Raw genomic sequence first — 72,089 nt, forward strand, 5'->3', positions numbered from 1 at the left:
TTTATTTGCCTCACAGATATTCCTGTGTCTAGACATTCCCTGAAGACAATACACCCTTCTAGTGACTCAACTTTCAGGTGCCAGATCTAGAATGGAGATGTACTACTCTTGGTTCTTGATCCAGGAATGTGGTCTAAAGTGGAAGATGTGGTCACAGAATAGAAATATTAGTCATTATGTTCTCTCAAGAGTTCTGTATGTTAAAACAGATATTATAGCATCCCCTTTGTTTATATTTAATATTTTCCGATTTCTTGACCTTCAACATTTTGGTGTCATTATGTTTTAGATGTATCTTTTGAACAGCTTAAAAAGGGATTTTATTTAATTCTAATTTATAAACTCACTGACATTTAACATTAAGGAGAATTTGGCCCACTTAAAGTTAGTGTGATTTGGGGTACATTTGAATTTATTTCTACCTTTTTCTTTTTTTGCTTTCTATTATCATGTTCTTCCCCCTCACCCCCTTTTATTTCCTGTCCTCTTAACTGGAATAATTAAACAATACACTTTAAGAACGTTTTTAGATTCACAAAACTGAGTGGAAAGTACAGAGATTTCCCATATGCCTCATCCACCCCTTCCCCCCTTCACTGTGTCTTCTATCAACACTATGCAGTGGAGTGGTACATGTGTTACAAATGATGAACCTACATTGGTACATCATTATTTCCCAAAGTCCATAGTTTATGTTAGACTCACTTTGGATGTCATATATTCTATGGGTTTTGACAAATGTATAATGATGTGTATTCATGATTACCCTATCACACAAAATAGTGTCGCTGCCTTAAAAATCCTCTGTGCTTCCCCTATTCATTCCTTCCTAACTCCTAGTAACCACTGATTTTTTTTTTTTACTGTCCCATAGTTATGTCTCTTCCAGAATGTCATATATTTGGTATCATATAATATGTAGTTTTTTTCAGATTGGCTTCTTTTACTTAAAAGTGTACATTTAAGTTTACTCCATGTCTTGTCATGGTTTGGTAGCTCATTTCTTTTTAGCTCTAAATAAAATTCTCTTGTCTGGATGTACCACAGTTTATCCATTCACCTACTGAAGGACATCTGGTTTTTTTTCCAGTTTTTGGCAATTATGAATAAAGCTACTACAAACATCTCTGTGCAGGTTTTTATGTGGACATAAGTTTTCAGATCATTTGGGGAAATACCAATGAGTGTAATTGCTGGATATTTTAAGAAGATGTTTAATTTTCTAAGACAGTATGGAACTCTATCCCAAAGTGCTGTGCCGTTTTGCATTCTGACCAGCAATGAATCAGAGTTCCTGTTGCTCCACACTCTGCCCAGCATTTGGTGTGGTTAATGTTTTGGATTTTGGCCTTTCTAATAGTGTGTTATGATATCTAATTCTTGTTACAATTTTCAATTTCCTAATAACATATGAGGATGAGCATCTCTTCATATGCTTATTTGCCATCTCTATTTTTAATGAAGCAAATGTTTAAGTCTTTTGCCCATTTTTAAATTATTGTTCAATTTTAAGAATTATTTGTATATTTTAGAAAACAGTCTTATCATATATGTCTTTTGCAAATCTTTTCTGCCACTCTGTGGCTTGTCATCTTATATTTTGATGATTACATTTTATCCTTCACCTCCCTTTAGAGTAATATATATAGTAAAACTATATATATCATAGATATGGATCATAGATATCTATATGTATATATATATGTATGTATATATATATATGTGTGTGTATATATATATATGTATATATATATATGTATATGTATATATCCCGTTAGTGAATTAAAAGCTTTTAGTATGCATATTTAACAAACTTTAAAATCAATCTGTATCTTTTGCTCCTCTTATGCAAAGAAATACTTGGCTAGGGAGGTGTTAAGATGGCAGAGAAGTAGGGGGACTCTGGGCTTTCCTCAAACCTCAAACACAGCTGTATTGAGGTCGGATCACTTGGAACACCCAGGAAATCAATTGCGGAGTGGCAGAGGGATCTCCAGAATTGGAAGGAAACAATTTGGCAGGTGCAGGGTGGGTCGAAGTGAATTGGGGGAGGGAAAAACAGTGGTGCTGTGGAGGGGAAGGAACCCCCTTTCTGTGGAGAGACAAAAGGGAGAGAAAGGGAGAGAAAGAGAGAGGAGTTGAGTGATATCAAGTTTGCACAAGAGGAAAACCTCTCTGGACCATAGACTGGGGAGTGAGAAGTAGTGAGTGTCCCAGTTATTTTTTTCAAATCATGTTTGGAGCTCAAAGTCTGAGGTTTTGGAAGGCTGTGACTTTCTTGGAGTGGAACTGTGGCTTGCACTCCTCGGAAGGAGGGAGCTGGCCCTGGAATGAAAATTGTGGTGTAGAGATAATCCGAGGTGCACTGGGAGAGAACATTTCCCTTCTTGCAGTACTTTTGGAAGGGGGTTTCTTACCTCCCCAAGGACAGAAGCCTCTTCAGGTGCCAGCCAAAGACCTTTCATCAGCTGGGTGGAGAGGCTGTACTCCAGAGCAGGGGTGGGGGGCGTTCCACACAGTTCCAGGTCCTTTAAAACTTCTAATTTTGAATCCCAGTTATGCACCAAAGGAAAAAAATGTAGGAGAGTTGTGGAGCAAGGCTAGCTGACTGCCCTTGTTCTTCCGTGAGGGCTGCCTGAACGGTGGGGCAGGGGTGAGATCCCCAGTCAGGGGATGAGAGATTGGGCTGGTGACATTTCCCCCCCAACACCAACAGGGTGTAGCTTCAGAAAGCAACACAGCAGCCCCCAGGAAAGACAGGACCCACTTACACCAAACCCCAGCCCATGCCTGGCAACTGCTTATTTACTGGGGCAAGAGTGACTCTGAGCCAGTGCAGTAGGCCTTTCCTCCAGAAGACCAGCAGAGCCAGCGCCCCACCATGCACCAAATGCAATGAAACCAAGTGCTTCAAAACAACACCAGTTTTTCCTTTTTTTCTTTCTTCTTTCCTTTGGAATCAGGCTCATAGTTTCTTATTTGATTTTTCATTTCCTTTTCTCTTTCACTGGATCAGGCTTTTTAATTCTTTTTCTTTTTTATTTTCTTCCTTTTTTCTTTTTTTTTTTTTCCCTTTCTTTTTCTTTTGAGTCAGCCTTATAGTTTTTTGATTCTACGTTTTTTTTGGTCCCCTTTTCTTTTTTGGCAGTATCAGGCTCTTTTCCTCTCCCTTTTCAGGCTTACTTCAACAAAACAAATCAAAGTACACCTAGTTAAAGGTCCAAACACCCCACCACTGCAAGCAAGGAGGAGCTCTGCAGAGGACTGACCAGTGGCAAAGAGCAGCCAAAATGCAACAGCAGAGGGCACACAGCGTACAGCAGAGACACTTCCTGAAGTGCCATGCCCTGGACAGTGTATGACCCCTTTTTAAGATAGCCGTACTCTCAGGTGTAGGAAACATAATAAACTTTTAAAACACACAAAAGACAGAGACTTAGCCAAAATAGCGAGATGGAGAAGTTCTCCCCAAAAGAAAGGTCAAGAAGGAATCACAGGCTACAACTTTTTCAAAACAGATATGAGGAATATCTGAACAAGAATGCAGAAATACAGTGATAAGACTACTAGCTGGGCTTGAAAAAAAGCATAGAAGACACCAGGAAAAACCCTTTCTTCAGAGATCAAAGACCTAAGAACTAGTCAGGATGAAATGAAAAATGCTATAACTGAGATGCAAAACAAATTGGATACAGTGACAGGATCAAAGAAGCAGAGGAGATAATAGGTGAAATAGAAGATAAAATTATGAACATTATTATGTCATGGGGGGAGACTTAGAGAACTAAATGATTCCATGAAATGAAACAATACCCATATCCCAGGAGTCCCAGGAGAAGAAAAGCAGGGAAAAAGGGCAGAAGGTTTATTCGAACAAATTATAGCTGAGAACTTCCTTAATCTGGGAAAAGAAACAGGCATTTAGGACAAAGCACAGATAACTCCCCTCCAGATCAATAAAAACAGGTCAACACCATGACATATTTTAGTGAAACTTGTAAAATACAAAGACAAAGAGAATTTTGAAAGCAGGTAGGCACAAAAAGTCCTTAACCTACAAGGGTAGATACATAAGGTTAGTAGCGGACTGGTCCATGGAGACTTGGCAGGCCAGAAGGGAATGGCAGGAAAAATTCAATGTGCTGAATGGGAAAAACATGCAGCCAAGAATTCTTTATTCAGCAAGGCTGTCATTCAGAAGGACTAAGAATAAAGGAGAGATAAAGAATTTCCAAAACAAAAAGTAAAGGAGTTCATGACCACTAAACCAGCCCTGCAAGAAATTTTAAGGGGGACTCTCTGAGTGAAGAAAAAAAAAAAAAAAGACCAAAGCAACAAAGACTACAAAGAACCAGAGAACATCACCAGAAACACTACACCTACAGTGAACACAATGGCACTAAATTCATATCTTTCAATAATCACTCTGAATGTAAATGGACTAAATGTTCCAATCAAAAGATATAGGGTATGCGAATGGATTTAAAAAAACCCACAAAACCCCAAATCCATTTATACGCTGCCTACAAGGGACTCATTTTAGACCTAAAGACACCTGCAGATTGAAACTGAGGGAATGGAGAAATATCTATCATGCTAATGGCCCTCAAAAGAAAGCCAGAATAGCCACACTTACATCAGACAAACCATGTTTTTTTTTTTAATTTTTTTTCAACGTTTTTATTTATTTTTGGGACAGAGAGAGACAGAGCATGAATGGGGGAGGGGCAGAGAGAGAGGGAGACACAGAATTGGAAACAGGCTCCAGGCTCCGAGCCATCAGCCCAGAGCCTGTGACGCGGGGCTCGAACTCACGGACCGCGAGATCGTGACCTGGCTGAAGTCGGACGCTTAACCGACTGCGCCACCCAGGCGCCCCATAGACAAACCATGTTTTAAAACAAAGATGTAACAAGAGATGAAGAAGGGCATTATATCATAATTAAGGGGTCTATCCATCAAGAAAATCTGCCAATTGATGCCCCCACTTAGAACACCGAAATGAGTAAATCAATTAAAAACAATCATAAAGAAATTTATTGATACTAAAACCATAATAGTACAAGACTTTAATAACTCACTTAAAGCAACAGATTGTCTAAGCAGAAAATCGACAAGGAAACAATGGCTTTTAATGACATAATGGACCAGAGGGACTTAGCAGATACATTCACAACATTTTATCCTAAAGCAGAATACATATTCTTCTCAAGTGCACATGGAACATTCTCCAGAATAGATCACATAGTGGGTCACAAATCAGCCCTCAACACACAAAAAGATGGACATCATACCATGCATATTTTCAGATCACAATGCTATGAAACTTGAAATCAACCACAAGAAAAAATTTGGAAAGCCCTCAGATACATGGAGGTTAAAGAAATCCTACTAAAGAATGAATGAGTTAACCAGGAAATTAAGGACGAAATTTAAAAAACACGTGGAAGCAAATGAAAATGAAAACTTGACAGTCCAAACCCTTTGAGATGCAGCAAAGGCGGTCCCCTAAGAGGCAAGTATATTGCAATTTAAACCTATCTCAAGAAGCAAGAAAGGTCGGGGAGGGAGCCAAACTGAAAGAGACTCTTAAAAACTGAGAATAAACAGGGTTGATGGGGCGTGGGAGGGAGAGGCGGGTGGGTGATGGGCATTGAGGAGGGCACTTGTTGGGATGAGCACTGGGTGTTGTATGGAAACCAATTTGACAATAAATTTCATATGTAAAAAAAAGCAAGAAAGATCCCATGTACACAAACTGGCCTTACACCTAAAGGAACTAGAAAAGGAGCAGTTTTAGCAAGTAAAGCCTAAAGCCAGCAAAAAGGTATATAATAAAGATAAGAGCAAATAAATGATAAACAAACCCAGTAAAACAGATCAATGGAACTAAATGCTGGAGTTTTGAAAGAATAAAAATTGATAACCCCCTAGCCAGACTTACCAAAAAGAAAAGGGAGAGGACCCAAATAGATAAAATCACAAATCAAAGAGGAGAGATCACCACCAACACCACAGAAATACAAATAATTTTAAGAGAATTCTATGAAAAATCTGGAAGAAATGGACAATTTCTTAAAAACTCATAAACTACCAAAACTGAAACAGGAATAAAAAATATGAATAGGCCCATAACCAGTAAAAAAATTAAATCAGTTATCAAAAATCTCCCCAAAAAAACAAGAGGCCTACGGCAGATGGCCTCCCAGGGGAATTCTACCAGACATTTAAATAAGAGTTAATACCTATTCTTCTGAAACTGTTACAAAAAAATAGAAATGGAAGGAAAGCTACCAAACTCATTCTATGAAGACAGCATTATCTTGATTCCAAAACCAGATAGAGACCTCACTAAAAGGGAGAATTACAGGTCAATATTCCTGATGAACCATTCTCAACCACTTTTAGTAATTAAAATAATTATTCCCATGATTAAGTGGGATTTATTCCTGGCTGCAGGGCTGGTTTGATAGTCACAATTCAGTCAACCACATTAATAAAAGAAAGGCTAAGAACCATATGGTTCTGTCAAGATGCAGAAAAAGCATTTAACAAAATATAGCATTTTTCTTGATAAAAACCCTCAAGAAAGTAGGGATAGATGGAACATACCTCAACATAATAAAACCCATATACAAAAGATTCACAGCTATTATCATCCTCAATGGGAAAAAAAATGAGAGCTTTCTCCCTAAGGTCAGGAACATGACAGGTATGTCCACTCTCACCACTGTTGTTCAATAGCTGCAAGTTCTAGCCTCAGCAATCAGACAACAAAAATAAGTAAAAGGCATCCACATTGTCAAGGAAGGAATCAAACTTTCACTGTCACAGATGACATGATACTCTACACAGAAAATCCAAAAGACCCTACCAAGAAACTGCTAGAACTGATACACGAATCCATCAAAGTCACAGAATATAAAATCAATGAACAGAAATTGGTTGCATTCCTATACACCAATCATGAAGTGGCATAAAGAGAATACAAGGAACTGATCCCATTTACGATTGCACCAAAAAAAACCTCTAAGATACCTAGGAATAAACCTAACCAAAGAGGTAAAAGGTCTATATACTGAAAACTACAGAACACTTATAAAAGAATTTAAAGAAGACACAAAGAAATGGAAAAACATTCCATGCTCATGGGTTGGAAGAACAAATATTGTTTAAATGTTGATACTACCCAAAGTGATCTACATATTCAATGCAATCCCTATCAAAATGACACTAGCGTTTTTCACAGGACCAGATCAAACAATCCTAAAATTTGTATGGAACCAGAAACGACCCCCCAATAGGGACCACAATTCTGGATGTCAAGCTGTATTATAAAGCTGTAATCATCAAGACAGTATAATACTGGCACAAAAACAGATACATAGATCAATGGAATGGAGAACCCAGAAATGGACCCATAAATATATAGTCAACTAAGCTTCAACAAAGCAGGGAAGAGTATCCAAAGGAAAAAAGTCTTTTCAGCAAATGGTGTTGGGAAAACTGGATCGTGACATGCAAAAGAATGAGCCTGGACCATTTTCTTACACCATACAAAAAAAAAAGTTCAAAATGGATGAAAGACACAAATGCGAGACAGGAAACCATCAAAATCCTAGAGGAGAAAACAGGCAACAACCTCTTTGACCTCAGCTGCAGCAACTTCTTTCTAGACATGTCTGTGGAGGCAAGGGAAATAAAAGCAAAAATGAACTACTGGGACATCAAGACAAAATCTGCACAGTGAAGGAAACAATCAACAAAACTTAAAGGCAAGAAGATATTTGCCTTTAAAGGGAGAAGACATTTGCAAATGACATTTGGTTAGTATCCAAAATCTATAATGAACGTATCAAACTCAACACCCAAAAAACAAATAATCCAGTGAAGAAATGGGCAAAAGACATGAATAGACACTTCTTCACAGAAGACATCCAGATGGCCAACCGACAAATGAAAAAGTGCTCAACATCGCTCTTCACCAGAGAAGTACAAATCAAAACCACAATGACATACCACCTCACACCAGAATGAGAATGGCTAAAATTAACAACTCAGGTAACAACAGATGTTGGCGAGGATGTGGAGAAAGAGGATCTCTTTTGCACTGCTGGTGGGAATGCAAACTGGTGCAGCCACTCTGGAAAACAGTATGGAGGTTCCTCAAAAAATTAAAAATACAACTATCCTATAACTCAGCAATTGCACTACTAGGTATTTATCCAAGGGATGTAGGTATGCTGTTTAGAAGGGGCACATGCACCCCAATGTTTATAGCAACACTGTCAACAACAGCTAAAATATGGAAAGTCCCCAATGTTCATGAACTGATGAATGGATAAAGGTGATATGGTGTGTATATACAATGCAATATTACTTGGTAATCAAAAAGCATGAAATCTTGCCATTTGCAAAAATGTGACTGGAACTAGAGTGTATTATGCTAAGCACAATAAGTCAGAGAAAGACAGCTATCACATGATTTCACTCATACACAGAATTTAAGAAACACAACAGATGAACATAGGGGAGGGGAAGGAAAAATACGCTAAAAACAGAGTGGGAGGCAAACATCAGAGACTCTTAAATACAGAGAACAAACTGGGGGTTGCTGGAGGGGAAGTGGTGGGGTGGATTGGGCTAAACGGATGATGGCATTAAGGAGGGCACATGTTGGGATGAGCACTGGGTATTATATGGAAGTGATGAATCATTGGATTCTACTTCTGAAACCAACAGTACACTGTATGTTAACTAACTTGAATTTAAATAAATAAATCTAAAACAAAAAATTCTGAGGTATAAGAAAGCATTATACATGAAGTTAATTGCAGGATTTTAATGTATCGGTGGTATATACATAACGATGTATTTTAAATGGTATGTTAGAGTCAATAAAATATTTAGCTCCCATTGTCTCCTTCTATATTATTTAATCTAGTATTTATTTCAATTTTTTAAGTTCCTCAAATTATTCAGTATTATTTTAACTGTCTAATAGAACAAATGTTTTTTACATGCTTGCCAAGTGTCAGGCATTGTTCATATGTTTGAAAAGAAACAACCCAATTTGTCTGTGCCTTACTATCATCAGTTTCCAGGTATATATCTCATAAAGCTATTAGGATTAAATTAATGCATGACAATATTTAAAACAGTGCCTTGCACTTAACGTTCAGATTCATAGGAAGTTGCCAAGATTGTACAGAGAGATCCTCTCTGCCTTTCATCCAGTTTTCCCCAATGGCTATGATTTACATGGCATATAATCAAAACCAAGAATCTGTCGCTGGTACAATGCATGCATGTAGTTCTCAGTAATTTTACCCCACATGTAAATTTGTGTTACTACCTCTATGACCAAGATATAGAACTATTCCCTCACCACAAAGATCTACCCTTTTGTAGTCACACCCTCCTTCTCCCATACCATTCCTAACTTCTGGTAATCACAGATCTATTCTGTCTCTGTAATTGTGTCATTTCAAGGATGTTATATAAATGGAATTATACATGGTGCTTTGAGACTGGCTTTTTCACTTAGTATATAGCATAGAGATCCATCCACACTGTTGCACCCACCAATAGTTTGCTCTTTTGTGCTGCCAATAGCATTCTATTGTATGGATGTACCCAGTTCGCATGACCATTCACCTATTGAGGAACATTTGTTTCCAAGTTTGGGGTATGACAAATAATGCTGATATCAACAATTGTGAACAGGTTTTTAGGTCAACATAAATCTTCCTTTCTCTGGGATAAATGTCCAGGAGGGAAATTCCTGGGATGCATGTTAAATGCATGCTTAATTTTCTATTTTAACCTGAACTTTTTTAATGTTTTATTATTTATTTTTGAGACAGAGAGACACAGAGCATGAGCAGAGAAGGGGCAGAGAGAGAGGGAAACACAGAATCCAAAGCAGGCTCCAGGCTCTGAGCTGTTAGCACAGAGCCTGATGCAGGGCTTGAACTCACGAACTGTGAGATCATGACCTGAGCCTAAGTCGGACGCTTAACCAATTGAGCCACCCAGGCCCCCTAACCTGAACTTTTAACTAGGAATTTTACTCTTTTATATATAATATGATTGCTGATGTAAACAGACTTATTTCTATCTTATTTTGTAAACTCAATTTCCAAGTCTTGCTTGGTTTCTTTATTGGTTTTCTTGGTTTATTATTGTTTCCTTTAAAACATTTATGTATTTCCTTTGTTAGATTTTTTTCCTCTTCTGGCTTAAAATTAGATATTTCTTTATGAGCTGTTCTTAATTTAAAAAAAACCGATAGGCTTAAATTTATACTTTAAAAGATGCATCTAGATAGCACATAAAATTTTCCTATTGCTATATTGTTATCACTCAAACCAGTATTAGTTTGCTGGAACTTCCATAACAAAACGCTACATACTGAGCAGGGTAAGCAACAGAAATTTATTTTCTCACAGTTCTGGTGGCTCTAAGTCCAAGCTCTTCTGAGGCCCCTATCCTTGGCTTGCAGATTGTCACCTTCTTGCTGTGTCCTCACATGGTCTTTCTTCTGTGCATGTGCCTCCCTGGTGTCTCTTCCTTTTCCTATGAGGAGAGCAGAGCTACTGGATTAGGGTCCTACCCAAAGTGCCTCACTGTAACTTAATAACCTCTTTAAAGACATTATTTCCAAATACGGTTATATTCTGAAGTCCTGGGGCTTGGGACTTCAACATGAATTCATGAATTCAACATGAATTGGTGGGGGGACATAATTCAGTATACATTTAATATCATCTGGAATCTCAATGTTATTTTTAGGTTCACATCCTGGCTCTACCACCTACTAGCTCTGTGACAAATGGCAAGTTATTCAACTTTTCTGTGCCTCAGGATTATCGGTTTATAGGTATGTAGCTGACAGGATTGTTAGGAAGATTAAGTGAATACTTACACGGTATTTAGAACAGTGTTTTGTACTTAGTTTAAGCTCAGCAATTATTGTCCACTACTGTCATTACCACCTGTACTAATATTTATGCTTAAGTCTTACATATAATAGTTCTCAATTATAGCAATATTGTTTTCTAACTGGCTTCTCTAACCGATATTACTTCTAAAAATCTACTCCTATCTACTAAATTGATTTCTCTTCTTGTAAATTTTTTAGTGCTTTCGGAAAGGGCCAACACAACACTGAATAGGTTTTTGCTTTGCATCCACAAATAGTTAAGTCTATCTGGTATAGGATGAGAAGATGAAAAATATTTGTCTTGTATCTTTGAAGATGCTGTTCTATTTTCTTCTTGCATCAAATGTGACTGATGAGATATCAGATATCAATGTTAATATCCTTCTGGAACTTTTTAAAATTTTCTCTTCATCCTTGGTTTTATGAAATTTATGCAAATCTTTTATCTTATCTTTTCTTGGTAGTTTTAATGGCTCATGACCCTTTACATCTGAGAACTAATATCTACTAACTTTCCTTTCACAATTTTGATTTCATTTTCCTTGTATTCTATATTCTGGAGGAATTACTGAGTTAATATTTCACCTTACCAGTGTATGGTTCTCATTTCGATTTTCAGTGTGTCCCTCAAGTTTTTTTTTATTTCATCTATCTTATGTTTAGTTTAGCAAACATCTAGCTAACTTTAAGCATGGCTGCAACATCTTCTCAGGTCACTCCAGAAATGAATTATACTGTTTCCTGAATGTGCAAATCTCTTCTCTGTGTTGTGCTTGATGTCTTTTCTTTCAAGTATTCACCTTTTTCAAATGATTGGTAATTTTGGTTACGTATTCATCTTTGAATGTGAGATCTACTAGTAGCTTCCCTGTATAGACATACCTTATTTTATTCTGTTTCACTTAATCGTGCTTTGCAGATACTGAATTTTTGTTGTTTTGTTTTACAACAACATTGAAAGTTTGTGGCAACCCTGCATTGAATGATCTATTGATGCCATTTTTTTCAACAGCATTTGCTCACATTGTGTCAGTCACATTTTGCTAATTCTTGCACTATTTCAAACTTACATTTGTTATGGTGATCTATGAGCAATGATTATGATACATTGAAAAATTAGCAATAGATTATTTTTTAAATGTTTATTTTTGAGACAGAGAGAGAAGATGAGGGGCACAAAGAGAGGGGGACAGAGGATCTGAAGCAGGCTCAGTACTGACAGCAAAGAGCCTGATGTGGGGCTTAAACTCACGAACTGTGAGATCATGACCTGAGTCAAAGTTGGGTGCTTAACCGACTGAGCCACCCAGATGCCCCAGCAATAAATTATTTTTAAGCTAAGGTTTAAACATTTTTTTTAGATATAATGCCATTGCACACTTAATAGACTACCATCTTCTCAGGGCTCTCTCCCGAGCCAAGTATATGAAACTTTTGTGGCAATCCAGTCCTGAATTCATTTTGGACTGTAGTTTTCTAGTTTAATCTCCTCTCTTTTGATTTCAGTCTTCGGATTTTCTCACACTCTGTTGAAGGAAATTCTTCTTGTTTTCTGGCATGGTAAGGAAGTTTTATAAATCTCCTTCCAGACATTTCTGTGGACTTATTTTAGAGGGAAGGCTACAGCATGTGCCAAGTCCACCATTTTGAGTAAGTTCGACAGTTTTTCTTATTGTCAGCTTCCCACTTTCTGTTAGTATCTTGTTCTCTCTTTATATTGTGAGTTACTTGTTTATCTTTTATCACTAGATCCTGTTTGTATAATATCTGATAAAAGTCTCTCCTAGACTGGGTTGAGAATCTTGGACAGGTTCTTAACTTTCTACTCCTCTCTAGGCAGAATTTAGTGATCAGTAAGATGGGATATTAAGAGTACAAACTTCTTAGGGTTTCTGGTAGTTCCTTTAATCTGTTTCTTTCACTGAGGAGAAATATGTGAAATAAAATCATTCAGTCTCCATACAAACTCTGTGTGTCCACTTTATCTTAAGAAGATTCATAGCAAAAGATAGAAATACTATTATTTCAACTGTTTTCCATCAGGGTATCCAGAAAATTCTCTTTGGTATCAATCATAGATCCTCGGCCTGTTTAATTCTGTTAATTTCCTAGAGTTTGTGATGACCTGAACAACTGCATCTGCAGTCTTTTATTATTACTCTCCAGAGGCAAGTTGATCTTACAGGAACACACTATCCAGGACTCTTTCAATTGTAGTTTCCAACTCATGCTAGTAGTTTCCATGACAGCTAAAGGAAAAAGAAAAAAGGGAACTTAATGAGTCATCTAGGGGTTCAAATAAGGTAAGCAAGTTCTCTAAGCCTCTAGGCTCTCCTGTCCTCTCTTTCCTTAAATCCATTCTCAGACTGATTCATTTCACACTGTAGTCCCAAGAAGCTTAAGCCACACATGGGCTTCAGTGTTCAACTTTCACAATGAGAGGGGCCCACATCCTTCCAGAATTTATGTGTCACAGAAAAAAACACAAAGTAGAACTCTGATGGACTCAATTGGGACCAATCACTTATGCGGTGGTAGAGTGCTTTGATGGATGAGTAGGACCCAAAAAGAGGGAGAACCACATGTTTGAGAGTTCCACTGGTATGATATAAAGTGGAGTAAATGCAGTTCTCTAGGAAAACAGGGGCTCTGTTACTAGAAGGAGGAGTACTGGTCAGGAAAGAAACAACAGATGTGCAGTACAAGAGGCAATACAGATGAAGGCAGCTAAGAGAGGGAGTCCTATTTCCTGCCTTTAATTCTTTGTTTAGGGAAGCTTTATCTGAAACTTTGTTCTATTCCTCACATGAGTCATAAGAGTTATTCATTCATTCATGCATTCATTCATTCAGTCCCAAACATGTATTGCATGCCCTCGGTTGAAAACTTGGAAATAACTAGGAATCCAAGCATGATCTCTGAGCTCCAAAGGTCAGGCATTGTTTATAAATGATAAAGGTATATTCCCTACCCTCGTGAAATATATAGTTTCAGTGTTATCTATGCTATCAGACACATACAGAATTATTTCTAATACATAACATCACAGCCATATGAAAATAGTGCTATGAGTGCATAGGAAAGGAGTGGTTGAGTATGCCTATATAGATCTGGGACTTGAAGTTTGATGGTTCTGTTTAATTAGAGAATGCTATGAAGGAATTTCTTTCCATTAAAAAGGAACAGCTTGGACAATGGGTTTAAGGCAGGAACATATATTTAATATGATCCTTACCTAGTTCTGGAAATGGGAAACCCATTTAAGAGATACTTTTAGAGGCTAATTTAGTGTGAGATATAGAAGTTTAGGCTATGCTGGCAGATCCTTGGTTTCATTTCTTAGGTATTCCTATACAAGTTTACCTCTTTAGTTGGATTACATATACTTTCTGGCAGAGACCAAATCTTATTCTTCCTTATTTTTCTAAGTGTGCCAAACCCTTTCCAGGAGACACTTGGAGCATTATCATTGTTCATGTTCCAAAAGAGCAAATCTTTCCTGGCAAACACAAAGGTACAACTGTTAACATATGTTCATATTTTTCTTTCTCTTTTAAAGCTTCAGTCACCAATAGGTAGTCATGAAAAATACAACCTTTGTCCCCAAATTTGAAATTTCTGACTCACAACCTGACAGTATTTCATAATACACATCTCATGGGCTTTTGCAGACTTGATGGATCTTGGAGTCTTTCTGGAATATCTAGATATATCCTCCTGAAAGAGAACATGTCTTTATAACATGCCATTCTATAAATAGCTGTATAATTATTAGCTATTAGCTAATAAGTGACTATTAGTCACTGTGGCATCCAGCTTCCTCCCTGACAAATGTAAAAGGAGTCTTTGTTTTATTCAACACACACAGATTGAACCAATATAGTCTGGGTGTTTTCGAGATGCTGTGGACAAAACATCTAGTGAGCAACACAAGGCCTTTATAGTCAGGGAGCTTAGAATCTAGCATTGAGTAGAACAGGTAAAAATCACATATAAACCTAACTTAATAAGATGATCTTAGATAGTGGTAGTCACATAAAAAGGGAACATGATAATATAACTGATAGATGGAGGGACCTACATCTAGTTTGTGTGGTCAGGAAAAATTATCTCTTAGGAGACACTTGCCCTGCGGCTGGATTTAGAATCCATTGAAAGATTTTATCTAAGGAAGTGAAATAACACAATTTACAGTTTCAAAAAATCAATCTGACTGCTGTGTAGAGAATGCCTTGAAGAAGTTTCAAGATTATAAGGAGAAAGACCAGTTGTTGCCTAACTCCAGCAGAGAGGTGGCCTGAGCCAGGATGATAGCAATGAAAGTAGAGAAGAGATAGATTATCTACATTTAACAAAATATGACAGGATTTTGAGGTGAGAGAAATGGATGAATAAAGAATAGCTTCTATTATATGAGTCTTGCTACCATTTTGTGAATTGGAGAAGACTCGGACAAATGTGTTTTGGGATATAAATCAATAATTCTACTTTGATCATGGTGAGTTTGAGATGCCTCCTAGATGATAGAGTTCAGTAGGCAATTGGTTATGCAATTCCTAAACTCAATCAAGAGATCAGAGTTGGAGACGAATATTTAGAAGTCATTGAAATTTTAGGCAGTATGTAAACCAGAGAGTGGCTATTACCCAGAATGAAAGTGTAGATAGGGCAAAGCAGTGAAGGGGATGGAACTCCAGGGTATTCCAAATTTAGAGGCCAAGTAGTAGAGGTGGAATGGGCAAACGAGAGGGGGAAAAAGTCTCTAGGCAGGCAGGCAGAAAACACAGAAAATCATGTTACACAAAGGAAAGCGAGGGTCTGAATAAAGAAGGTGTATTCAACTTGAATGCTACCAAGAGGTTGAATGGTATGAACACAGACAAGTGGCCATTATATTTGACAACACAAAGGTGACCTTAAGAGGAGCAGTGTAGAACATAAGCCAACATGGAATGTGTTGTAACAGAGAGTATGAGTCATGAGGACAGTGAATAAACAATCACATTTTGAAGCAGGCTTTGTTCAAAGAGGAGAGATGTGTGAGGGTAACTGAAGAGAAATGTAATTTCAGGGATGGATATACACAAATACATGTATATATTTATACATATAGATTTTAAAATTTTTGTTCATTTTTTTAAAGATGCGAAGTATTATTAGAGCATGGTCTTCTTTCCTAAGGAAAAAAAGGAATACACTAAAGACTGTAACAGTTATCAATTTTTCTCTCATGTCCAAACATTCCCTTCAATATATTCTCTGCAATAATGGACAGAATTCTCTCAAGCATGCCTCCTGTACAATGAGCACATTGTTTAGCTTTCTCAAGAGAGGGCACTGGAAAGACATTAGAGGAGGAAGGTGCTATCCTGCTATTTCCTGTGGCTACGCAGTGGGTTGGTGTTTTGGGTGTGGGACCATCTGGTGGAGTTCTTCCCCAGGCTTGCTCCCAGAACCTATCCATCATTTTATTGCCTTGCAGACTTGTTCTGAACTAGTGATAATCTACACTGGCCTTTCCTACACAGAAAATGATGCCACAAAACTTCCTCTCTACAAAGACCTCCTCCTTGTCTGGGCACCGATTACTTCTGCAGGTCTCCTGCACAGTTTGCCTGTGTTCCAGATCCCCACCTGCTCTGCATGCCCATGCCTCTGCTTGCCACTCACCTGCACCCTGCCCACCATCACCTGTACCCAGAAAACACACAGAAGGTGTTTTCTGCTTGCCTAGCAACAGCCCATGAACTGTGGTCTGGGAAAACCAACAATCTCTGTTACTTTCACCAACAAGGTCTGACCCTCAGCCATGGGAGGATCCCTTCCAAGTTGCTCTTTCCTTGGATTCCCTCCCTCTACCCTAAGAGTACCATATGATTTCCTTATATATTACAGTCACTCCCTTACCTACAGAGGCCATGGGAGGATCCCTTCCAAGTTGCCCTTTCCTTGGATTCCCTCCCTTTACCCTAAGAGTACCATATGATTTCCTTATATATTACAGTCACTCCCTTACCAACAGAGGCCATACATGATCGGGCTCCTGCTTTCCTCTGTAACTTCTCCCTCCGTATTTCCTGCATTGCCAATACTCCAGGCATAATGATCCCTGTTCCTTAAATAAACCCAGCTCCATTATGTCTCTTGGGTTTTGCAATTGTCATTTTTTCTGTCCCTACTTTCTCTCATGGATGCCTCATTTCCAGTATTTTGATCTTACTTGAAGTGCTTTCCCCTGAGAGGTCTTCTCTAACTCTACTTGTCACCTCCATCACCATCATGCCATCATTGTGCATTACATAACATTATATACTTTGTTTATACTACTTGAGCAGGTCGGAATTATTTTATATCTACATTATTCTTTCTTATAACGTAAATTCTTTCATGGCAGAGAATTCATTTGCCTTTGTGACCACTTTATGACTACAGACTAGAATAGTTCCTGGCGCATGATGGATAAAATTTTTGACCATCTGAATGTGGACTGGGCACTGAACTGTGAACACTTGTTCCTGGGCAAATAAGTAAAAATTTATTATCCTTTACCCAGAGGAAACTGGATAAATAGATTTATGATGTTTCTACTATAATTGTTCTTTCCTAGAAGCAGCAAGAGTAGGTCAGAGGCCCAGAAGTATGTGGGCATGATTTGGAGTGAAAAATTAAGGAAGAATATGCTGCCAGGTTGTTTTTATGATAATGATATTTCCCTTTCCAACTGAAATTCTATCAATCATTATTTTTTAAAATAATTTTAAATTTTAAATTTTTAAATGATTTAAATGATTGAGTTTTGGGAAGGTCTGTTAAAATCCAAGTGAGAGATTAAAATGTTAAACATCCATGTGTAGGTTACAGAAACCAATGTTTTGATTATTGGTTTTCAAACAGTTTTAAGTAGTGGAGCCTTTCCAAATCAAAACCTTCCCAGAAGTCCAGCACACATATAGGTCAACATGGCTGATGTGCTGGCTGAAATGGCGTAGCCGAACTTGTATCCTGCCCACCAGGCACCTGAGTCCTGTTCCTCCAAGCAGTACCTGAGGGACCACCTATAGCACCCAGATTTGTACAGAGCAAGGTTTGAAAATCACAAATCTTGGACCAACTCCTTTCTTTGGGAAATAGGCCCAGAGAGCTGAAGTTATCCAAAGTTGTAAAATTACTGTTGACCAAAGGACTGCAGCTCAGCTTCTTGAATGCTATGGCACTGTGCTTTCACCTGCTATTCTATATTCCTGGAGGATAAATTCTATCAAATCAGGTTAGCTCCTAGCAGTGGGAGTTCTTAAAAAGAGAGACAAGTCAACGGATTTTAGTATCCAGGGGACCTCACTTGGAAGTCTGCTCTTCTAGGACTGAGGACATGGTCAATTACCTCACAAGACTCCTCTTGCCACTTGGCAATCATCTTGAGTTGGTCTTTCACGGTAGAAAGAAGAAAATGGGACTTTCTCCAAATATTTTATGACTTTATTGCACTGAATGTCCATGAATCAGAAATTTTAACCATTTCTCCACATTCTTGCATTAGAAGTATTGACTTCCCATTTGTGAAGAGTGGCAGGACTCTTATCAAGAAGTGTAGGTCCCTTTCATGAGCATTAATTTTTTTTTCCTCTTAAGTAGAAGGCCAATTAGAAAGAACTGATTTGGTTGAATTGGTGGTTTATGGATTAGCCATAGTGTAGATTATTTCATGCTGATTGGGAGTGCAGAGCCAAATACAGCATCTGACAGGACAGCGAACACTTCATAAATGTTTTTAATTAAGTAAATAAATTTCAGAGATGTTAGCTAGCAAATACAGTTTAACAATATATTAATTTGATTTCTGACTACAGATTGAGGCGGGTGGACACTATTTTGCTATATGAAATTGTTTTATCAGGCATCAATGATGCCCACATAGAGATCTTGAAAAATGTCCTTAATGGCAAGATACTGGATGTAACCATGAAAATCACTAAATCTTTCCACATCGGTGTGCATCTCCCTGATGTTTTCTGCCTTGATGATAACCATAGTGTCTGGGCTTCTCAGAAGATGATGCTGAACAGCTTTGTGGACAATGAGGGCCCTTCAGATAAAAACATCAGTGGGGAAGGGTCTGAAATGCTGGCCCAGAGAAATAACAATGACAGTGTGTTTATCTCCTCCAGTTCTGTCAATGACTCTGGCAATGTACTCAATTTCTTTCATTGAATAGGTCAATGATCCAATCAAGGGATAACCATGTTTTTGCCACTGAATGTTGATATTCTCATCCAAGTCCACAGCAAGTTAGTGTTGAAATTTTCCAGCCTCAGGCAGATCCATTGACTTCAGTGCTGATGACAGGTAATCCCCAAAATGAAAGAAGTGTAAAATTATAAAGACCATAAAGACAGAAGAAAAGGTTTGGTGTTTATCATAAGTTAATCATGACTGATTTATTACTGGTTCAACTGAAAGAATAGCTTTGAAGACTATTTGAATCAAAATTGCTACGCAGATAAGAAATTATACATGCTCCCTTGTAGAACCATGCAAAAGCAAATTGGGGATGGAAAGCATTCAAGTAACTTCACTGGAGTGTGATGTAGTTAATTTTTTAGGTATTATTTTTGTACATTTTGTGAGCTGTAGATTAAGCTTATTTGAGGATAGAGAAAGTACTAATTGAAGTATACATTTCAAAAACCAAATAAACTTAATACTCTGTTTCCTTAAGACTGGAATTATATTCTCTGCTTCTGCACTTCCTTTACCTATTCTTAGAATGGGATTGAGCATGTCATCTATAATAATGGTTTTACTCTCCATTTGTGAAGGGCTTCATAGTTTCCAAACCATTTATTTGGATTTATACATTCATTCACCTCAAAGCGTGCTCCTCCTTTCCACACACATGTCCCCCTTATCCATTAAGAATACATTCCAAGACCCACAGTGGGTGCCTGAAACTGCAGATAGCACTGAACCATATATATACTAGGTTTTTTCCTATACATACATTCCTATGACAAAGTTCAATTTATAAATTAGGCACAGTAAGAGATGAATAAAAAGGAGAATAATTATAATATACTGGAATAAAGTTAGATAAATGTGATCTCTCTCTCAAAAGATCTTGTTGTACTGCACTCATCCTTTTTCTTTTCTTGTGATGATTTGAGATGATAAAACGCCTACATGATGAGATGAAATGAGGTGAATGATATAAGTGCTGTGACATGGCCTTTGGCTACTACTGACCTTCTGACAATATGTCAGGAGGATTATCTTCTGCTTCCAGACCACAGGTGATTGTGAGTAACTCCAACTGTGGAAAGTGAAACCATAGATAAAAGGGGGTGAGGGGGGAACTACTGTGTCTACACACACACACACACACACACACACACACACACACACACAATTTAACTACCATGTTATAGAAAACCAAGAGATGAAATGACCTGCTCAAGATTATACAGCTAGTGACAGAATATGCACTTGAATTTGAAGTTCCTCCCAATTCTTGTGAAAACAGTCTACCCAATCTTAGAACCTATGAAAATGTAATATGAACAGAATAAAATGATGTCCTTCAATTTTTCATCCCATAAATTAGACCTTTATCAGACTATCGGGGCCAGCTGCTTTGTAGTTAGAACTTCTAAGGAAAATATATATAAGAGGATTATTAATGCTTTGTAACAAGTGCCATCTTTGAAGTAAAGGGCTACATTTAAAGTTTTAACCCAGGGGGTTTGAAAATGAAGACACTGGAGCATTAGTTGAATGAAAATGGCAGTATCATTGTCTTCATTCTGCTGCTAATTTACTTCAATATCCTTGCCCAAAGCATGCTGTAAGATTTAACTTTTAACAAAATGTGTAACACACATTTTGCTACAATTTAAAAGATTAGACAAAGAGGGAGGTGACTCAGTAATTCAGTACTTTCTATAACCTAAGAGATCCACTGGTACTGAATGTGATGCTAGAGATTACCATCAGACCCTTAATTGTTTAAAGATTACCACCAAACTGAGGTGTGGAGGAGTTCAGAGGTCACAATTTAAAACTCATGCCTTCTGGTGGGAATTCTACATACTGCTCGGAGCCAAGGCCCTACTGATTTTATAGTGGGAGGATAAGCTTACTTTCTAAGTTTGAGATCACAAGAGTGGCAACATTCCAGAAAGGCCATAAGAGAGCCACATAAGGTGCACTGTCCCCAGTGATGATAGCCACGACCCAGGACACAATGGGCAAACAGCAACAGTTTTATAGGTAAGAATGCTAAGATCTACTAGTGAGTTCTGAATTACTTTTTGTGCATTCTTGGTTTAGTAAATAGAGAACGGGACTAAGATTCTAGCCACTGGATTCTAGCCCCAACCTGGATGTTAGATAACTGCATTGAGGTTTTCTAGGCACTTTCTATGTGTCTGTGTGCCTTGCAGTGTGTTAAAAATTTTATAACTATTATCTCATTTAGTATTTATAACTACCAGGTAGTATCATGTGGAGTTGATCGATGAGGAAAATGACGCACTGACAATAAGTAACATGCCAAAGGTCATGGCTCCTAAGAGGCAGAGTTTATATATGATAATACTTAAAAGCATGTGTTTTTTTTTTGTGCCTAATTCTAACTGATGCCAAGTCATCACCTTGCTCCTGGCATCTCTCTTTTCATGTAATGACACAGTGATGATAGCTTATACCAAACAGAACTTCACTATGTAACAAACAATTCTAAATGCATTGTATATAATACTTCATTTTACCAGGTGGGTACTATTTTCATCTGCATTTTACAGATGAAGAAACTGAGGGGGACACTAGTTATGTAAATTGCACCAGATTATCCAGGTAGGACATGGAGAAGTCAAATTTTGCTTCCAGGGCAACAGGATCTAAAATCCACACTCTTTTTTTTTAAATTTTTTTTTTCAACGTTTATTTATTTTTGGGACAGAGAGAGACAGAGCATGAACGGGCAAGGGGCAGAGAGAGAGAGGGAGACACAGTATCGGAAACAGGCTCCAGGCTCTGAGCCATCAGCCCAGAGCCCGACGCAGGGCTCGAACTCACGGACCGCGAGATCGTGACCTGGCTGAAGTCGGACGCTTAACCGACTGCGCCACCTAGGCGCCCCTAAAATCCACACTCTTAAGCATCATCCCAACTGTAGAAAATGGGCAATATCTTATGGTATTTTCAGCTCTGTTAACAATTTTCTGAGCATGCTGGATACAAACTGAGGCATGTATTCTACAGGGATAGGAATGTAATAAACCTTTTCTATACTTGCTCCCTTCCAGTCAGATAAACATATTGTTTTAAAGGAAAGGGAAGGATGTCTGGAAAAGTTTGAGTATGTTGTGATTAAGAAATATGAAGAAGAAGCCTTTCTTATTGCTACCTTGAAATAAAAGTAATTTCTTTAAGAGATATAAATAGTAGCTTAGACTGTGGCATACTGCTGATACTGTTTTTGAAATATTCCATCCACTGGCAGATTGTGGAATCTCCCATTATATATATAAAATTTCTCTTAGGCATTCTTTCATTTTGATTGGAGCCAAACTACAAGAGACAGGATTCCACGTGTCTTTCCAGACATGTCCACCCGGGATTGTGGATGCTATTCCAAACTCACATTTCTTTTTCATTCGAACTGTTTTTTTCTGCCAAAGAATCAGCAAGATAGGATCTTCGAAATATCACCTTATTCATCACCATTTATTAAGAATCTATTATGTTTTCTAAGTATCCTCTTAATAGGTCATGAGGGAGGTGAAAAAGCCTATTGAAACATCATCCTTTAAATGTAATAGTTTTTTTTTAGTATAATTTTTTTCTGATATGAATTTTCTAAGTGATGCCCATTAATGTTCATTATAGAGAACATGTTTTCTCCCCTTCCCTGCCTCCCCAAGAAAAAGAACACTCTGGGTAAAATTTAAGCATTTATTTGCCTTTCTATGAAAGTTACCAATTCTTGCTTAGTAATAAAAACTCAATTATTTTATCATTCTATCCCTCTTGACCCCCAAGTTTGCTCCATTCTGTCACAGCACCTTAAATGCCATCATCAAACTAAATTCTTTGAACAGAGGGTCCAGAACGGCAGCATAGGAAGACCCTGAACTCACCTTCTCCCATGGACACACCAAATCTACAATTACATATACAGCAATTCCTCCTGAAAAAGTGAGGGCTGATTGAACAGCTGCTGCATGACAAATGATAGAGGGACTACAGGGAGAAGAGTCTACATACAGACTTCCCTATCTAAGGGCACAGCAAAAACCAGCTATTTAAAAGGCAACTAGTTTATAAGTGAAGAAAATGCATTAACTAATCCTAGATCATATGCTAAATAGACAAGGAGCTACTGAAACGCTTTCTGGGGCTGGAGATGCTGGTAAGCGCCATTTTTTGCATTCTCCTTCCATCTTAATAGCATTGATGGGAGCAGAGTCCAAGTGCTCTAGCCAGCTTACTAGGGCTGCCCCAAGCAAGTCCTGTGCCCCTAGTTCACAACAGCTCCAGCTGCCCCTAGAAGAACCACCCCACCCTGCAACCCCCAGTTTGTGCCCTCCCCAGCTCCAACTGTCCCACCAAGGGGCCCCAGAGTGGCATGCCACAGGATTTCTCCAGGCCATGCTTTACCCAGCCATCCTGCCAAGGTGGCCTAGACTGCCCTGGCATGATATACACCAGGAACCCCTGGCACGCACCCACTCCAGACTCAGCCATCTTGTAAGGCACTGTGTGTGACAAGATCTCCTGGCCCAGGCCCACTCCAGGTCCAGCTGTCTGACCAGGGTGGCCGCAGCACAGTACACCCTAGTACCTCATGACCCATGCCTGCTCCAGCGCCAGTCATTCTACCAAAGCCACCAGGCACACAGTTTACACAGGGGATGCTCCTGCACAAGGCCACACTATTAAGACTGAGAGACATGATTATTCTGCTTATTTCATAGAAAAAAAAGAGTGAAGCAAAATGAGGAACTGAGAATTATGTTCCAAATGAAAAAACAAAATAACCCTACCCCAAAACCTTAATAAAACAGAGATAAGTAATGGTTATAATGATGATCAACAAAATGGAAGAATGGAGAACTTTAAGAGTTAGAAAATATAAAAAAAAGCAGAGCCAAAGAATACAAACTGAAATGGAAAATAAACTAGAAAAAATCAGCAGTAGAGTATATACAACAGAAGAATGGGATAGCAATCTGGAAGACAGAATAGTGAAAATCACCCAAACTGAATGACACAAACACTGAAACAAATTAAAAAAATAAAAAATATAAGGATAGTTTAAGGTAGCCATGGGATAACATTAAGCATACTAACATTTACATTATAAGGATCTCAGAAGAAGAGAGAGAAGGAAATGGGCAGAAAAACTCATTTGAATAAGTAATGGTTGAAAGCTTCCCTAACCTGGAGAAGGAAATAGACATCCAGGTCCAGGAAACACAGAGTCCCAAACAAGTTGAATCCAAAGAGATTCATACCAAGACATGGTATGCCAATCAAAATGGCAAAAGTTAAAGGTAAAAAGAGGATCTTAAATCAGGAAGAGAAGGATAACCATATACATAGAAACCCCATAAGGTTATCAGCTGATTTTTAGCAGAAACTTAGTAGGCCAGAAGAGAGTGGAAGGATATAGTTGGAGTGCTAAAAGGAAAAACTTACAATAAGGATACTCTACCTAACAAGGTTATCATTCAGAATTGGAGGAAATATGGAGTTTCCTGGACTAGCAAAAACTGAAGAAGTTAATCACCACTAGACTGGACTTATAAGAAATGATAAAAAGAAAACAGTAGGTCATATCTGTGTGTGTGTGAGAGAGAGAGAGAGAGAGAATTTCATTAGTAAAGGCAAATAGGCAGTAAAGGTAGTAAAGAATCACTTAAAGAACTAGTATGAAAGTTAAACACAAAAACAGGTTAGGCCACTATAACTACAATAAGCATTTAAGGGATACACAAGATAAAAAGATGTAAAATAAGACATCAAAAAAAAAAACAGATGTGGGGGAACAAAAATGTAGTATTTTAGAATGCATTTGAACTTGAACTAACAGCTTAAATATATACATGTGTGTGTGTGTGTGTATGTATATATATGAACCTTATGATATCCATAAACCAAAAACCTACAATAGATGCACAAAAGAGAAAGGAATCCAAATATAACTGTAAAGAAAATAAGCCAAAAAAAATAATAATTAAAAAAAAGAAAATAAACCAAAAGGGAAGAGAAGAAGAAGAAAGGAATGGAGGAAACACAGAAAGAACCAGAAAGCAATGAACAAAATAGCAATAAGTACATACCTACCAGTAATTACTTCAAATTTAAATGGAGTGCTTCAGTGGAGAAAAAAGAAAGCACAAATTACCACTGTTAGAAATGAAAAATAAGATTTCACCAAAGATTCTGCAGACATTTAAAAAGTACCAAATCAATATTACAATAAAAACGTATGCCAGAAATTTTCAAAACTTAGATGAAATGGATCAATTCTTTGAAAAATAAAACTTACCAAATCAACAAAAGATGAAATGGAAAAATATGCATAGTCATGTTCATATTAAATACATTTAAAATAAAACACTTCTAAGAAAAAAGAAGGCATAGGGTGGCAAAACAGATAAAAAATAAGACAATTTTTAAGCTGCCTACAAAAACTCACTTCAGATCTAAAGACACACAGGCTGAAAGTGAAAGAAAATAAGATATTCCATGCAAATGAAAATAAAAAGATAGTATAAAATACTCATATCAGACAAAACAGACTTTAAAACAGAAACTGTAACAAAAGACAAAGGAGGTATCACATAAAGATAAAGGAGTGAATCCAAGGAAGGGATATAATGTTTGTACTATTCATGCAACCCAACATTGAAGCATCTAACTACATAAAGCAAACATTTAAAGACATAGGGGGAAATTGATAGTAATAGACTAACAGGAGACTTAAATACTCCACACTTTCATTGATGGGCAGAACATCCAGACAGAAAACCAATAAGGAACAGTGGCCTTAAATGACACATTATAGATATCCATAGAACATCTCATTCAAAAACTCCAGAACACCCATTTTTTTTAAAGATGCACATGGGACATTCTCCAGGATAGGTCACAAGTCTCATTAACTTCAAGAAGAGTGACATCAAAACAAGCATCTTTTCCAATCACAACAGTATGAAACTAGTTATCGATTACAAGAAGACCTGGAAAAAACTAAACACATTTATTAAACATGTTACTAAACAACCGATGGATCAAAACAAAATCAAAGGGGAAATAAAAATACCATGAGACAAATGAAAATGGAAACACAACTCTCCTAAATTTGTGGGATACAGCAAAAGCAATTCTAAGAGAGTAATAGTAATATTACTCTAAGAGAGTAATTGTAATTGCTATAGTAATATAGCAAGTAAGCAAGCAAGCAAACCAAAACCCCAAATTAACAATCCAGCTTTATACCTGAAGAAACTAGAGAAAAAGAACAAAGCCTAAAGTTAGAAGAAAAGATGTAATAAAGGTCAGAATGGAAATAAATGAAACAGACTGAAAAAAAAATAGAAAAGATCAATGGATTATAAAGCTCATTCTTTGAAAAGATAATCAATAAATGTCAAGCCAGATTCATCAATAAAAACAAGAGAACATGAAATCCTGAAATGAAATAGGAGAGCTTACAAAATGATACTATAAAGTATCCTAAGAGATTACTATGAACAGTCACATGCCAAAAATTTGGAAAACCTAGAAGAAATGAACAGCTTTCTAACTCTGCATCATAAAGAAATAGAAAATCAGAATAGGCCATTACAGGAAATGAAACTGAGGCAGTAATTTAAAAATTTTCAAAAACCAAGGGTCCAGGACCTGACAGCTTTACAGGTGAATTCTAATCAACATCTAAAGAAAAGTTAATACCTAGTTTTCCCAAATTATTCCAAGAAATTATAAAGAAAGCAATGCTTTCAAACTATTTCACGAGGCCAGCACTACCCTGATAGCAAAACTAGGCAAAGACACTGTGCGTGCACGCACACACACACACACACACACACACACACACACACACACCATTACAGGCCAATATTCATGATCAACTTAGATGAAAAAGATCTTTAACAGAATATTAACAAATAAAATTCAACAATACATTAAAAATATCATATAGCACAATTGACTGGGATTTATTCCAGGAATTCAAGGAAAGTTCAGTATCTGCAAATTAATCAATGTGATATACCGTATTACCAAACTAGGATAAAAATCCTAAGATCACCTTAATAGATGCATTTTGACCAAACTCAATATACATCTATGACATGAACTCTTAAAGTGAATATAGAAAGAACAGATCTCAACGTAAGAAAGGCAATATATGACAAACCCACAGCTAACACCATACTCAAAAGAGAAAAGCTGAAAGCTTTTCCTCTAAGATCAGGAACAAGACAATAATGTCCACTCTCATCACTTTTATTCAACATAGTATTGGAAGTCCTTGTACAGCAATCAAACAAGAAATAAATGTCATCCAAATTGGTAAGAACTATTACTATTTGGAGATAACATAATACTATACACAGGTAACCATGAAAGCTTCACCAAACTAATTAACATAAATTCAGTAAAGTTACAAAATACATAATCAATATTCAGAAATCTGTTCTTTCTATACACTAATAACAAAGTAGCAGAAAGACAAATTAAGAAAACAATTCCAATTATACTTCCATCAAAAAGAATAAAATAATTAAGAATAAATTTAACAAAGGAGATTTAAAACCTATCAACTGAAAACGTAAGAAACTGATAAAAGAAATTAAAGATGACAAAACCGTATGGAAAAATATAGCATGCTCACGATAGAAGAATATTGTTAAAACGTCCATACTACTCAAGGCAATGTACAGATTCAATGCAACACTACCCAAAATACGAATAGTTTTTAAAGAACCAGAACACATATTCCTAAAATTTGTTTGTTACCGCAAAAGACCCTGAACTGTGAAAGCAATCTTGAGAAAAAAGACCAAAGCTGGAGGTATCATAGTCTGATTTCAAACTATACTACAAAACTGTAGTCATCAAAGCAGTATGTTACTGGCACAAAACAACACACAGATCAATAGAGTAGAAAAGAGATACCAGAAATAAACCCACACTCATGTGGTCAATTCGTGTATGAAAACAGAGGCAAGAATATGCAATGGGGAAAACACAGTCTCTTCAATATATGGTACTAGGTTTCCTTTTTTAAGATTACTTTAGCTATTCGGGGTCTTTTCTGGTTCCATACAAATTTTAGAATTGTTTGTTCTAGCTCTGTGAAGAATGCTTGTGTTATTTTGATAGGGGTTGCATTGAACGTGTAGATTGCTTTGGGTAGTATTGACATTTTAACAATATTTGTTCTTCCTATCCAGGAGCATGGAATGTTCTCCATTTCTTTGTGTCTCCTTCAATTTCCTTCATACGCTTTCCATAGTTTTCAGCATACAGATCTTTTACCTCTTTGGTTAGGTTTATTCCTAGGTATATAATTATTTTTGGAATTGTAAATGGGATCAATTTCTTGATTTCTCTTTCTGCTGCTTCATGTTTGGTGTATAGAAATGTAACCAATTTCTGTATGTTGATCTTCTATCTTGCAACTTTGCTGAATTCATACATAAGATCTAGCAGGTTTGGGGTGGTATCTTTGGGTTTTCTGTGTAGCGGATCATGTCATCTGCAAAGAGTTAAAGTTTGACTTCTTCCTTGATAATTTGTATGCATTTTATTTCTTTATTTTTGTATGAGGCTAGGACTATACTACGACTTCCAGTACTATGTTGAACAACAGTGGTGATAGTGGACTTACCTGTCATGTTCCTGACCTTAGGGGGAAAGCTCTCAGTTTTTCCCCACCAAGGATGATATTAGCTTGTGGGTCTTTTTTATATGGCCTTTATCATGTTGAAGTGTGTTTCATCTATCCCTACTCTCTTGAGAGTTTTCATCAAGAAAGGATGCTGTATTTTGTCAAATGCTTTTTCTGCATCTATTGACAGAATCCTATGATTCTCATCCTTTCTTTTTATTAACATGGTATATTATATTGACTGATTTGCGACTACTGAACCAGTCCTGCAGGCCAGGAATAAATCCCACTTGATCATGGTGAGTTTTTTTTTTTTAATGTTTATTTTTGAGAGACAGAGCAAAAAGCAGGGATAGTGAGAGAGATAGAGATAGAGAGAGATAGAGAGAGATAGAGAGACATAGAGAGAGAGAGAGAGAGAGAGAGAGAGAGAGAGAGAGAGAGAGAGGCAGGCAGAGAGGCAGGCAGAGAGGCAGAGTGAGAGGGAGACACAGAATCCAAAGCAAGCTCCAGGCTCTGAGCTGTTGGTGCAGAGCCTGATGCGGGGCTTGAACTCATAAACCGTGAGATCATGATCTGAGCTGAAGGTGGATGCTTAACCAACTGAGCCACCCAGGCATCCCTGTGAATAATTATTTTAATGTACTGTTGAATTCAATTTGCTAGGCTGTTGTTGAGAATGGTTCATCAGGAATATTGACCTGTAAGTCTCCTTTTTAGTTGGGTCTCTGGTTTTGGAATCAAGGTAATGCTGTCTTCATAGAATGAGTTTGGAAGCTTTCCTACCATTTCTATTTTTTGGAACAGTTTGAGAAAAACAAGTATTAACTCTTCTCTTTAACTGCCTGGTACAATTCCCCTGGGAATTCCCATCTGGCACAGGACTTTTGATTGTTGGGAGATTCTTGATTACTGTTTCAATTTCCTTGCTGGTTATGACTCTGTTCAATTTTTCTAATTATTCCTGTTTCAGTTTTGGTGGTTTGTGAGTCACTAGGAATTTGTCCATTTCTTCCAGATTGCCCAGTTTGTTGGAATATAATTTTTCATAGTATTCTCTTATAATTGTTTGGATTTCTGTGGTGTTGGTGGTGATATCTCTTTCATTCATGATTTGATCTATCTGGGTACTCTCTCTTTTCTTTTGGGTAAGTCTGGCTAGGGGGTTACTAATTTTGTTTATTCTTTCAAAGAACCAGCATTGGGAGGCCTGGGTGGCTCAGTCAATTAAGCATCTGACTTTGGCTTGGTCATGATCTCATGGTTTGTGGGTTTGAACCCCGTGTCAGGCTTTGTGCTGACAGCTCAGAATGGGGAGCCTGCTTCAGATTCTGGGTCTCCCTCTTGCTCTGCTCCTCCCCTGCTCATGCACCCTCACTCTCTCAAAAATAAACAAACATAAAAAAAAAAACAAAAATAAAGAACCAGCATTTAGTTTCATTGATCTGTTCCACAGGGGTTTTTTTGTTTGTTTGTTTTGGTTGTTTGTTTCTATATCAAAGCTAGAAGCATCACAATTCCAGATTTCAAAGCTTGATTATAAAGTTGCAATCATTAAGGCAGTATGGTATTGGCACAAAAACAGATCAATGGAACATAATAGAGAACTCAGAAATGGACCCACAAACATATGGCAACTAGTCTTTCATAAAGCAGGTAAGAGTATGCAATGGAAAAAAGACAGTCTCTTCAGCAAACGGTGCTGGGAAAACTAGAGAGCAGCATGAAGAATGAATCTGGACAAATTTGTACACTATACACAAAAATAAATTCAAAATGGATGAAAGACACAAATATGAGACAGGAGGCATCAAAACGCTACACAAAAAACAGGCAGTAACCTCTCTGACTTTGGCTGCAGCAACTTCTTTATAGACGTGTCTGTGGAGGCAAGGGAAATAAAAGCAAAAATGAACTATTGGGACCTCATTAAGATAAAAAGCTTCTATACCACAAAGGAAACAATCAAGAAAAACTAAAGGCAACCGACGGAATAGAAGATATTTACAAACGACGTATCGGATAAAGGCTTAGTATCCAAATTCTATAAAGAACTTATCAAACTCAACACCCAAAAAATCAAATAATCCAGTGAAGAAAGGGACAGAAGACAAGAACAGACACTTTTGCAAAGAAGACATCCAGATGGCTGACACATGAAAAGATGCTCAACGTCACTCATCATCAAGGAAATACAAATCAAAACCACAGTGAGATACTACCTCACACCAGAATGGGAATGGCTGAAACGAACAACTCAGAAAACAATAAATGTTGATGAGGATGCAGAGAAAGGGGAACGCTTTTGCACTCTTGGTGGAAATGCAAAGTTGCAACCACTCTTCAAGACAGCGTTGAGTTTCCTCAAAAAATTAAAAATATAACTTACCCTGTGACCCAGCAATTGCACTACTAGGTATTTATCCAAAGGATACAAAAATACTAATTCAAAGGGGAACATCCACCCCAATGTTTATAGAACCATTAGTAAGAGCCAAATTATGGAAAGAGCTCAAATGTCCATCAAGTGATGAATGGATAAAGAAGATTGGTAAATATGCATATACACAAGGGAATATTACTGGGTAATCAGAAAGAATGTAATTTTGTAATTTGCAACAGTGTTGATCGAACTAAAGTATATTATGCTAAGTGAACTAAGTCAAAGACAAATATCATGATTTCACTCAAATGTGCAATTTAAGAAACAAAACAGATGGACATAGGGGAAGGGAAGAGAAAATAAGATAAAAACAGAGAAGGAGAGAAACCATAAGAGTCTCTCAAATACGGAGAACAAACTGAAGGTTGCTGGAGGGGAGATGGGTGGGGGGGATGGGCTAAATGGGTGATGGGTATTAAGGATGGCACTTGTTGGGATGAACACTGGGTATTATATGGAAGTGATGAATCACTGGATTCTACTCCTGAAACTGATTGTACACTGTATGTTAGCTAACTTGAATTTAGATAAATAAGTCAATTAAAAAAAACAAAACTAAAAAAAATAAATGGCATTTGGAAAACTGGACAGCTACATGTAAAAGAATGAAACTGGATCATTATCTGATACCATAACCAAAAACAAATTCAAAATATATTAAAAGACTTGAATTTAAGACCTGAAACCATAAAACTCCTAGAAGGCATAACTAATTTGACACTGGTTTTAGCAATACTTTCAGGGAACAATTTCCTAAGACGAGGGCAACAAAAGCTCATATATACAAATGGGAACACGTCCAACTAAAAAGCGTTTGCACAGTCAAGTAAACCAACTAAACAACACAACAACCTACTGAATGGAATCATAATCCTGTAAGTGGTTAATATCCTATATATAAAGAACTTATACAACTTAGTGCAACTCCTCCTACCCCCAACAATCTGGTATTGAGCACAGGACATGAAGAGATTTTTTTTTTCCACAGAAGACATAGAGATGTCTAAAAGACACATGATAACATGCTCAACATCATAAATCAATAGGCAAATGCAAATCAAACCCACAATGAGATAGCCAATTTGATGGCTGTGAAGTGTTATCATGAAAGATACAAAAACTAACAAGGGTTGATGAGGACGTGGAGAAAAGGGAACCCTGTGCAGTGTTAGTGGGAGTGTAAATTGAAGTGGCCACTATGGAAAACAGTATGGAGTCCTCTCAAAAAAATTAGAAGGAGAAATGGCAGAGGAATCACTAATTCCACTTTGGGGTATTTATTTGAAAAAAACAAGAACACGAATTTGAAAAGTCATATGCACCCCTATGTTTACTGCAGCATTATTTACACTAGCCAAGATACGGAAGCTAACTAAGGGCCTACCAATAGGTGAATGTATAAAGAAAAGGTATGTATGTAAATATATACACACACATATACATTTTGTAAATACACACACACACACACACACACACACACACACAATGGAATGCAAGTGAACCATAAAGAAGAATGAGATCTTGCCATTTACAATAGCAGGGATGAACCTACAGGGTATTATGCTAAGTGAAATAAGTCTGACAGGAGAAGACAAATAAATGCCCTATAATTTCACTTCTATGCAGAATCTAAAACAATAAAAGAAATGAACAAAACAAAGCAGGACACACAGATACGGAAAACTGTTAGCTGAGTGGGGAGAGATTAGGGTGTAGGTGAAATAGGTGAAGGTGATTAAAAGGTACAAACTTCCAGTTGTAACATAAATAAGTCATGGGGGTGTAAAGTACATGTGGCATTGTAATAGTTTTGCATGGTGACAGATGGTAACTGGACATCATGGGGATTTCTTAATATATAAAAATTTCAAATCACTATGACATATACTGAAGACAATAGGAAAGTGCATGTCAATTATACTTCAGTAAAAAAAGGAGACTTAACAGAAGTAAAAAAGAAAAATACTCATAAATCCTTTGAGTGAAATGCGGAGTAACATAAAAAATAATTAAGAACTAGTTTGTTTTGGCACTTGGGCAGTTCACATGGATAAGATTGCAGGCTAGAGTAGAGTCCAAGATATGCCAGGTATTAACCCATTAGTCAGTGGTTTGTGAGGAGTCTGGGAATCTGAGCGGCTACGGGACTATTCACCAACCACAAAAATAGTTTAATGTTCAACTGGCAGGAGTGTATTTGTGTATCCTGGGTATCTCAAAAAATGGCATCTCTTCTTTTAGGTACATATTTACACTTCAGTGTAAGTTTACCAGCAATTATCAATCTGTTAATGTTGAATTTACAGAGACACAAAAGACTTCCCCTTAAATCATTTGAAAGAGAGATTTCTTCAGATATTTGCAGTCAAAGAAATTGAAGAGAAATTAATAAATCTAAGTGTGGAATTGCTTATTTTATATGTTAGAATGTTTTGAAAGGCAACAAAAACCAAGAGGGGAAACTGTAATGGACTCTTTTTTTTTTTCTAATTTTTGAGCGAGAGAGAATGCACGCACACACACGTGCACACACACAAGTGGGGGGAGGGCAGAGACAGGGAGAGAGAATCCCAAGCAGGCTTTGTGCCATCATCAGTGCAGACCCTGATGTGGGTTTCAAAACTCATGAAAGGTGAGATCCTGACTGGAGTTGAAATCAAGAATTGGACCCTTAACCGACTAAGGTGCCCAGGCACCCTCCCCCAACTTTGTTTTAATGAACTAACTCTTAGATGGTAGGTTGCAAACCTTTAGATGGTTATTTTTAGGTTCTTAGTGATGTGGGAAGGGGATGATGGTGGTGATGTGGAGACGTAAACACCTAGGTGTAAATTAGGCGAGAATTTTGATATTTGAAGGTTACTGTGTTGGATGATCAGGTAATTTGTTGCCGATTAATAGATTAATGGTGAGTTCCACTTCTTAAAACAGGTTTACGATAGCCTAGTGATTCTAATCATTCATTCACTTGGGTAACTGATATCTTGGCCCACCACAGAGAAGCCTGATACCCAGAGTACCAACAGGACTGATAACAGTGAACAAGTCACCTGAAGAAAGAAACGCTTTAAATGGATTTAGTACTGGCACCTGGGCAGCTCAGTAGGTTTAATGTCTGACTTTTTGATATCAGCTCAGGTCATGATCTTGCTGTCCATGGGACTGAGCCTCACACTGGACTCTGTGATGACAGCATGGAGTCTGGGATTCTCGCTCTTCCTCTCTCTCTGCCCCTCCCCTGTATATTCTCTCTCTCTCACAATAAATAAATATTGAAAAATAAATGGGTTAATATTAAACACGAGTCATTAATTATCTACTGCTTCGGTTACTTAATTCTACGAATTGACTACTGTACCCACAGTTCTAGGCCACTGATTACATTTCCCTTTCTTTGTTTACTAGTCCAGGGGGTGCAGATACCCGGAAGATGTGCAAGGTAATTTACAGAAGAATATACTCGAGCACTTACTTACATGTATATTTCTGATTCCCTTTTGGTTTTTATTCTGTTTATGTACCTTTTTGTTTCAATGACAAGGGTTAAATATTCACAAGGATTGGGGACTACTGGAAAGTAAACACTGTCCCCAAATGAATTCAAAGACCTTTTCTAAAATGGCTCTTTATTATAGAGTCCCAAAATGGACATACTCCTAGCACTTTCACTAGATCAACATGTAGGCTAAATCATTACCATATTTTCCCAGGTAGTCTCCAGACTATAATTATTTACCTTTGAAGAGTCTCCATTCTTGTTTGCTGAGACAAGAAACATCCTTGTTTTTGGAATGCATGTGAGTGAGTGCAGCACAGGGCATGTGCTGAGGTCTCACCCAGTGGAAGGCTACTTGCTCTTGAGTATCCAGGTATGCACATAGCTCAGTGCTTGAGTTTAAAACCAGGGCACAATCAGTATTGACATGGGAGGTGCCCCTGGCAAACTGGCCTGTGAAGATCGCCCTGTCATAGCCTTGGTTCTTTGCCTCCAGAGAGCCGACACCCCTTCCCTGGGGTGGATGAGCAGAAGAGACAGAGATCCCCGGCCTTCCCAGGGTGAAGCTGTCAAGATGCCACTGTTGAAGTCTGTCGCCTTTCCTGAAGCACCTGCCTTCAGATCTGGGGAGGACGTCCTGGCCTCAGGAAATCCCCACCATACATCTTCCTGTGTCCCAAGTGGCCCCTTACCTCCAGAAGGAGGTCTAGCTGATCCCCCCGGCAGTAGGCATCTCGAGGGTGAAGGACCGTGGCTCTGCTGTGTGCAGCACCAGTGGTGGTGTTCACGTAGGTGAAAGGTCTGGGTGGGATCAGCTGGTCTAGTGTCTCCATGATTCCCTTTATTCTCAGCTCAGTCTCTGCTGATGAAACTACTGAATGCAGTAGTACTTCAGGACATGAAGGCTTCATGATAAAACTCCAGTGATAGAGGGAGATGGGCATCTTAAGCGTAGTCCTTATCTGCGGTGATGATGAATACAATAAAGAACATAGACAATGTCTTTATGTAATATAATCATTTTTGGTAGGCTAGCCAACTTCGATCTTTTATAGAATAAGAGCAGATGCAAAACCTGAAATAAAATGATACGGAGATTTTATTATCATATATGTTTCATGGGAAAAATAAGTTTCCTCAAATTTGGTGGTGGAACTGCACTTTTCACCAGCTAATCTATTTTGGGTTCTAGGATCTTCTTCCCTAAAGTGGTGATGATAAAATACACTTTTACGGGGGCACCTGGGTGGCTCAGGTGGTTAAGCATCTGACTTCAGCTAGGTCATGATCTCACAGTTTCTGAGTTCAAGCCCCGCTTCAGGCTCTGTGCTGACAACTCAGAGCCTGGAGCCTACTTCAGATTCTGTGTTTCCCTCTTTCTCTGCCTCTCCCTCACTCTTGTTCTCTCTCTCTCTCTCAAAAATAAATGACCATTAAAAAAATTTTTTTAAAAATACACTTGTGCTGGGCAATTGTGAAGACAGGAAAAATTGTTTAACTGCAGAGCACACAGTTTTTATTGCTGTTTTATTATTTAATCTTAAAGCTAGAACTCAGTCATTAAAAATATTAAGAAAATGTTTAAGATGCATGGGGATTTTATGTAAAATATGATTTTTTTTCTGTTCTTTTATACTCTGCTTAAACATTTTATGATATTTATTAGTAGTTTTCAGATTGTTCTAGTTAGGAGATAATCAACATAGGTTTATAAAAATATCTATTTTCTAATCATAAAATACCACTGATTATTAAAATGCTTTTTTTTAAAGAGTTTATTTATTTTGAGAGAGAGAGAGAGAGAGAGTGGGGGGGCACATATGTGAACAGGGGAAAGAAAGAGATAAGGAGAGAAAATGCCAAGCAGGCTCTGGGCTGTCAGTGTGGAGCCCAACATGGGGCTTGACTCACAGAACATGACCTGAGCTGAAATCAAGGATCAGAAACTTAGCCCACTGAGCCACCCAGGTGCCCCTGAAATAACATTGATTATTAAAAATGGGAGATGTGAAACTGTATAGGGGATATAAATCGGTGATAATTATACCAACCATTGATAATTATTATTAATTTTATGGTGATTTTTCTTTCATTTTTCTGTATGCCATTTAACATGATTATGAACAAATTAAATATTATCAATGAATTTTGATTTAAAAATAGTATTGTTAAAAACTTCACCTTATGTCATTGGCTCATATAGTATTCCAGCCTATGGATACAACTTAACAGTTTACCTATTTCCATTTTTGGATTTTTATTGCATTCAACTTTTATAATCCTGTGAAGAACACTTTTGGTATAAATCTTTGCAATCCAAGTTATTTGCTGAGAACTCAGAAACAGAATTATTGGTCCAAGGTGGTGAATACTGTTAAAGCTCTTAACACATGATGGCAAATAGTTTTCCAGAAATGTGGTGCTAATTCGTGCCTGAAGGAGAAGTGAATGAGAATTCTAGTCTTACAACATGCTTTCGGCACTGGCTAGGTCAATTTTAGAGATATTTACCTGGATTAAAACCTAACTCTGTCACCCACTAGTTACACAATCTTGGTTAAGTTTGTTAACTTCTCTGTTCGTCAGTTTCATCATCTAAAAAACTGAGTCATAAAGATACACACCTTATATGTTATTGTATTAATGGACTAACATGAAAAACATTGGGAATGGTACCTGGTACACACTAAGTGTTTGTATTACCATCTCTGGTATTTGATAAAAATGCTTTTATAAAGAAAAATATCAACATATCAAATAACAAAATGATAATCATAGTAATTATAGTAATATCTCACAGTTTTCAATAAAGGCAGAATAACTTGTGTTAGACCAATTCTGCAGATAACAATAAACCAAAAATAAAGAAAATCCTTCCCATAGCGCTAGAGAGTTACCACTAGCAGGTTGACATTGGAGGGAAGTTGAAACTTGGAATAAGGAACAGCACTGGGCTTGCATTATAAGGGGTGCTAACTCAAGTTCTTCAAACAGAAGGGAAATTCAACAAATAGAAACATGGATATTCCGGAAGGAATGAAAAACACCAGAAATGGTAACAATAAGGATAAATATAAAATTCTAAATGTTTGTCTCCTAATTTCTTTAAAATGAATGTAATTATTATTATTTTTTCAAAGTTTTTTCTTAGGTTTATTCATTTATTTTGAGAGAGAGAGAACACGAGCACAGCAGAGGGAAAGAGAGGGAATCCCAAGCAGGCTCTGCACTGTCAGCACATAGCCCAATGAGGGGATCCATCTCATCTACCATCAGATCATGACCTGAGCTGAAACCAAGAGTCAGATGCTTAACTGACTGAGTGCCCCAAAATGTTTGCTTAGTTTTGAGAGACAAAGAGCCCAAGCAGGGGAGAGACAGGGGCACAGAGGATCCAAAGCAGGCTCCATGCTGACAGCAGCCAGCCTGATGCAGGGCCTGACCTCACAAACTGTTATTTCATGACCTGAGCCAAAGTCGGATGCTCAACTGGCTAAGCTACCCAGGCACCCCTAAAATGCATGTAATTATTTAAAGTAAAAACCAATTTTGTAATAATATGAAAACTACAACATAAAGAATGGGGAGATGAGTCAACGGAAGTAAATAGTTGAAAGGTTATTACAGATTACATGAAGTAGCACGATATTAACTATAAAAGAGTGTATATAATAATACCTACAGGAAACACTTAAAAAAAAACCTTATAGCTGTAAAAATAATAAAGAAACTAAAAGGAAATTCTAAAAAAATTCAATTCATCCCAAAAGAGGAACAGAAGGGCCAAAGAGAAAACAAACAGCAAGTTGGTGGATTTAAATCTAGTGATTAATTTTATTAACAGTAAATTGCCTAGGGCACCTGGGAGGCTCAGTTGGTTAAGTGTCTGACTCTTGATTTTGGCTCAGTTCATCATCTCATGGTTAGCGATTTCAAGCCCCACATTAGGCTCTGCACTTACAGCATGGAGTCTGCTTGGGATATTCTCTCTCTCTCTCTCTCTCTCTCTCTCAAAATAAATAAATATAAACATTAAAAAACCAGTAATTTGACTAAGCATATTTTTTTTAATTTTTATTTTTAAGTAATCTCTACATACAATTTGGGTTTGGACTCATAGCCCCAGGATCAAGAGTCATGTGCTCTATTGACTAAGCCAGCCAAGTGTCTCTATTTGCTGTCTAACAAGAATGTAGGTTAAGTATGAAGTTATCTACAGACTGAAAGTGAATGGATGGAAATTAATATACCATTTAAGCATAAAAAAGCTAATATTAAAATAGACTTCAAGACAAAACATGTTACCAGACATAAAGATGGACATTTACAAGTGGTAAGAGTCAATTTGCTAGAAACATAGGAATCATAAATGTGTATGTGCCTACACATCCATGTATTTATATGTGAAAAAAAATTGACAGAATTCAAGGGACAGATCAAGAAATTCACAATAATTAGAAACTTAAAAACCTATTTTAGTTGCTATAGAAACTAGATAAGAAATAAATAATAAACTAGAAGATAGGAACATTATCAGAGTACTTTCTTAATCATCAGATATTATCAGATAATTCTCAGAATTTTTAATTGTTATAACTTCAAATAAAAAATTTAAGTAATTTTTAGTATGATAGAATTATACTCCGTGCAAAAACTTGTTGGTGGGGGCGCCTGGGTGGCGCAGTCGGTTAAACGTCCGACTTCAGGCAGGTCACGATCTCGCGGTCCGTGAGTTCGAGCCCCGCGTCACAGGCTCTGGGCTGATGGCTCAGAGCCTGGAGCCTGTTTCCGATTCTGTGTCTCCCTCTCTCTCTGCCCCTCCCCCGTTCATGCTCTGTCTCTCTCTGTCCCAAAAATAAATAAACGTTGAAAAAAAAAATTAAAAAAAAAAAACAAAAACTTGTTGGTGAAAATAAATAGGAAACTCCTGATTCAAAAAGGAGGACAAGGGATATATTATAGCCTCAATTTCCCACAGAAATGAAAGACAGAAAAATAAAAAACTTAAAACTTTCTAAGTATTCTTGGAAATAGGAAGAGGTACTTTAATTAGACCAGAATTTATAAGAAGTCTGAAAAAGAGGGGTGCTTGGCTGGCTCAGTCAGTAGAATACATGACTCTTCATCTTGGGAATCCTGAGTTCAAGCCCCACATTGGGTGGAGAGATTACTTAGAAAGAAACAACCAAACAAAGAAACAAACAAACAAAGAAATGTCAACAGTAAAAGGCAGGAAAAGTAAAAGGCAGAGGAGATTAGATCAAAGAAGAAAACCATGGCTCCAAATGCATGTCAGTGAGAGTTCTGCAGAAGATGGAAACCACTTGAGGGCTACTACAAACCTGGAGGAAACTGATGATTGGATTAAGAGGTGGTAAAGGAGTGGCCCATAGGAGGAGTATTGGGATGGTTAATACTTCCCTATTTTTCCCCTTGTGCTTGGCCAGGCAGATAGAAATGGGAACTTTTGTACTCTACTGTGAGTAAAAGCTATAGATATTTAAGTTTGAGGGTGCAGGGTAGGACCCTGCATGTGTGGCAACACCCTAGACAAATGCAGAGCATTTATTGCCTTGAGTACTTTCTGCAGCTGAGCTACAAACACGCTGGAGAAAATAGGTAACAGTACTCAGAGGCCTGGCCACCACAGAATCTTAAGTATAAGAATGTACACCCAGCCAAGAATTAGTCAAAATTTTATGAAAGCCAACTCATGAAAGAAAAGGTATTAAGTTCAATAAAGAGAAAACAAAGTAATAGAAACAGAAAAAGCAAAACAAGACTTTAAAGCAAGTACATTTCTATCCTCAGAGAAATTCCAGGTGATCTTTGCATCCATAAATTAATGAATCAGAGACCATGGAAAACAAAATCTTGTTGTTCAATATGCAAAAGTCAACCGTATTCCTTTACATCAGCAACAAGGAATTAGAAAATGTATTTAAGGGGCGCCTGGGTGGCACAGTCGGTTAAGCGTCCGACTTCAGCCAGGTCACGATCTCGCGGTCTGTGAGTTCGAGCCCCGCGTCGGGCTCTGGGCGGATGGCTCGGAGCCTGGAGCCTGTTTCCGATTCTGTGTCTCCCTCTCTCTCTGCCCCTCCCCCGTTCATGCTCTGTCTCTCTCTGTCCCAAAAATAAATAAAAAACGTTGAAAAAAAATAAAAAAAAAGAAAATGTATTTAAAAAACACTATTTACAACAGCAACAAAAAATTATAAAATAATGCCTAGTTATAAATCTAATAAAAGATATACAAGACATATATGCAAAAATTTTAAAATTTACTGAATGATCTTAAAGACCTAAATAAATGGAGAGAGATTACATGGTGCTAAAGACCAAAATAATGTTATGAACATGTCAGTTTTCCCAAGTTGATCTACATGGTTAATATAATGCACATAAAATTTAAGTAAGATTTTTTCCAGCAAATTTGGCAGACCAACTGTAAAACATATAAAGAGTAAAGGGTCAAGACCAGCCAGAAACATTGTGAAGTAGATTAAGCAAAGGTAACTTGACCTACAAGTTTTTAAGAGTAACTATGAAGCAAATTATTATTATATTAATTATAGCAATGTAGCATTGATATGGGGAAGATATATTAGTCAGTGGAGTAGTACAAATGGAGGAGGATCTGTACTTATCAGAAATTTTGATATATGACAAAAAATGTCTTGACAAATCAGCAGTGAAGAAAACTACCACAAAATAAGAACGGAAAAGGTGATCATCCATAAGGAAACAAAAATCAGCCAAGAAAAAAACTCAGATCCGTCACAGGATTAAATGTCTAAAGCAACCTTTAAAGGTTTAAATAGAATATTTAGATAAATAATCTGACACCGAAATAGGGAAGGGTTTCTTAATACTCAAAAAGAATCAACTGTTTATAAAGGCGGATTTTACTATATTTTACTATACCAACATGAAAAGGTGTTGTGCAGAAATGTCATTAAAGAAATGAACAAACAAGCTACACATGGGGAGAAAATCATCACAGATGTGTATGTGACAGAGGAAGAATGTGTGCATGCATGCGTGCGCGCGCACGCACACACACACACACACACACACACACACACAATTATCCTCTCCTGTGCTGCGTAATGGTTATCAAACATGTTAGTTCTTCAAGGCTGTGTAAGCTTTTCAAATTCCCGTACTACGATGTATAACTCTGGTTGTTTGGACTTTCCTAGAACAGGTGAAGTAGGAAGTAAAATTATACTTCTGTTAAGACACAGAAAGAGATTCCTTTGTGGAGTGTTGGAAAACTGTAAACGTGATCCCGGAGGCAAATATAAACAGTACCAACAGTAACTTACGATTTTTCATACTTGTCATGATTAGGATCCCACAAGAGAGAATACAAAACAAACACACAGCAGAAAAGAAATGCAGAAACACATAAAAAATGTCTAACTCCTGATTCTTTTGTTCTAAGTTTCTACCAGCACAGAACCCTGCCTCCCTCCCACCCCAGCATCTCTTACTATCCCGCCAACGGCCACCTTTGGCTATCAACTTGTCCCTTCAACTGAAGCGCTATTCTGAGACATGAGAGCCCACCATGGACTCTATGAAACTGAGCTGTTAATGGCTGGTAAGATGCAGGATTGCTAATGTTGAGGTCAAGTCTCCTGGCTAGTTTTTCACCTAACAGGTTTATTATACTCTTCCCTTAAACACAAAATGTAGACACAGAACACCTCGGCAAATGTTGACCGTGATTGTCACGTTATCCCCGGGCCCTTTTAATATAACTTGATTTTCCCAGCATCTTTATTATAATTCTTATTATGTTCCTTATTCTTAACTAGCCTTTTTAGTGTCACTGAAGATTGAAAAGATTTTAAAACTTACATTTAAAAACTTCAATGTTTTCCCATTGTTAACATCTCAATTTCTGTCTTTGTGCAAGAACTTCAAGTTGTATTTTAAAAGCATATTGCTTAGTGGTTCTTGGGTGGCTCATTTGGTTAGGCGGCTGACTTTGGCTCAGGTCATGATCTCATGGTTGATGAGTTTGAGCCCTGCACTGGGCTCTCTGCTGTCAACACAGAACTCACTTCAGATCCTCTGTTCCCATCTCCCTCTGCCCTTCCCCACTCCTGCTCTTGCTCTCTAAAAAATAAATAAGCATTAAAAAAAAGATTGCTCGAGTGCTTCCTTTCTAAAATTTTCCATCTTTCAAATGACTCTCCCCTAGAAACACCTCCTATCCTAGATTCCCAGTTTATACATAGACATTAGAAGTTTGGATACCCAAGAAAAAATGTTACCTTTTCCCTCACCTGCACAGTTGTGAAAATGTTTTCATACCTTTAAAGATTGTGTTTAATATACATAGGAACTACCATAAGCTGAGTGTTGAGGCTTTGTTCTGAAGCCACCAGAGTACAACTGGGGTGCATCTCCTCTGTGCCAAAAGAAAACACAGGCAAAGTTGCCTGCATGCTTTTAATTTGGAAACACAAACTTCTGCTTATTTCAGCAAAGCTATCAGGCATGCCAACTCCACCTTAAGGGGGTGTCTGAATCACAAGCTGTGGTTATCAGTTCATGCAGAATGGGGGAGGAAAAATGAAATTCTTCGAATAACTTTAATGTCTTTAGACTTCACTAGTCTAGTTATAGTACATACACAATAAACACCTGATGAAGTAAAGAGTGGATTTAACTCAATGTTTCTTCACCTGAAAAACCGTAACTGCCTAGTTTCCATCTGAGCCTTGTCATCAAGACCCAGTTGCCAGGATTCAAGTGCATATTATCTTGTACGTTGTAGGTACTCAAAATTTGAATTGAACTGATGGAACCTCAAATACAATGTAGGCAAGACAATGATATTAACTCTCAGAACAACAGCGTAATAGCTTACAGTCATGAGTTTGAATCCATCTGGGATTTGGATTCTTAAATTTATAGAAATGGTGCCAGAAAGAGCAGGTACCCGAGGCAATTGTACCAGTGCCCATAGAAAGCAGTAGCTGATTACACTGTGGATCCCTCCACAGTCTCATTTGTGCTGTCCCACACAGAAGTTAAGCATATTTAAACATGTCTGTTTGTCTATTTAAGAATCAAGATCTGTTTCATAAGCACATAATAATCCTTTCAACATCTTTGATCATGCTTTACTGAACTGGCATTAACAATACTTCTTTAGGTCTTCACATGAGGACAGTTGGAGAAGCTGTTTGAACTTAATGTGTATGACTGGGTCCAGGATTGCTCAATTCTGCCCTAGGGACCCTTTAAGAGATAAAGATTTACAGTTCTGGTTTGGTTGCTCCATAGGAGACTAATGTTAGCAACCATCCAAGTTTACCACCCACTCTAACACACAGATTTATGCATTTTAATTTGCTCTAGTTATATTGATGTTGACATTTAGTGTCAACCTGACATTTCTTCCTGAAGCAAGAATAACAGATATGCTGGACTTAACTGAGAGCACAGAAGAGAATTTAAATGGTTTGTCCCGATTATCTAGTATGCTTGCAAACAGAGCTGAGATCAGGATTCCTGTCACTCTGACCTCTGATTTAGAGCACTTGCCAGCACTCAGCATTACTCCAACATGAATGGTATAACCAAGTTCACGTAGATCCTTGTGGTTCATATATTTATTGTCCATTATGCTTAAAAGACTCCCACCCCCTTTAACCACTCAAAAGCCTCATGTGAGCAAGATAAATGGTCCTCCTTATGTGTGCTCTCCTTGCAGTTAGTGTGTAGCTTGGTCATTATCTTTGATTGAGTAGCTTCCTTTCCCCTATGTTTATGGGTCTAAATGAGGGATATAAACATGAGAGCTCAGCCAGGGGAAAAAAGGACCATGTATTTGCACAGTAAAATACAAGCAAGGAGATCATCAGTTCTTGGGGGGGGGGGTATGAGTAGGGTAAGAGTAGTGCTGGCCAGGATCTAAAAGAGCCCAAGGAAAATGGGCACATTGCCAGCATCAGCCAAGTGAAGAACAGATGTCCAGGGAACGGTCACTGGAGCCTGAGCCACAAGTCAGGGAAATGGCTGCTGTGGCTCCAGCAATCAAACAAGATGTGCCTCACTGCCAAGGTGGCGGTGCTGATAGTAGGAGGGATCCTGTCTGTGGGATCTGAGTATCCATGGAAGGATGAGAGAAAATGCAAAAACAAAAAAGACTCAGAATTCCTTTTACCTTCATAGGAAACATCTTTCACACTGCTAGTAAATAACAATATAATCATTTGTGTTTGCAATACGTGTAATCCAGCTTCATGAAATTTTGACACTTTCTCACATTTTAGAATCCTGTCTGAGAATTTTAGGGGTACGATAAAACCATCCCAGACCCCCTAACATGTTCTAGTGCCTTATGGAGATCTATCTTCTTTTGAAAACTGTCTGCTCATGTCTTCTGTCCATTTCTTCACTGGATTATTTGTTTTTTTGGGGTTGAGTGTGAGAAGTTCTTTATAGATTTTGAATATATCTAATATGTCATTTGCAAATATCTTTTTCCATTCTGTCAGTTGCCTTTTAGTTTTATCAATGTTTCCTTCGCTCGGCAGAAGGTTTTTATCCTGATGAGGTCCCAATAGTTCATTTTTGCTTTTATTTCCCTTACCTCCACAGACACGTCTAGAAAGAAGTTTCTGCGGCTGAGGTCAAAGAGGTTGCTGCCTGTTTTATTCTCTAGGATTTTGATGATTTCCTCTCACAGTTAGGTCTTTCATCCATTTTGAATTTATTTTTGTGTATGGTGTAAGAAAGTGGTCCAGTTTCATTCTTCTGCAGGTCTCTGTCCAGTTTTCCCAGCACTACTTGTTGAAGAGACTGTCTTTTTTCCATTGGAAATTCTATCCTGTTTTGTTGAAGATTATTGGCCCTATATTTTAAAAATCAGTAAGCTTTAAATCTGGAAGCTTTAGAAATTAGTGGGACTTAACATTAGGAGAGCCAGAGGGTGACAGAAGTGGAGTCCTCACCCTTCAAGAGTCAGCATGTGAAAAAGCTTTGCCTGAGACACCACACAAAAGCAGCAGTTGAAAAGTGGGGTGTACATGAAGGAGATTTACTGACTAATTTTAGGACATGTGCAAGAGGGGCAGGGATTTGGAGGTGATTTGTCCAGGAACAAAAGGGCTGGCGGGTACTTTTTTCTTGCCTTCTGCTAGCCCAGAATGCTGGATGCTTCTAGAAGACAATGATAACACTCTCCATCTACTTTGCTTTCACCATGTGTCCCGCCCTGGGGATTCCCTTATGGACCTGCTTGCCCAAATCCCTCACCTTAGCACATACTCATCCAAAGTGATTACTACCCTGCCACACCCAGCAGGAAGCCCTATCTAGGACCAGCACCCCTCAAAAATGATTCCTGCCCTGGGAAGGGATGGCAATAACCCCACACACCAGCACACCTGTAGTTCCTGCAGCCTTGGCTCTGAGCTGGTTGTGCAGGGTGCTAGCCCTGCCTTTCAGCACACAGAGAGCCAGGCTGAGGGTTGGTTGCACCCACCAGCAAGCCCATGGCAGCTACAGCTAGGCAACTCAGCAGTTACGAACAACCCATGCCCTGCACACCCACAGCAGGTGAAGTGGGTCATTGCAGCCAGTTGGGCTGAGTGTCAGCCTTACTCACTAGAATGCCCATAGCAACTGAGGGTAAGCCATAACAGGAGAGTGCACACAGCCTAAAAGGAGCACCTGGTTCTAGTTACAAAGGGAGATTGGCTATAGGGCAACACAGGACCTCTTTCACCAAGGCAATTACTTTCAAGACCAGGAGACAGAGCTGACCTATCTAATACATAGAAACAAACAGAGATTTAGACAAAATGAGGAGACAAAGGAATGCACCCCAAATCAAAGGGCAAGACAAAAATCACAGAAAAGGGGTTAAGTGAAATAAGCAATATGCCTGATAAAGAGTTCAAAGCAATGGTCACAGAGATACTCACTGGACATGACAAAATAGTGATGGCTCAAGTAAGAATTTCAACCAAGAGATAGGGGGAAAACAGTTAAAGTTGAAGAATACAGTAACTGAAATGAAAAATGGAGGCAATCAACAGAAGCTGAGAGGATGTAGAAGAACAGACTGGTAATCTGGAAAACTGTATAATGGCAAGCAATCAAACTGGACAGCAAAAAGAAGAAAATAATAAAGGGGAATAGGTTAAGGGAGCTCTGTGACATCATCAAATGTACTAACATTCACATTATAGCAATCCCTATAGACGATTATAGGAAGGAAAAGAGAAAGAACAGAAAATTCACATGAAGAAGAGCTGAAAACTTCCTTAATCTGGGGAAGGAAACAGACATCCAGGTCCAAAACAGATGAACCCCCAACAAGATGAACCCAAGGAGACCCACACCAAGACACATAATAATTATTAGACTGCCAAAGACATGGGACGTTAATATGAACCCCAGTAACCACAAAACAAAACCTATAATAGACACACACACACATAAGTAAATAAATAAATAGATAGATAGACAGATAGATAGTAATTCAAGCACTAACCCTAAAGAAAACCATCAAACCACAGGGGAAGATAGCTAGAGAGGAAGACTGAAATAGAGAAGAACAACAAAAACTACCAGAAAACAATTGACAAAATGGCAACAAGTACATACCTAAAAATAATTATTTTAAATGTAAATAAACCAAATGCTCCAAACCAAAGACATATGCTGACTGGATAAAACAATGATCCATCTAGATGCTGCTATTCACCTCAGACCTAAAGATATATACAAACTGAAAGTGAAGAAACTGGGAAAAAAATATTTCATGCAAATTAAAGCAGGAAAAAAAAGCCAGGATAGCAATATTTATATCAGGCAATATAGACTTTAAAACCAAGACTGTAACAAGAGACAAAGAAGGGCTTACATAATTAAATAATAAGGAGATCACTCCAAGAAGAGGATATAACAATTATAAATATCCATGCACCCAACACTAAAGCACCTAAATACATAAAGCAAATATTAACAGACATAAAGAAATTGACAATAATAATAGTAGGGAACTTTAAGACCTTAATTACATCAATGGATAGATCATCCAGACAGATAATAAGAAAACAATGGCTTTGAATGGCACATTAGAACAGATGGACTTAACAGATATATACAGCACATTTCCATCCCCTAACAGCAGAATACACATTCTTTTCAAATGTTTGTGGAACATTTCCCAGGAGAGCACATATTAGGTCCAAAAATCAGTCTTAATACATTTAGGAAGATGAAAATTACATCAAATATTTTTTTTTGCCTATAATATGAAACTAGAAATCAATTACAAGAAAAATTGGAACAAATAAGGAAGCAAACAACATGCTAGTCATCATCCAATTGGTCAACAAAAAACTAAAGAGGAAATTTAAAAAATGAAGACAAATGAAAATGAAAACAGTTTAAAATCTTTGAAATGCAACACAAGTTGTTTTAACAGGAAAACGGATAGTAATACAGGGCTACTTTCTGAAAAATCTGAAGAAAACAAATCTTACATCTTCAGCAACTAGAAAAAGCAGAGCAAATAAACCCAAAGTCAGTAGAATGAAGAAAATGATCAAGATTAAAGCAGAAATAAATTAAATACAGACAAAAATAGAAAATACCAATGAAACCAACTGCTGCTTCTTTGAAAAGATAAACAAAATTGGTAAAGATTTAACCAGATTCATCAAGGAAAAAAAAAGATACATGACTCAAAATAAAAAATGGAAAAAGAGAAATAACACCACATAAAGGATTATAAGAATATTATGAAAAATTATATACCAACAAATTGGCAACCTAGAGATATGGATAAGTTCCCAGAAACATAATCTTCCAAGACTGATTCAAGGGTAAACAGAAAATCTAAACTGATAGATTTCTAGTAACAAAATTGAACCAGTAATCAAAAACTCCCAAGAAACAAAAGTCAAGGACCAGACATCTTCACAGATAAATTCTACAAAGCATCAATTCTTCTCCCATTGCTCAAAAACATAGAAGAAGAAGAAAAACTTCCAAATTCCATCTATAAAACCAGTATTATTATCCTGATACTCTAACCAAAAACCCTACCAAGAAAGAAAACTACAGGCCAGTATCTCTGATGAACAAAGATGCAAAAGTCAGCAAAAAAAAAAAAAAAAAAAAAAAAAAAAAAAAAGTATTAGCACATCAAATTGAACAAAACATTAAAAGGATCATTTACCATGATCAAGTGCAATTTATTTCATAGATACAAGGATGGTTCAATATTTGAAAATAAGTCAATGTGATACATACATCACATTAACAAGACAAAGGATAAACCACATGATCATCACTATATGCAGAAAAGCACTTGACAGATTCAAAATCCAATCATGATAAAAGCCAACAACAGAGTTAATTTGGAGGGAACACACCTCAATATAATAAAGACCAAATATGAAAACCAACAACTAACATCATATTCAACTGGTGAAAAACTGAAAGGTTTTCTTCTAAGATGAGGACCAAGACAAGGATGTTCACTCTTGCCACTTTCATTCCACATAATATTGGAAGTGGTAGCTTCAGCAATCAGATGAGAAACAAAAAGGATCTCAATCGGTAATGAACAAATAAAACTGTCACTATTCGCAGATGATATATTATACATAGAAAATCCTAAAGATCGCACCAAAATGATTTAAATTGATAAATTAATTCAGTAAAGTTACAGTCTACAAAAATAATGTATAGCAATCTTTTGTATTCCTATACACTAATAACAAAGTAGGAGTAAGAGAAATTAAGAAGATAATCCCATTAACAATGGCAACAAAAAGAATAAAATACCTAGGAATAAATTTAACCAAGATGTTTACTCTGAAAACTAGAGAACATTGATGAAAGAAACGGAAGATGATACAAGTGGAAAAATATTCCATGCTCATGGATCAGAAGAACTGATATTATTAAAACATCTATGCAACCAAAGCAATGTACTGATTCAATGCAATCCTTATAAAATACCAGTAGTATTTTTCTAAACATGAAAGTAAAGAATCCTAGAATTTATATGGAACCAAAATATCCTGAATAGCCAAAGCAAACTGGAGAGGAGGAATAAAGCTGCAAGTATCACAATCCCAGATTTCATGATACACTCCAAAGCTAAAGTAATCAAAACAGTATGGTACTGGCACAATAGATACATAGATCAACAGAACAGATAGAGAGCCCAGTAATGAGCCCATACTTATATGGTCAATTAATCTATGACCATGGAGGCAAGAATATGCAATAGGGAAATAACTATCTCTTCAACAAGTGTAGCTGCACGGACAGCTATATGCAAAAGAATGAAACTGGACAACTTTCTTACACTCTATGAAAAAATAAACTCAAAATGGATTAAAGACTTAAATTCGAGGCATTGAGCCATAAAACTCTTAAAAGGAAACATGGGCAGTAACCTCTTGGACACTGGCCTTCGCAACATATATATAGATATATCTCCCCAGGCTGGAAAACAAAAGCCCAAATGAACTATTGTTACTACATCAAAGTAAAAAGCTTTTGCACAGCAAAGGAAATAATTAACAAAATGAAAAGGTAACCTACTGGATTGGAGGAGTTATTTGCAAATGATGTATCTGATAAGGGATTAATATCTAAAATATATAAAGAACTTATATAGCTCAACGCCAAAAAATTGTAAAAAATTAAAAATATAAAAAAATGGGCAAAGGACCTACATAGACATTTTTCCAAAGATGACATACAGATGGCCAACAGGAACATGAAAACATGCTCAACTGTGGGAAATCAAATAGTTATGTCCTGGTTAAGAAGACTATAGGGAACCTATTACACTGCTTTCTGAACCTTCTGAAAACAGCTGACCAGTATCTAATTAATGCATATTTAGGGGTTGGGTCCTGCCTGTGCTCATTAATTCCTTAAACCATGTTATCTATGGAATATTTTATCTTATCCTCCACCCTGCTTTCAGCATCTGCTCTTTTGTAATCTTGTTTTTCTTTTTTTTTTTTTCATGCTTTCTGTATGTTCTTACTGGTACATCGGCACTGACATATTGTGCAATGTTTTCCCTATAATGTATGCCTAATAAAAAGTCTCTGAGAGACTTCCCTCAGCCTTCCTCTCACCTCTCTTGACTTGCATGGAGTCTTGAGTAAACCTTTATGCTGTCCTCAGTTTTGTTGGACAAAGCCAAAAGCCAAACCCATGCCCCACGTTACTAATCATCAGGGAAATGCAAAACAAAATACAATGAAGTATCACCTCATAGCAGTGGGAATGGTTGTATCAAAAAGACAAGGAATAACAAATGTTGGAGAGGATGTGGAGAAAAGGAAACACATGTGTACTGTTAGTGGAAAGGTGATTGGTATAATCTCTGTGTAAAAGAGTATGGAGGCTCCTCAAAAAATTAAAAACAGAAATACCATATGATCTGGTAATTCCACTACTGGGTAAATAACCAAAGAAAATAAAATAAAAACACTATTTCAAAAAGAGATAGGCAACTCTATGTTTATTGAAGCTTTGTAATAGCCAAGATAAGGAAGCAACCAAAGTGTCCATTAAGAGATGAATGTATAAAGAACATGGGATGGATGGATTGACACACACACACACACACAGAGGAATATTACTCAGGCATAAAACGAATGAGTTCTTGCCATTTGCATCAATATGGATGAACATAGAGGTACTACATGAAGTCAAATAAGTCAGAAAGACAAAGTGTTAGGATTTTACTTATATGTGGAGTCTAAAAACCCAACCAACCAACCAGACCAACCAAAAAGAGAAACAGACTCATAAATACGGAGAACAAGCTGGTGTTTGCCAGAGGGAAAGGGGAACACAGGTGAAATATGTAAAGGAGATGAAGAAGTACACACTTATAGGTGTGAAGTATATAAGTCAGAGATGGAAAGTACAGGACACAGAATATAGGCAATAACACTGTAATAATAACGTATGGGGACTACACCTATTATGGTGAGCTTTGAGTGATGTACAGAATTGTTTAATCACCATGTTGTACATCTGAAACTAATATAACAGTATATGTCGACTATACTTGAATTAAAAAAAAAAAAACGTGATCCTGAAAAACAGGACAGGACTAAGCAACTTTCAGAGATTGGAAGAGATTACAGAGATAATTACTAAATTTAATGTGGGATCCTGTCTTGGGTTCTGGAACAGAAAAAGGACATTAGTGGAAAAAATGGTGAAATTCAAATAAAGTCTGCACTTTAGGTAATAGTCACTAAAGTACCAATGTTAATTTCTTGGTTTTGTACATTGTACAATAATTATACAAGATGTAGGGTGCCTGGGTGGCTCAGTCATTTAAGTGTCTGACTTCGGCTCAGGTCATGGTCTCACAGTTCGTGAGTTTGAGCCCTGCGACAGGCTCTGTGCTCACAGCTCAGAGCTTAGAGCCTACTTTGGATTCTGTCTCTCTCTCTCCCTCTCTCTGTCCCTCCTCACTGTGCTCTCTTGCTCTCTCTCTCAAAAATAAACATTAAAAAATTAAAAAAAATTATACAAGTTGTTATTATGTAAAGTTGGCTGAGGCCTATGTAAGAACTCTCTATACTATGTTAGAAACTTTCTATACTTATAAAATTATTTCAAATAAAAATTTATAAACTGTCTTAAATGGTAGAAATAATATATTTCTCTGTGAATGTTTCATTTTCCCCCTATCATCTACCAAACAAATGTAGCAATAATTGAACATGTCCACACAGATTGGTGCCACCACTTTCATCATTTCAAGTTGCCATCTATACATGGTATAGTTCTGGGCTCTCATCTTGCTTGGTATGTTTTTCATCTATACAAGCTACACTGCTTTTTTTTTTTAATAACATGTCTTGGTATATCTTATTTTCTGGGGAGTGGGTGGTACATCTACTTTTGTTGCTCTAAATTTTCCAAATTAGCTACCCAATTGCCTTTTTTGTTCACATGTTGTTAGGAATCAGTGTGCCTAGGTAAGGCAGAAAGATGGAATACTAACAACATGCTGGTTCCTTCATTGACCCAACACTGGGTATACCCCAGAAGTGACAAGATGGTACATTTCAGGTAATAGTAAAAGCTCTAAGAAATTCCTAGGAAGTCCAAGATAATTGCCTTCTGATGTACCTGATGGAGGTTAGGGTTTAGGAAGAGGAAGCCAAGCCGGGGCAGGAGAAAGCTGGTAGCCATCAACAGGGAAAAGATTGAGGCAAGCATTCTGCATCCTTTGAATTTCCTTCTAATGCCCTGGTTAAACATTGATTGCTATCTTGTGAATGCAGAGAAGCAGCAGCAGCATTTTTCACTACCTAACTTGTAGTATAATACCATCAGCCACCACTAGAGAAACCTGAGGCTAGAGAGGAGAAACCTACACAGGCAAATGAATCAGTTAGTCCTAGACTTAACTCCTCCCCTACTGCCACACATGGGAATGCTATTATCGTTTTATTTGGGACAGTACTTTATTGTGTGGGACTTCTTCACGCGTATAGCGTGTTTAGTATTCCCAACCCCTTGCCCTAAATGCTTTAGCAACGTGGTGTCATTACAGAAAACCCTAAATTTCCTTCACAGATTTCCAAATAACATTTTTGGTTGAGAAGCTGTGGTTTAGAGGATTAGATCACAAGAAGATGAGAGATCTTGGGAAAAACTGTGCTTGGGTGGAGGTACAGCAATGTCACTTGAGATCACTGTCACATTATGTATGTGTGACAGATGGGAAATTGGGAAGGATATATCAAAATAGGCTCTTAGCCCTAAAGAACCCTTCTAAGAATCTCTGTAAACTCGCCACACCAAGGGCACAAGCTACAGCTTAGAATTTGGCTTATTCTCCTAGGGAGATATTACTGTTGATAGTAACAGATAATCTCCAAGCAATGTGACATCACAGGAAAAATGAGACATCTGAAGGCACACCATTATGTAAGAAAGGGAAAAATATGGGCCAGATAAGAATTAGGTTTATCGCATCATTAGAGAGGGAAAAGGGGAGATACTTATTATCTCACTGTAAAGCAGAAACAAGCGGTCATAAAAAAGAACCAGTTAAGATTCTCAGTCTGAAATAAGTAATACCTGAAAGTAATAGTCTGGTGCAATAGCAGAATGCATATAAAAGCCCAATTAGTAAACTGAAAGATCAGGTTGAGGGACTCCCCAGAAATCATCCAATAGCAAAGAGTTTAATGAATATGAAAGACAAGTTAAAAGATAGGACAAAGAAATAAACATGCCAATATCCATAAGAATGCCAGAAAGGTAGGGTAAAAACCAAGTAAACAAACTGAGATGCCACATTACATTCAAGTACATAGGAAAATCACAAGTAGAACACATACTGGGTCATAAGGAAAACCTCAGCAACATTCATTATTTAAACCTAAGTTACAATGAAATCACAGAATTTGAGTGAATAAAAATGAAATTACTTTTATCTAATGGTGTAGCATGCCATCAACTTACACTGGTGGGAATATGTAAATGTAAACATAGATATTAAATCTAGTAAGAATTAAGACTAAATGAGCTAGATGTCAGTGTCAGGAATAGAAAAGAAATAACACAGTAACCTGAAAAAATAGGGAAATTATAAGTAGAAGAATAGATGTTAATAGGAAATAAAACAAAGAAACAATAATCAACAGCTAATAAAAGCTATTCTTAGAACAAAACTAAAAATGTGAGCAACTTTCCAATAAGTTTGATCAAACAGAAAGGGATAAATATACAGATAATTCATTTAGAGAATGAAAAAAGGTATACTACAGCTGATACAAAGACTTTTGATATTATGACTATATCAATATATTTGCAAAGCTTGACCTAAGAACTATTTTCAAACTATATGACATAAAATTGATGGGAGAAGATCTAAACTCAAAAAAGGTAATTATTCTGTGCACAGTGCCTTACTTCCACAGACTACAGCATGGGAAGTAGGGGGAGACTAACTTAAACAGTAGAGAACATGACAAACATGACCTCAGCCAGGTGATCAAGGTCAACATCAATAGTGACAAATCATATGTATCCTTGATATGTGGTGATACAAAGGACACTTCACCGCTGTAGTCTTCTTCTCTAAACCCATAAATTCGAGTTCCCATTGCCCTCCCATCCTGCCTCTCACACAGCGCCCCCCCCACCCCCCGCCGGGGATTGTATCTAGGTACCTGGCTCATTGATTGAGGAATTGTGGAAGACCAGTGCCTGCTTTAAACCTGTCACAGTGAGGCTTGGAGGGAAGATGGCGGCGTAGGAGGACGCTGGGCTCACCACGCATCCTGCTGATCACTTAGAGTCCACCTACACCTGCCTAAATAACCAGAAAACCACCAGAGGATTAGCAGAACGGAGTCGCCAGACCCAAGCGCAGACGAGAGGCCCACGGAAGAGGGTAGGAAGGGCGGCGAGGCGGTGCGCGCTCCACGGACTGGCGGAGGGAGCCGGGGCGGAGGGCGGCTCGCCGGCCAAGCAGAGTCCCCTGAAGTCTGGCTTGCAAAAGCGGAGGGGCCTGACGGACTGTGTTCCGACAGCAAGCGCGACTTAGAGTCTGGGAGGTCATAAGGTTAACAGCTCTGCTCGGAAAGCGGGAAGGCTGGAGGACAAAGGGAGGGAGAGCTGCGGAAGCCCCCTGGACGACAGAGCTCAGCGTTTGGTGGGGAACAAAGGCGCTCGCCAGCGCCATCTCCCCTACCCATCCCCCAGCCAACATCCAAAGGGACCGGTCCTGCCAGGGAAATTGCTCGCTCCGCGCAAACACCCAACTCTGTGCTTCTGCGGAGCAAACCTCCGGCAGCGGAATCTGACTCCCTCCGCTGCCACAGGGCCCCTCCTGAAGTGGATCACCTAAGGAGAAGCGAGCTAAGCCTGCCCCCCCTGCAGCCATGCACCTTGCCTACCCACCCCAGCTAATACGCCACGATCCCCAGCATCACAAGCCTGGCAGTGTGCAAGTAGCACGGAGGGCCACACCACCCCACAATGAATCCCGCCCCTAGGAGAGGGGAAGAGAAGGGCCACAACCAGGTCTGACTGTGGCCCCAGCGGTGGGCTGGGGGCAGACATCAGGTCGGACTGCGGCCCCGCCCACCAACTCCAAGTTATACACTACAGCACAGGGAAGTGCCCTGCAGGTGCCTCACCACTCCAGGGACTATCCAAATGACCAAGCGGAAGAATTCCCCTGAGAAGAATCTCCAGGAAATAACAACAGCTAATGAGCTGATCAAAAAGGATTTAAATAATATAACAGAAAGTGAATTTAGAATAATAGTCATAATATTAATCGCTGGCTGGAAAACAGTATACAGGGACAGCAGAGAATCTCTTGCTACAGAGATCAAGGGACTAAGGAACAGTCCACGAGGAGCTGAAAAGCGCTTTAAATGAAATGCAAAACAAATGGAAACCACCATGGCTCGGATGGAAGAGGCAGAGGAGGAGAATAGGTGAACTAGAAGATAAAGTTATGGAAAAAGAGGAAGCTGAGAAAAAGAGAGATAAAAAATCCAGGAGTATGAGGGGAAAATTAGAGAACTAAGTGATACACTAAAAGAAATAATATACGCATAATTGGTATCCCAGAGGAGGAAGAGAGAGGGAAAGGTGCTGAAGGGGTACTTGAAGAAATCATAGCTGAGAACTTCCCTGAACTGGGGAAGGAAAAAGGCATTGAAATCCAAGAGGCACAGAAGAACTCCCTTCAGAATAACTTGAATCGATCTTCTGCACGCACATATCATAGTGAAACTGGCAAAATACAAGGATAAAGAGAAAATTCTGAAACCAGCAAGGGGTAAACGTGCCCTCACATATAAAGGGAGACCTATAAGACTCGTGACTGATCTCTCTTTTGAAACTTGGCAGGCCAGAAAGAATTGGCACGAGATTTTCACTGTGCTAGACAGAAAAAATATGCAGCTGAGAATCCTTTATCCAGCAAGTTTGTCATTTAGAATAGAAGGAGAGATAAAGGTCTTCCCAAACAAACAAAAACTGAAGGAATTTTGTCACCACTAAACCAGCCCTACAAGAGATCCTAAGGGGGACCTGTGAGACAAAGTACCAGAGACATCACTACAAGCATAAAACATACAGACATCACAATGACTCTAAACCCGTATCTTTCTATAATAACACTGAATGTAACGGATTAAATGCACCAACCAAAAGACATAGGGTATCAGAATGGATAAAAAAACAAGACCCATCTATTTGCTGTCTACAAGAGACTCATTTTAGACCTGAGGACACCTTTAGATTCAGAGTGAGGGGATGGAGAACTATTTATCATGCTACTGGAAGCCAAAAGAAAGCTGGAGTAGCCATACTTATATCAGACAAACTAGACTTTAAATTAAAGGCTGTAACAAGAGATGAAGAAGGACATTATATAATAGTTACAGGGTCTATCCATCAGGAAGAGCTAACAATTATAAATGTCTATGCGCCGAATACCAGAGCCCCCAAATTATAAAACAATTACTCATAAACATAAGCAACCTTATTGATAAGAATGTGGTAATTGCTGGGGACTTTAACACCCCACTTACAGAAATGGATAGATCATCTAGACACACGGTCAATAAAGAAACAAGGGCCCTGAATGAGACATTGGATCAGATGGACTTGACAGATATATTTAGAACTCTGCATCCCAAAGCAACAGAATATACTTTCTTCTCGAGTGCACATGGAACATTCTCCAAGATAGATCCTATACTGGGTCACAACACAGCCCTTCATAAGTTTACAAGAATTGAAATTATACCATGCATACTTTCAGACCACAATGCTATGAAGCTTGAAATCAACCACAGGAAAAAGTCTGGAAAACCTCCAAAAGCATGGAGGTTAAAGAACACCCTACTAACGAATGAGTGGGTCAACCAGGCAATTAGAGAAGAAATCAAAATATATGGAAACAAACGAAAATGAAAATACAACAATCCAAACGCTTTGGGACGCAGCGAAGGCAGTCCTGAGAGGAAAATACATTGCAATCCAGGCCTATCTCAAGAAACAAGAAAAATCCCAAATACAAAATCTAACAGCACACCTAAAGGAAATAGAAGCAGAACAGCAAAGGCAGCCTAAACCCAGCAGAAGAAGAGAAATAATAAAGATCAGAGCAGAAATAAACACTATAGAATCTAAAAAAACTGTAGAGCAGATCAACGAAACCAAGAGTTGGTTTTTTGAAAAATAAACAAAATTGACAAACCGCTAGCCAGGCTTCTCAAAAAGAAAAGGGAGATGACCCAAATAGATAAAATCATGAATGAAAATGGAATTATTACAACCAATCCCTCAGAGATACAAACAATTATCAGGGAATACTATGAAAAATTATATGCCAACAAATTGGATAACCTGGAAGAAATGGACAAATTCCTGAACACCCACACTCTTCCAAAACTCAATCAGGAGGAAAGAGAAAGCTTGAACAGACCCATAACCAGCGAAGAAATTGAATCGGTTATCAAAATCTCCCAACAAATAAGAGTCCAGGACCAGATGGCTTCCCAGGGGAGTTCTACCAGACGTTTAAAGCAGAGATAATACCTATCCTTCTCAAGCTATTCCAAGAAATAGAAAGGGAAGGAAAACTTCCAGACTCATTCTATGAAGCCAGTATTACTTTGATTCCTAAACCAGACAGAGACCCAGTAAAAAAAGAGAACTACAGGCCAATATCCCTGATGAATATGGATGCAAAAATTCTCAAGAAGATACTAGCAAATCGAATTAAACAGCATATAGAAAGAATTATTCACCATGATCAAGTGGGATTCATTCCTGGGATGCAGGGCTGGTTCAACATTCGCAAATCAATCAACGTGATACATCACATTAACAAAAAAAAAGAAGAACCACATGATCCTGTCAATCGATGCAGAAAAGGCCTTTGACAAAATCCAGCACCCTTTCTTAATAAAAACCCTTGAGAAAGTTGGGATAGAAGGAACATACTTAAAGATCATAAAACCATTTATGAAAAGCCCACATCATCCTCAACAGGGAAAAACTGAGAGCTTTTTCCCTGAGATCAGGAACACGACAGAGATGCCCACTCTCACCGCTGTTGTTTAACATAGTGCTGGAAGTTCTAGCATCAGCAATCAGACAACAAAAGGAAATCAAAGGCATCCAAATTGGCAAAGATGAAGTCAAGCTTTCGCTTTTTGCAGATGACATGATATTATACATGGAAAACCCGACAGACTCCACCAAAAGTCTGCTAGAACTGATACATGAATTCAGCAAAGTTGCAGGATACAAAATTAATGTACAGAAATCAGTTGCATTCTTATACTAACAATGAAGCAACAGAAAGACAAATAAAGAAACTGATCCCATTCACAATTGCACCAAGAAGCATAAAATACCTAGGAATAAATCTAACCAAAGATGTAAAGGATCTGTATGCTGAAAACTATAGAAAGCTTATGAAGGTAATTGAAGAAGATTTAAAGAAATGGAAAGACATTCCCTGCTCATGGATTGGAAAAATAAATTTGTCAAAATGTCAATACTACCCAAAGCTATCTACACATTCAATGCAATCCCAATCAAAATTGCACCAGCATTCTTCTCGAAACTAGAACAAGCAATCCTAAAATTCATATGGAACCACAAAAGGCCCCGAATAGCCAAAGGAATTTTGAAGAAGAAGACCAAAGCAGGAGGCATCACAATCCCAGACTTTAGCCTCTACTACAAAGCTGTCATCATCAAGACAGCATAGTATTGGCACAAAACAGACACACAGACCAATGGAATAGAATAGAAACCCCAGAACTAGACCCACAAACGTACGGCCAACTCATCTTTGACAAAGCAGGAAAGAACATCCAATGGAAAAAAGACAGCCTCTTTAACAAATGGTGCTGGGAGAACTGGACAGCAACATGCAGAAGGTTGAAACTAGACCACTTTCTCACACCATTTACAAAAATAAACTCAAAATGGATAAAGGACCTAAATGTGAGACAGGAAACCATCAAAACCTTAGAGGAGAAAGCAGGAAAAGACCTCTCTGACCTCAGCCGTAGCAATCTCTTACTCGACACATCCCCAAAGGCAAGGGAATTAAAAGCAAAAGTGAATTACTGGGACCTTATGAAGATAAAAAGCTTCTGCACAGCAAAGGAAACAACCAACAAAACTAAAAGGCAACCAACGGAATGGGAAAAGATATTTGCAAATGACATATCGGACAAAGGGCTAGTATCTAAAATCTATAAAGAGCTCACCAAACTCCACACCCGAAAAACAAATAACCCAGTGAAGAAATGGGCAGAAAACATGAATAGACACTTCTCTAAAGAAGACATCCAGATGGCCAACAGGCACATGAAAAGATGTTCAGCGTCGCTCCTTATCAGGAAATACAAATCAAAACCACACTCAGGTATCACCTCACGCCAGTCAGAGTGGCCAAAATGAACAAATCAGGAGACTATAGATGCTGGAGAGGATGTGGAGAAACGGGAACCCTCTTCACTGTTGGTGGGAATGCAATTGGTGCAGCCGCTCTGGAAAGCAGTGTGGAGGTTCATCAGAAAATTACAAATAGACCTACCCTATGACCAAGCAATAGCACTGCTAGGAATTTATCCAGGGATACAGGAGTACTGATGCATAGGGGCACTTGTACCCCAATGTTCATAGCAGCACGTCTCAACAATAGCCAAATTATGGAAAGAGCCTAAATGTCCCATCAACTGATGAATGGATAAAAGAAATTGTGGTATATATACACAATGAGTACTAGTGGCAATGAGGAAAAAATGAAATATGGCTCTTTTGTAGCAATGTGGATGGAACTGGAGAGGTGTATGCTAAGTGAAATAAGCCATACAGAGAAAGACAGATACCATATGGTTTCACTCTTATGTGGATCCTGAGAAACTTAACAGGAACCCATGGGGGAGGGGAAGGAAAAAAAAAAAAAGAGGGTTAGAGTGGGAGAGAGCCAAAGCATAAGAGACTGCTTAAAAACTGAGAACAACTGAGGGTTGATGGGGTGGTGGGAGGGAGGGGAGGGTGGGTGGTGGGTATTGAGGAGGGCACCTTTGGGATGAGCACTGGTGTTGTATGGAAAACCAATTTGTCAATAAATTTCATATATATTATATATAAAAAAAAAAAGACCTCTCAGAAAACTAGAAGTCAAAACTTGACTAGTACAATAAAGAGGATTTATTAAAGCCCTACATCCAATGCATTACACTTACCTGTAAAATTTTACAAGGATTTATACTAGTAGCAATAAATTAAAATTGTTTGTCATCACACCTTTTTACTTAATATTTCCCTGGAGTTGTAGCAAAGGTAGGAAGACCAAAAATGAAGAAAAAAAAAAAAACAATGGACAGATGAGACAGGAAATGAGAAAAGTGCCCGTTTCATTAAAACGCAGAACTCTATATAGGGAATCCACAAATATTAGAAATAATAAGAAGATGATTAAATTATTTGATACAAGATATAAGTGAATTAAATATTGTCTCTCCCAAATTCACATCCACCCGGAACCTCATATGGTGACCTATTTAGAAATAGAGTCTTGGCAAATATAATTCATTCATTAAGGATGTAAAGATGAGATCATTCTCAATTTAGGGAGGCCCCAAATTCATTGAGTGAGATCTTCAAAAAAGAAAAAGACAGAAAGGAGATACTGTCAAGTCCGAAGTAGAGATTCGTAGTATGTTACCACAAGCCAGGAATGCTTGGGGTCACTAGAAGCTGAGAGAGGCAAGGAGGAGTCTTCCGTGAAGTCGCAGAGGGAATGTGGCGCTTCTGACACCTAGATTTCATGCTCCAAAGCTTCCAAAACTATGAAGAATAATTTAGGTGTTGTTTTAGCCACACAGTTTTGTGGTACGTGTTATGGCCAACCCTAGGAAATTAATCCACATATAAATCAATCGTATTCCTAGGCAGTAATAATGACCAATTGAAATTATCAGTAACAATTCTATTATGCACTAACATATAAATAACACACAGATATAAAAGATTCTTATGGACAACACTATGAAGTGTTAAAGGACATAAAGGAACACTATGAAGTGTTAAAGGACATAAAGGAAGGCATGAATAAATAGAATAGTAGTAATGTTTATTAATGGGGGAATATAACCAGTAGTATTTACCAGCACTTCCTACCCCCTACCATTATGTGGACAGTTTCTTCTTTATATTATAGTTGCACTTTTACTTTTGTTGTTTCTTTTAAACTTGGATTGGGCCTCCAGAGTGACCTCTCCAAACGCCAATTTCTGTGCTAATGCACAAAAGGTGTCAGTTCACTGGGGAACTGCCCCCTATGTGGAATGCTACATGAATTTGAGGGGCATCCTTGCACAGGGACCATGCTAATCTTCTCTGTGTCGTTCTAATTTTGTCCGTGTGTTGCCCAAAGTGAGCACTATCGTTGCACCTTTACAATTTTTTTTAAGTTTGTTTTTTTATTTACTTATTTTGGAGAGAGGGATGGGAGGGAGGTCATCCTTATTTCCATATCTTGAACTATTTATAAATTTTCCCTCTTCAGTAAAATGCTGTAGAATTTTGGAAGATAGTTTTTGAAAAGATAAATGCTCTTTTCTATTTCAAGTATTTTGGGGAGTTTTTATCATAATAACTATTATAAATGAATATAAATAACCTTATCAAATGCTTTTGTGCATCTATGAAAATAAGCATTAATTTTTCTTAAATCCCTTATTGGGATTTCAGTGAATTACATTGATAGATATTTTATTTTTAAAAGATCCTGAGAGAAATCACATTTGGTCACAAGGTCACGATTACTTCACTTTATAAGGGAAATTTATTTATTTATTTATTTGAAAAACCTGGGGTATAAAAGTGAACTCTCATTAAGTAATATGTTACTTAATTTCAATAGGAAGATACTTTAAATATTTTTAGCATCAAAATGACATCCATTTTTACTATAATGATACCAAATACCATTAAAATACGCAATTACTTCAGTAGTTAAAATTCATTTTGGGAATATACCTGGCAAGGCATTTTTCTCTATATTAATTATATAATAGTTCTTATCTCCTCTCATCAAGGAATTTTCTTTTTAAACTATTACACATTTACCCTTAGGAATATGCTAACAAAAGAGGTGTTATACATGATTCTCAACATTTGTGTAATTCAAACTTTAAGGGGAAAAAAGAAATCCAAGAATTAAAAAATAGAGCAAAAGAACTTTGTGGAAACAAGGCAAATGGTACCACACTCACTGCAAAGGTTGGCAAATAGGGGCAATCAGTTCTGAGATTATGTGTGCTGTAAACCAGCACATGTGCCCTGAAATGAGAGGCACCAATTAGAGGGTTCATCTCATGGATGCCACACCTGCTGCCAAGAGGTCCTAAATTGAAAATAGCCCTTATAAAACCAACTTTAAATATCCCTAATCAAGTTTGGATTCTTATAACCCGAGTGGTTGTTCATCACTGTTAGAGGTGTCTTATCTTACACACTGATAGATTTGGCTAATGTTTTACTTAGGACTTCCATATACCTATGTTCCCAAGTTAAATAAGCCAGTAATTGTCTTTTAATTGTATGGTCTTTATCAGCTTTGGCATAGGTTTCATAGGATAATTGCAGGTTTTCCCTTCGTTTTCTAAAACAACTTGTGTAAGATAGGATCATCTCTTCTATAAAAAGTTTGATAACTGTCACTTGCAAAAACCATCTAATCTAGTGCTTGCTTAGAGAATAAAGTCTTTAAATACCATGTGTATTTTCTTAATGCTTACTGTTCTAAGCTTTTTATTTCTCCCTTAGAGAAGTAAAATTATGGAATTTTATGTTTTTCCAAAAATGTATCATTTCCCTTAGCTTTCAAGTTTGTTGGTTAATAGGTTTATAACATTCTCTCTTAGCTTCCTGGAATGTGTGTGTGTGTGTATGTGTGTGTGGTGTTGTGTGTGTGTGTGTGTGTGCTGTGTGTTGTGTGTATTCTCATTCTGTAGTTCATTAAGACTGCCAATCAATTTTTAAGAACATTTTTTTTAGTCTTTTCACAAAAACCTTATTTTAGTTTTGTTAATACTCCCTATGGCATAGTAAAAAATATATTGGTTTCTGTCCCTGGTTCTTGATACAAAGTTCCTAAAACTTTGGAAACTTCAAATTTCTTGAGTGATATAAGTGCTTTTTAAGACATTTTTTTCTTAATGTTTATTCATTTTTGAGAGACAGAGAGAAACAGAGCGTGAGCTGGGGAGCATCAGAAGAAAGGGGGGAGACAGGATCTGAAGTAGGCTCCAGGCTCTGAGCTGTCAGCACAGAGCCTGATGAGGGGGCTAGAACTCACAAACCGTGACATCATGACCTGAGCCGAAGTCAGACTCTTAACTGACTGAGCCACTCCAGGTGCCCTGAGTGTTTTTATTCATAATGAGACCCCTTTAGACCACAACTGAGCTTATGATAACAAGATGATTCAGGGTAAGGCCCATAGATAGCCTCAGGATGAAGACTAGTCACCACAAAGCCTGAACACATGATTAAAGAGTGGGAGCTTACAGTCCTCCTGGGGAGGGAAAGGGCTGAAGACTGAGTTATAAAAACTCCTGAACACATTTGTAGAGCTTCTGGGCCTGGTGAACACATCAGAGTGCTGAAAGGGTGGTACATCCAGAGAGGGCATACAAACTCTGATCTTCCTTCTCATACTTTGTTCTGTGCATTTTCTACAATTTGTTCTTACTTGTATCCTTCATAATAAATAGGTAATAGTAAAGTGCTTTCCTGAGTTCTGTGAGGGGAAATCAAAATAAGGGAATAATCAAGTAAGGGGGGAGGGTTGTTGTACAAACTCCCAAATGTATACTGGTTGGTCAGAAATACAGGTGGCCCTCGAGACTTGTAACTAGTATGTGATGTGGGAGCTGCCTTGGACTAAACCTTAACCTGTGGGGTCTGTGCTAAACTCTGGACAATCAGTGCTAGAATTGAATTGTCAGACACCTAGTTGGTGTTGGAGAAGAGATTGGTATGTGGGTGAATGACATATTTGGTGTCAGAATAAAACCATACACTCTCCATTGCTTTTTTGGTTCTCTATTGATCCTGTTTTTTTGTTTTTTGTTTTTGTTTTTTCTGACTTGCCTTGTTGGGAATGTCTTCTCTGATTTCTTAAATTCAAGAGTTATGTAATTAAAACTTCCCCCTTTTAAATGTATTCAAGGTAAATTTCCTTCTAATTTTGTTTAGAGGTAGTTACAAATTCTGACATATATCAATTTTGTTGTCATCTAAACTAAACCATATTAACATCATACTTAATGGAGCAAGGTGCAATGGATCTAAGACCAGGTGGAAGTCTAGAATGTCTGTTCTTACTCATCTTACTGACAGTAAACTTGAGATTTAGGAGCAAGGCTGAGAGAGATTCCAAAACATGCAAAGCCTGCTGAAGCTGTGGAAAGGGTAAGAAAGGCTGAGCAACATTACTTGGAAGCAGTCCAAGCATTCAACCAAATTCACTGCAGTGGCCTGCCAAAGTGAGGGAGATGCAGAGACAGGGGAGGACTGAGAGAAATCCTTCCAAAGCTCTTCAGGCTGCATTCATCTAGTGTTTATCAGTGATCTCCAAAGGTTAGAGATGAAGCCCCTGGCTACAGAGGATTCTATTAAGGGGCAATAACCTGAGAGTGAGACTGGAGAGCCAGCAGAAATCCCGAGAGACCCAAGAAGCTAGCATCATGAAACAGAAATTAATGGCTGGTTTCTAAAGCATGGAGGGATCTATGGAGTCTTATGCATGATCAAGACCAGCCTGTATTAGAGAGAAATCTCTGATCCTGCCCTCAACATTTCTAAAGCAAGTGATGAATGGACTGAAGCTTAAGGTGTAGCAAAGCCCTGGGGTGTCTGGATGATTCAGGTGGTTAAGCATCCGACTCTTGGTTTTGGCTCATGTGAGTTAGAGCCCCAAGTTGGGTTTGTGTTGACAGTGTGGAGCCTGCTTGGGATTTTCTGTTTCTCTCTCCTCTCTCCCCGCCTGTACAGTCATTCTCTCTCTCATAAACAACAAACAAAAAAGGTGTAACAAAGCCCAGATATGGCTCAACTACAGATTAAATTGACTCAATCCTGCATTCTGGTAACTTGACAGAAGGAGCATTGCCCTTTTAGAGAGGGAGTAAATATAATTTATTTCAATATCTACATTTATTTATACAAAATATCTGATACAGAATAAAAAATTACAAGTCACATAAGGGAGACTCAAGAAGGTCTGTTTGTTGGAATCATTAGATAGGTATTTTAACATAACCATGGCAAATACACTAAAGAATATAGGGGAAGAAAATTGGACAATGTGAATAGATGAGGGAATTTCAGCAGAAAGGTATAAATTATTAGAGAACCAATTATTTTGATGGAACTAATAGATGGGAAATGTTAAAAAATGAAAAAAATAATGCAGACATGAAAACTTATTTGGAATTATAGCAGACTGGACTTAGAAGAAGAAAAGAATGGCAAACTTGAAGACAAGCCAATAGCAATTATACAAAATAAAAAACCAAAATAAGAAAGCAAAAAAACCCAAGAGAGTATCTAAGATCTGTGGGGCAGTATCATCTGACCAGTATACAATTAGAGGACTAAAAAAAGAAAACAGATATTGGCAATAAATATCTCTGAAGGGATAGTGACTGAAAACTTTCTAAAACTGATGAAGTACTTCAACTCATAGAAATAAACAGCTCAAAAATCTCCCAGGAAAACAAAGACTTCCTTAGCCAGGCATATCATGGTCAAACTGTTGAGAAGCGAAGATGTCAAGTCTTATAACAGCCCCCCAGAAAGACACACTACATACAAGGTGTTATTAGGTCTCCTGAGAAACACAATCTATAAGAACACAATCTAGGGGCGCCTGGGTGGCGCAGGTCGGTTAAGCGTCCGACTTCAGCCAGGTCACGATTTCAACGGTCCGTGAGTTCGAGCCCCGCGTCGGCTCTGGGCTGATGGCTCAGGAGCCTGGAGCCTGTTTCCGATTCTGTGTCTCCCTCGCTCTCTGCCCCTCCCCCGTTCATGCTCTGTCTCTCTCTGTCCCAAAAATAAATAAACGTGGAAAAAAAAAAATTTAAAAAAAAACAAAAAAAAAAAAAAAGAACACAATCTATAAGAAACACAATCTATATACAGTGTAGAGTTTATAGCAAAAATAGATAACTGGATAACAGCACACAAAGGGTAACAGGGAGTAAAATAGAATGAGACTGCTAAGGTTCCTACATTAATCATGAAGTAGCATATTCCTAGAAAATAGACTGATAAATTAAAGATTCACTTTAGAGGCGCATGGGTGGCCTCAGTTGGGAGAGCGTCCAACTTCAGCTCAGGTCATGATCTCACAGTTTTTGAGTTCAAGCCACAAGTCGGGCTCTGTGCTGACAGCCTCAGAGCCTGGAACCTGCTTCGGGTTCCATGTCTCCCTCTCTCTCTGCCCCTCCACTACTCATGCTCTGTCTCTCTCTCAAAAATAAACAAACATTAAAAAAAATTTACTTTATAGAGTAGGTGTGAACAATTTCTTTTGTTATAAAGGATCAGATGATAGATATTTAAGGCTCTACAGGCCAGAGTGTCTCTCTCACAAGTATTCAACTGCTCTGGTGTTGTAGTGCAATGTGCGACAACCATAGATCATATGTAAACAATAAAATTTTATTTAGAAAAACAACTGGGGGCCACTTTTGGCCTGTAGACCACAGTTGTTATAGATGAGCAACCACTGATTTCTAAAATAAAGAGACATAGCCTAGAAATTTAATGAATCATGCAAAGACTTGCAAATGAATGTTCATAGCAGCATTATTCCTAATGACTTCACAACGGGAGACAATCTAAATGTCTGTTACCTGGAGAATGTGGTATAGAAAAAAATGTGGTATTCTATACAGTGAAAATAGTATTCAGCAGTAAACAGGAATGTACTGCTTACACATCCTAGGACCCGGCTGAACCTCAAACTACTGTGCTCAGTCAGTGAAAGAAGGCAGACACTGGAAATCACCTTATTCCATGATTCCACTTGAAATATGAAAAATTTGAAATGTCCAGAAAGGCAAAGCTATAGAGACAGAAACTACATCAGTGGTCGCTGGGGTGGGGATGAAGATGAGAGGAGAATTGGAGATTAACGGCAAATGGGCATGAGGGATTATCTTGGATATCTAGCATAATGTATGGAGAAAATTGAATCACTATGTTATACACCTGAAAACAAATTTAACATTGTGTGTCAGTTATATTCAAGTTGAATAAAAAGTCTAAAAAATAAAAACAAAATAAAGAGGGATAAGCCCCTTCAAGAAGAGATGAGATATACAAACCATTTTATCTTTGATGGAGCACAGAAAAAAGGGAAGATAGAATGATAGAAAAAGGAAAAAAGAAAATTGTTTAAAGACCAAATGTGGGCTAGTGTGCTAATTGGAAATAGTTGGACCTATCAGAAATGAGCAGGCCACAGTCACCCACAAGCTCATCCTCATGGCTCTTCACAGGTGTTCATGAGGAGGACTGAGGTCTGAGCATGGAGACTGAGACGGGTACCACTATTTGGTGCAGACCTGAAGCAGATACCGGCAGCTGCTGAAGGGTAAGCACAAAGCCTTGTAGACTTCTCTTCCAACCCTTAAGCAAAAGCCTTTAACTGCTTGAGGAAAGGCTAACAACTCTTTAGCTCCCAGGGCCCAGGCAAAACTTCATTGTTGAGAAAGAAGGTTAGAAATACAACGTCTGCCTTGGAAGATAGACAGGTAGCTTCCCTGTTCCCAGGACACAAGCAAAGCTCCACGGCTGCAAAGACAGGACTTAAAGGAATAAGCTCTCTACTTCTAGGGAAGGGGCAGGAAGCCACATTGGAGCCAGGGTCTACACTGATAGCAAGTCAAGTTCTGCTACCTCTGCGAGTAGGGCAGGAAACTCCTGCCCAAGACCAGCCATGGATCCAAGCTGAGAGAGTGGTTGCCACGAGGAGGAGGAACAGGAACTCAGAAAGTCTCTCTCAAAGACTCAGGCTCACAGCACTTCCCTAAGACTGGGCTGGACCAGGAAACCGAGAAATCTCTCATGCCTCCACTGCAGGCTTGATACCCAGTAACAAAGGCACAACATCAGCCTGTAACTGGGTAAAGGGAAAACACAATGACATTGGCCTCAAAGATGGCTGAGAGCACAGGGGGCAGCAGGAATTCTGAGCAAAGACCTTCTTAACTCTCAGCCCCCACCTGAAGCATAGGGCAACAAAGATTTGAATCTAGAGGTGCACTCAAGGTTGATAACACAACCAAGAAAATGTTATTATGATGGTGCTACGATAGCAACAGTGCTCCATCTTTCTGTATCCCAGCTTGAAGTGGAATTTGAAACTGGATTGGACCTCAAAAGGACTGGTTACCCAACTGGAAAAAGCTATTCGCTTTTCCCAACAGATACACCAATATTTCCAGACTGTCCCTTTGTTTACTATCTATAGTGGTTTACACTCTGGGGCAATGCACCCTAGTAAGATTCAAGAAGGGACAGGGATCATCAGGGAGAGATGGGTCATGTTGAAAAGGGACTCTGAAACCTCACTTTAGTAGGCAGATCCATTTTATAAAAGACTATTTATGGAAGTTGAGTATGTGGAATAGAAAGCTATTTTGTAAAACCTTTATTCCTTTTCACCCTTTGGAAAGGCTTGTAGTCACCAGGGTTTCCTGTACCCAAGCTTGAAGCTATCTACAGGATTTATCTGTAGGATTAAGAGTATTTTTTTTTCAAGAGTCAGACTGCCACACTTCACAGGCTGTGGGACTTTGGACAGGTGCATTAAGTTTCTAGTGTCTCAATTTTCTGTATTGTAAAATGAGGACTGTGATGGAATTAATCATATAGGGTTGTTGTGAGCATTAAGTGAGATGGCCCATGTAAAGTGCTTAGCAAATGAGTGCTGCTCAATGTATGTTGCACAATCGGTGCTGCTCAATGTATGTTAGTTATAATAATTCTCCACCATGAGGGTAATAAAGTCCTTGCATCATTCTTGAAGTCAGAATGAAAAGAAGAAGATAGAAGTCAAGGATATTGTGCAGACAAAATCAACTTGGGGACTCATTGAATACAGGAAAATGACTCTGCATTTTGGGGACTCCCAAATCCTGCAGAATGATGTGTCAGTGGTACACTTGAAAGCATGCATCTGGTCTGTAAAGGTTTGGCTCCAGCCCATTCCATTTGGGGATTGCAAGCTAAGTCACTACTTTTTCAGTTAAAGCCAGAATCCAGATAATTATGTGAAAACTCCTTAATTTTTATACTCTTAAAAATATGGAGGAAATAAAACATGACTGTGAGATGCAAATTTGCAACCTCTGTGTAGGACCTTAGAGTTCACTGCTGTGGAACTCATTAAATGCCCCATAGTGCCTTGCACATTTTTAAGGGTTCTCATTAAAAACTGGTTGAATAAATGGATTTTCGATCACAGTGTTTTACATAAAGCATACATATCAATACTATCTGGTTTTTTAAGTTTCAAATTTATAAAGGTATTTGAAGAAAGGAATTTTAAAACATAGTATTGTGTGATATTTAACACTTTAAGATTAGAGATGCAAGCAAACAACATTATAAACAAATTATGTAGGCTGAACCCCAGGCAGAATTGTTCAAGGAAGTGGTAACCTTTTCAGTCAGTATATGTTACTTCTATTTTTTTCTATAAGAAATAGATAATACATTATCTTGTTATATAGATAATAAGCCATCTAATTTTCCTCTTGATTCCTCTTCTGATGTCCCATTTTTTTTTCTGACCTACAAGACAGCTTCAAAAATGTTTAGTATTTGCTGCTCAGACTCCATATCATATTCTTTTTTCTTGTTAGGGCTGCCTTTACCATGCTTTCTTCTCCACCTGCTTATAGAAAGCTTTCCTAATGACCGGTAGCCTCTACATTTGTGAGCTCCTGAGGTAGGAACTCGCTGGGGCACTTGGGTGGCTCAGTTGGTTAAGTGTCTGACTTCTGCTCAGGTCATGAACTCTTGGTTTGTGGGTTCAAACCCCACACAGGCTCTGTGCTGACTGACACTTTGGATTCTGTGTCTCCGTCTCTCTCTGCCCCTCCCCTACTCATTCTGTCTCTCCCTTTCTCCCTCCCTCTCTCTCAAAATAAATAAACATTAAAAAAGATTAGAGTGGAACTCACCATAAAGTCTGAGTTCCAGTTAGCCAGGAGACAAAAACATAACCTGGAAGAGGGTATGCAAGGTGTTGAAACAATCTTGTACAAATCACAAAGGTAGCAAAATCAAATTATGTTTGGGAATGATAGTGGTGTAGGGTGATTAAGGAAAAGGTGAAGAGGCAGGAGATGAAGCTGGAAAGTTGGTTTTCAGGATACAATGCCCAGTCCTTCAGACGTCATCCCTAAGCATTTCCAGACTGAAATGCCTCCCTCCCACAGAGATGAAGACACATCCAAAACCCCTCCCGACCTTTGAATGAAAGAGATGTAGGTTTAAATACATGCTATGTAACGTATGAGCTACTTCACCATAGGAAAGTTGTTTAAAACCTTTAGGTCCCAGTCTTCTCATCTGCAAAGTGGGAATCAAGTATGTTTACCTGAGAGAGATGTTTTGAGGACTTAATTACATGCAAAGTGGTTTTTCTGTTTGTTTGCTTTTTAACCAAGAGAGAGCAAAAGAGAGAAGGTGCACATACATGCACAAATGGGGAGGGGAGGGGCAGAGGGAGAGAGAGAATCTCAAGCAGGCTCCATGCCCAGTACGTGCTGGGCACAGAGCCTGACACAGAGCTCAGTCTCACCAATGGTGAGATCATGACTTGAGCTGAAGTCAGGAGCCAGTCACTTAATCAACTGAGCCACCTATGCGCCCCTTAATATACTTAATACAGTACTTGGCATCTAAAAAGGGTAACTAGTAGTAATATAGTTGTGTTCCAAATACAAAATTTCTTTGAGTTCCCTGAATGTGCTACACTCCTGCTCAAGTGCATATTTTGGTAGATGTGATTTCTACCTGGTGTCTCTCTAAGCCTTCTCTGACTTTCCTCCTTCTACCTCCGATTGTCTTTTATTTTAATTCCAGTATAGTTAACACACAGTGTTTTATTTACCTCTGATTGCTTTTGATGGTTCTCTGCTCAGCAGAGAGGTTGCTTAATCCACTGTTT

The 72,089-nt window shown here is 38.1% G+C and overlaps 1 non-coding gene and 1 pseudogene across 1 annotated transcript; both read right to left on the reverse strand.

The window, feature by feature from the left end:
* Positions 1-18,745: 18,745 nt before the first annotated feature.
* On the reverse strand, positions 18,746-42,130 carry LOC115526014 (annotated as a pseudogene).
* A 20,037-nt stretch (positions 42,131-62,167) lies between these two features.
* On the reverse strand, positions 62,168-62,274 carry LOC115526594. The gene has a single exon (XR_003972653.1). It is a non-coding gene; the product is annotated as a U6 spliceosomal RNA (small nuclear RNA).
* Between the last annotated feature and the right edge of the window lie 9,815 nt (positions 62,275-72,089).

The sequence above is a fragment of the Lynx canadensis genome, chromosome D1 (assembly GCF_007474595.2).
Source record: "Lynx canadensis isolate LIC74 chromosome D1, mLynCan4.pri.v2, whole genome shotgun sequence".
Classification (NCBI taxonomy): Eukaryota; Metazoa; Chordata; class Mammalia; order Carnivora; family Felidae; genus Lynx; species Lynx canadensis.